General features: G+C 36.3%; 2 protein-coding genes across 4 annotated transcripts; one reads left to right on the forward strand and one right to left on the reverse strand.

Moving 5' to 3' along the window:
* Positions 1 to 16123: 16123 nt before the first annotated feature.
* LOC129255360 (zinc finger protein 862-like) lies at positions 16124 to 20494 on the reverse strand. The gene is made up of 3 exons (XM_054893721.2): positions 20234 to 20494; positions 17619 to 18178; positions 16124 to 17234 (listed from the first exon to the last, which is right to left on the reverse strand). Exons 1-3 carry the CDS (start codon positions 20492 to 20494, stop codon positions 16124 to 16126), a joined length of 1932 nt encoding a protein of 643 aa, XP_054749696.2.
* A 5050-nt stretch (positions 20495 to 25544) lies between these two features.
* On the forward strand, positions 25545 to 49417 carry LOC129256747 (nascent polypeptide-associated complex subunit alpha-like). Of its 3 annotated transcripts, XR_010293170.1 has the most exons (7): positions 25545 to 27827; positions 32229 to 32426; positions 33333 to 33445; positions 37808 to 37948; positions 40053 to 40175; positions 45302 to 47182; positions 47904 to 49417. XR_010293170.1 is itself a non-coding variant. In XM_054894915.2 (6 exons), the coding sequence occupies exons 1-6, from the start codon at positions 27737 to 27739 to the stop codon at positions 45317 to 45319; spliced, it is 684 nt and encodes a 227-aa protein (XP_054750890.1). In that variant the 5' UTR covers positions 25545 to 27736; the 3' UTR covers positions 45320 to 49417. The 3 variants fall into 3 exon arrangements, 1 of the variants encoding a protein (XP_054750890.1); XR_010293171.1 differs by lacking the exons at positions 45302 to 47182; positions 47904 to 49417 and adding an exon at positions 42681 to 43945 and having other exon boundaries at positions 40053 to 42074; XM_054894915.2 differs by having other exon boundaries at positions 45302 to 49417.
* The last annotated feature ends 7678 nt before the right edge of the window (positions 49418 to 57095 follow it).

Genomic DNA, 57095 nt, shown 5'->3' on the forward strand with positions numbered 1-57095 from the left:
CTCGGGCCCCCTGGATCCGCCTATGTTAGTAGTTGTTAAGATGAACACGATGCATATCTATTAAGAAATGAATGCGAGCGCGAAGCGCTAGCTGAAAACTTTTATAATGATGAAATGAAAAATACATTTTCAGTTGTCAGGTTAGAATATCAAATATTTTCAGCTTGTGCTTCTCGTTCGCATAAAAAAAACTGTGAGGTCGGGATGCGTATATAACTAAACAATTTATTGATGCCAGCGCGAAGCGCGAGCTCAATTTTTTTATGTACTGACTTAAGAAGGACTAAGGTATAATTCCTATTCTAATTGCTTGTCCTTTTTCTCTTATTTTCTCTTTCTTACCCCTTGTTTGCGCCACCATGGGGGGGGGGGGCAAAATCTTTGCCCCTTGGATCGGCCTATGTATGTTGACTTGAAAAACACTAACACTTACATGTGGGATTTATGCAGAGGATGCATACCTCATTGATGAAATATTACGAGCGCGTAGCGCGAGCTGAATTTGATAATAATCCTTTTTTGTGACCCTGAACAGGATATCTATCTCGCTAAACAGACTTAAAACTCGAAAACATTGTTTTTGTCTATTATCGTAAAAACGGGATATTTTAATTCAGCCGCATTAATTTCAGCTTTTTGGGCAGGACATTATATTTCACTATAAACAGGCAATACGAGCAATGTTGCGCCCCCGGTCGAAAATGAATTTGCATGAAGCCCCCTAAGTTCAAGGTCAATTTGGCGCCCTCGGTTGAACATAAACTTGGCGCCCCCATGTGAAATATAACTTTGCCCCCCCCCCTCTGAAACATGTATTTGTCGCATTATGGTCAAAATTCAAATTAGCGCTCCCCTAGTTCAAACATCAATTTGGCGCCCCGCTAGATCGAACATCATTTCGGCGCTCCCATAGTTCGAACATCAATTTGGCGCCCCCTCCCAGTTCAAACATCAGTTCGGCGCCCCATAGATCGAACGTCATTTTAGCGCCGCCTAAAATTCGAACATCAAATCGACGTCCGGGTCAACATCTCCCTTTTTCGTTTCCCATCTCCAATTCTTTCTTTTTTTTCTTTCTCTTATCCTCATTCCCCTTCCTTTCTCTTTCTTTCTCTCCCCCTCTTCCTCTCCCCTTTTCTTCCTCTCTTCTTTTCCTTCCTCCATTCTCTCTCTTTTTCTTCTCTTTATTTTCCCATTTTCTTCTCTTTTTTTCTTGTCTTCCTTTCCCCCTTTTCTTCTCTTTTTCCCCATCTTTTCTTTCCCCCTTTTCTTATCTTTTTCCCGTCTTTTCTTTCTCTCTTTTCCTCTCACTTTTCTCTTTTTTATTCTCTTCCTCCCCCCTTACTCTTTCTTTTTCTTCTCTTCTTTTCCCCTCTTCCTCCCTCTCACTCTTTTTCTTATCTTCCTCTCTATTTAAATATTCTTCTCTTCCTTCCTCTTTATTCATCTTCTTTTTCCTGTCTCCTTTCTTTTCTTTTCTTCCTTTTCCCTCCTCTTTTTTTTTTCTTTCCCCCTTTTCTTTCCCCTTTTTCTTTGTCTTTCCTTTCCCCCTTTTTCTTCTCTTTTTTTTCTTCTCTCCCTCTCCTTCCCCCCTCTTACTCTTTTTTTCTATTCTCTTCTTTTCCCATCTTCCTCTCTCTCTTTTTATTCTCTCCCCCCCCCTCTTTTTTTTTGAGCTGGGGGTGGGGGGGGGGAGAGGCAGTTCCCCCTCGGCCCCCATGGATCCGCACCTGATAGAACCCCATGGTCTCGTATCATTTGACCTTTGGACCTCTCGATGACATTTGATATATCTGATCATAATTTTACACACACTGCGGACTATCGGACCCGCGGACTATCGGACCCACGGTCTATCGGACCCGCGGTCTATCGGGATGTCCAAATTAATTCACTGTACCTTTTTTTACTGAAAAAAAAAATCAATTTCCACGAGTAATGTTCGCTTTCGCAAAGTGTGATACACTCTGTGGTTTGCTCTTCATTGTTCAGCTTATTGTATCCATCATTCATATTTTCTTTCATGCAGTGGTGCACCGATCCCCTATCAATCACTAAAAAAAATACTTCATTTTTTATGGTTATTAATTATTAGCCTTCTGCACATGCTCAAGCACTAGCTGTTTATAAAAAAAATATTACATGTTTATATATTTCGAAATTCAAGGATTCCATCAGAAAAGGCCACAAATAGTGGGGGTGGGCATTTGATATTGTGCCCCCTAAAAAAACAGTGGGGGACGGGTTCCCCTGGGATCTCCGTCCATGGTGCCTGCAGATGATGATGGCGATCAATGATGATGCTGATGTTGTTGTTGATGATGATGATGATGACGATAACGATGATGATGACTGATTTATACATAGTATAACCATTTAAAAAAATGATGTATTTGATCCATCAGAAAAGACCACAAATCGGGGGCATTTGATATTGTGGGAGGGGGACGGGTCCCCTGGGATTTCCGTCCATGGTGCCTGCAGATGATGATGACGACGATCAATGATGATGATGATGATGATGGATGATGTTGATGGATGACGATGATGGATGATGATGATGATGATGGATGATGATGATGGATGATGGATGATGATGGATGATGATGATGATGTTGATGATGATGATGTATGATGATGGATGATGATGAATGATGATGATGGATGATGATGATAATGATGGATGATGATGATGATGATGGTGATGGATGATGATGATGATGGATGATGATGATGATGATGGATGATGATGATGGATGATGATGATGGATGATGATGATGATGGATGATGATGGATGATGGATGATGATGATGAATGAAGATGATGATGATGGATGATGATGATGTATGATGATGGATGATGATGATGATGGTGATGATGATGGATGATGATGATGATGGATGATGATGGATGATGATGATGATGGATGATGATGATGATGGATGATGATGATGGATGATGATGATGGATGATGATGGATGATGATGATGATGGATGATGATGGATGATGATGATGGATGATGATGATGATGGATGATGATGATGGATGATGATGGATGATGATGATGGATGATGATGATGATGGATGATGATGATGGATGATGATGATGATGGATGATGATGGATGATGATGATGATGGTGATGATGATGGATGATGATGATGGATGATGATGGTGATGATGATGATGATGGTGATGATGTCCAACATTCCTCCAGACGTCCTTGTTTACATGGGTCTGTATATTAAGACTATTCAACCATCGTATTAATGTTATCTTACACTCAAGGCATTTTAAATATTTAAGATTCGATTCACCTATTAATAGCGCAGTTTTCTCCTCGTCATTAAGATTTTAATCATATTTTCTCTCTTAATCGGTTTATCATTTGTTCAAATCTCTTCTGGCATTTTAGGTTCTAAAAATATGCTAAGATGGTTTTTGTTCTCAAAAACTAAAAATCTAATTTTCCTTTTACATTTCTAATATCCTACAATACATCGTTATAAACGTGGATGTCAACTGCAGTCCTAAATTAATCCGGTGCACCGAAATAAAATCACATTTTATCAAATCAATCGTAAGTTTGAACCACAGATTATATTAGATGAGTTTTTAATTATTATTCAATGATGTATATGGAATTATACTCTTTCGTTTATAATGGCTTCTTTGATGATATCTGATTATTTATAGTCTAGTCATATAGTTCGATTGCACAATAGACGTTCATCGTTTACATGTGTGTAGGCCTAAGCCCACAGTGCCAGCGCCAGTGGCATTCCCTACTACTAGTACTAGTACCGTACTAGGCCTAATATTAATAATACGGTACTTAACAGTAACAGCCAATTACAAGTAACATATCCTATTGCCGGACACCTTTTTTATTTCAGAAATTCAGTGCTTTTAAAAGGACAATTAGACTTAACGTTAGGGGAAAGAAATTCCAGAAAAATTCACACTTGCTTTTCCAAATGTCATGAAAATTATGAATATTTTATAATATTCTTATTTGTGTGTGTGTTGAGATTGCCATTTCCCCATGGCATGCCATGCGTTTTCTATGACGAGACTATGGGAAAATGACATTTCTGTTTTGCACAATTTTTTTCACTTTGTCGCAATTTTTCATTGTGATCTGGTTTCCAAATCTTTATAAAAATCATACCATCAGGAAGAGCATGAAAAATCATATTTGACTCTTTATGGACAAGTTTTTGGCATTAATAATAAATTTATAACAAAATGTCAAACAGCTCTCGGAAGCTAAAATATTTTAGTAAAAATTTGGATTTGTGTGTGTCCATTTCTTAACTAGGCCTACACAGTCTATGGTAGAGAAATGCTGAAATTAAAATTGACCTAAATTCATTCTTCTTTTTTGCAGCCAATAATTGGATTTTTTTTTAAAATGTTACATTTCTGTCAGTCTGAAGGTCATTTCTCTTCAAATTCACAAAGAAAATGTGATATTTTCTTGAAATAAGAAAAATTATTTTTTTCTCCAGACACCCTAATTTAATAGTAGGCCCTAATAATAAATTTACTTAGACTTAGGCCTAGTCTAGAACTAGAAGACTAGAGTCTATAGAGATACCTCGGCTCGAGCGATGTTCGTGCTAGACCAAAAGCTTTGGTCTCTGTTATGTTGGTTGTTCCACTGAACTACATTGGCTCCACTCACCAAATACATAAATAAAAAAAATAAAAAAATGTTTTTACTTGAAAAACTCCTCGAAACAGACGGCTGCCAGCTGTCTATGTTCGCACTGGCTCCACTCTACTTCACTACCGCTACACTAGTCACTAGTCTACGCTCCACCTACCCGAACATCGTCATCGAGACAGTGAACCAGTTTCGGATATATACCGAGTGACAAAGGTGGGATCAAATGGTGGTTTATTGTAAAAATTATTTTTTTAAAATATAATGAGAAAGAAAAATAGCTTTATTTCTTACTCTTCACCCTTATTTCACTCCGTGTCCATCCTCCGGTAATCCTCAAAATTTGTGATTTTGGGCCAGTATCTAACTCCTCACAAAAAAATATTCACTGCCGATTTCAAAACATCGCATACGAGGGTCGCTGGTCAAACTAGCCTGGAGGCTTCTGGGGAGTAAAGTCATCTACTATACGCAGAGATGCCAACCCTCCCGATTTCATCGGAAGGCTCCGGAAAATTCATCCCAACTCCCGCCCTTACGATTACCATCCTTATCCTCCCGAAATTACGATTTTTTTGCATTGATCAAATTGGATTGGAAGAACATGTATCGTCTGCTAACTTTAGCATGTAGTACTAATAACTCCATTACGTTCGCTGCTACTAAATTCTGTGTGAAAGGCAGACAAATAAGGAGCAGCGAAAAGCTGGTGCATGTGATATGCCCAACGGGAATCCACTGCACCAGGCCGGTAGGCGGGGCTAGCTTCGCGAGGCGTGTGCGCTCGCGGCCGCTGGATTTGTCGAGTCGTGCGGTGGAATATCGGTGTGTGATTTCGGCGTATTGATATTGACACGAAATGGCGGAAAATCAACAAAAGAAGACCAAGAAATGGTCTCAGAAGTATAAGACTGAATACAGTCTCCAGTACCCGTGTATTCGGAAGTCGGAAAGAGGAATTTACCATGCATTTTGCACAATTTGCAGCGTGGACATTTCAGTTGAGCACGGAGGTCGTGATGATATTCGGAAGCACGTAGGGAGCAAACGGCATACGGACATTGCGAAGACGAGATCTTCGAGCTCCCTAGTACCCTGTTGACTTATTTCACCAAGCAAGGGACCAGCGAGGAGGAAGACGTTACCCGCGCTTTGATAATAATAAAGAGGATAATTCCTCATTATTGTTGAACAGGTACTTTTCTTCTATTGTCCCCTCATTTTTGTTTACATGTAAAAATGCATATTTGATATTTTTCTTTAATTTTTATGTTAAAAAAGTGGGAACAATGTTCTTTTTAAAAACATGTGAAATGCTCCAAATAAGGGTCAGATTGCACCAGAGAGCATCTAGAAACCCAGACCCCGGCCGCAAGGGTCGAGCGCTACTCGAGATGTGCGCTACGCGCACATAATTTGGTGTCGGTTGCGAATCCTCCCTAATTCTGATTTCCAAAAGTTGGCATCTCTGTATACTTAGGCTTACTCCCGCATGAAGCCTGGCGTTGCTACGTATTGGCTTCCACACACCAAAGAAAAAGGCAACTATAAAAATGCGCCAAACTGCTAGTTTAGATGTTTAGAATCTGAGGTTAACACTTCTGTACATGGGTAAAAATATCGGTTGGCGACGTTTGGCCAAAATGGATAGTTATGGTTGCAAAATGACGCCAAAATGCGATAAAATAATAAAAGTAAAAGAGAGTTCTTACATTTGTTGACATCGCGATCTTGAATCCATTTTTATTGCAACCTAGTTACGTGACGCGTATAGAGGGCGGCAAAATCATGAGCAGTGCTAGATTAAAAAGTGCTAAAATGTCCCGCTTCAACTTCAACTTGCCTCAACTGCTTCAACTCGCAAGTTGAAGCGGGACATTTTAGCACGTAACTAGGTTGCAATAACAATGGATTCAAGATGGTGATGTCAAAAGATGTAAGTAAACTCTCTTCTACTTTTATTATTTTATCGCATTTTGGCGTCATTTTGCAACCATAACTATCCATTTTTGGCCAAACCTTGCCAACCGATATTTTGGTGCCGGGTAAAAATGGCAGAGGTAATAATGGCAGAGGTAAAAATGGCAGAGGTAATAATGGCAGAGGTAAAAATGGCAGAGGTAAAAATGGCAGAGGTAAAAATGGCAGAGGTAATAATGGCAGAGGTAAAAATGGCATAGGTAAAAATGGCAGAGGTAATAATGGCAGAGGTAAAAATGGCAGAGTTAAAAATGGCAGAGGTAATAATGCCAGAGGTAATAATGGCAGATGTAAAAATGGCAAAGGTAAAAATGGCAAAGCTAAAAATGGCAGAGGTAATAATGGCAGAGGTAATTATGGCAGAGGTAATTATGGCAGAGGTAAAAATGGCAGAGGTAAAAATGGCAGAGCAGGGACTCGATTTTAAGGCGCGCGAGAGCGATCGCGCGCTACATGCGCGCCTTAATCCATTTTAGGTAGCACGATTAATAGCGCGCCTCGCGATCGCTGAGCTGCGCGGAAATCTGAATGTCGCCCCCGGAATTACTGCCGAGTGATAACAATTCAACGGCCCACTACTCCACTAGCGCCATATGCTCGAGCTCCGCTTACCATTTAAAAATCATCCAAAATCCACACTCAAAATCATGAACAAGCCTTGAAAATAGCGAGGAGCGCAGTTTCAAATTTTGCGTCTTTTTTTCTGTACCACGTATTTCCATACACATGGTACCAGGTATGGAAAAAAAAAATAAACGCAACGGTCGGGAAACAATTGCATGTAAAGGGGTCCATTATGACTACCACCATGTGCAATTTCGAATGCACATGTTTCCCCTACAGATATCACAATTCTGTGATAAAAGAGGAAATAAATACCAGAGTCTAGTAACCTAGCATTGGTGAGTTGTCATTCGGCTTTGCTTTTCAAAACGGCCTATTACATCCAGAATAAGTTACCTTATTTATCAATTATAACTAAAAAATCATTTGTTTTCTTTTTCTAGGGGATGAGGCAAATATCATACAATAAATCATCAAACAAAGCTCCATCTATTTTACAAGGCCGGCGGCAGGCTCGCGCACGCATTGGCGTTTGTTCTAGCTAGCCAGTCGGAGCTCTGTCTCTCTGCCAGAGCTCTTGGGGACAATTCGCTCAGTAAAGGCCTCAATGATGGTGATTTTCTGTTTCAGACAGAGTTTACATTTCAGGTATATTATTCAAAACTGCCAATAAAGTTTGATGATTTCTTCATTGTCATGTATATTTAAGTTCTTAATGAATACATTCTCACCGAATTTAGACTCCCCCAGAGAGAAATGCAATTTTCATGGAGATCTGCGTTTTCAAAGAACTTCAGGAAAAGTTAGGGTATGTCACTCATCCTACGAACGAGGTTATATGGGTCTTTATTACATGCAGAGGCGTCGATGCAGGGGGGGCAACCGCCCCACCAATGAAAATATTGGGGGGGGGGGCAAACATATCGTTTTGCCCCCCCCCCATAATTCCGCATGTGCAAAGAATAAAATAAGATTGTAATGTTACACAGAAATCAGCAAGCGAGATTGAGATACACAACTCGTTCTTCATCTAAAATCGTGCTAAAAATGTCCGGTTTTCAGATTAGAATATAAAAAAATTCCAGCTCGCGCTTCGCGCTCGCATCATTTCTGTAACAAAAACCCATACTTTTCATGATTGAATTGGTGAATAGAATGTCCCGTTTTCAGTTCTATACCTCAAAAGAACTCCCACTTCGATTTGCAATAATCTTTTGTTGGATATATTTCTTGTTCTTTATTAAAAACGTCAATTAAACTTTTTTTTTTTAGATCAAAATATCAAAATTTTCAGCTCGCGCTTTGCGCTCGCATCTATTATTTTTTAATTTTTTTAATTTAATTTGTTGGTGAGATGTGTGTGTGTGTATATATATATATATATATATATATAATCTATATGTATCTATATTCTTTCACACAATATAATCTATATGTATATACATATAGGCATATGTGTGTGTTTGAGTCTGTTTGTTTTGTGTGATCGAGCGCCTTTGGAAAGTTGATTCATGATTTTGCCCCCCCAATCTGAAAAATGGATCGACGCCCCTGATTACATGTACATGGCCGAGTACAGGGTATTGTACTGGAATAGACGGAGTAGAAATTAGATATTGAATTCATTTATATCCAAGTCCAACTCACAGTCACACACACACGCACACACACACCCACATCCAAGATTCTAAGCATGAAAAAATAACTTAAAAAATCGTACAATATCAAACAAAAAGTAATATAATTCATTAATAAGTGAACAGGTATTCCTCAAAATACAAAAAGCGCATTTGAAAATAGCCCCCAAAATGCAAAAAGTAGCCCCCGAAATTTGACAAAAATTTAAAATGGAGCCCCCGAAAAAAAAAAATTGTCAGTGACTTAACTTTTAGCCAAAGTCAAAACCTCACTCAAACAGGTTTTATAACACACAATCTCATTACAATACATTGTAAAACAATTATATTTCAAGAATTACAATAAGGTAATGTTCAATGAGGTACAGCATAAATATTGCATAATCAATTATTTTTGGTTGTTGATTGTAACTTAGTACATATATTTCCTCCATCAGTTTTGTTAATTGGACAAAACGCTCCTCTTGTATGTTAAGAGCTTTTTGCAGTGCTCCTCTACCGCTCTCCTTAAAAGTTCTAGGAGAGCTTTTTATTGCTCCCCTCATAATTATTAAACTGAGTCCCTGGCAGAGGTAAAAATGGCAGAGGTAAAAATGGCAGAGGTAAAAATGGCAGAGGTAAAAATAGCAGAGGTAATAATAGCAGAGGTAAAAATGGCAGAGGCATAAATGACAGAGGCAAAGATCATGACATGCTACATCAACAAGGAAAAGACAGATCCTTTCCGGTTAATATCAGTCATAATTATTGAATTTGAATGGACTCCTCTCGACGAAATGAGTATTATGAACTGATTAGATATTATATGGATTTTTTGTCATCATTTTAGGCCTATACTTTATCGTTGATATGATTAAACTCAAACATTTTCATGCCAAAATGATTTCAATTAGTGATTGATGAAAGGATTTATCTTGGCCAGTTCCGGGGCCAGTTCGTATAGTAGAACAGCACTTCATCCCATACATACCCAACAAATTTTAATGTAAACACCAAATGTGTGCTACTATTAACACACTGAAAAAGACAAGTTTGGGATTTCTTTGAACCACTTGCATAACTTGAATTTTGAAATGTGTAGCGAATCAGGGATTTAATTTATAGGTGTTTCTTAGGTACCATTCTATCGACCTATATATTTTGAAGGGGAAATTCACCCTGACAAATGGTTTCCTGTATAATTAGCAGAAAAATATATTGGTGGTTTGCGGAAAGTCCATCAAAAATTAAGAAAGTTATTAGAAGTTTGAGTTTTTGATCTGTGACGTCATATACTAGCAGCTGCCCCGTATTTTATGCACCAAAATATAAACTTTCAAATTTTTTAATCAGTGGTTCATGATTGCCAAAAAAATTATTTCAGGAGCGGATGTGAAATGATTTGTATGTTGATATACTTAAGGTACAATAAAAACCATTTTCATTTTTTTTAAAGAAAAAGACATTTCATTTATAATTTTTATTGTACACCATAAAAAAATGTGGGAAAAATTGCTTGCAAATGACGTCACCGTTAAAATGTAAAATTCTAATAGCTTTTTAAATCTTTGATGTATTCCCGAAAAACCCCACCAATATCATTGTAATTATTTTCTGCTATTTCTACAATAAACTTTATGTCAGTGTGAATTTCCCCTGTATAATGAATTGAGTATAATACTTGGGAAAAAATAAGAAATACCAACTCAAGTGTTATCAATTTGGTGCAGAAGATCTACTATATCGTTCAAAAATGTTACCCTTTCCATTAGTCAAATTCCAATTTTCTTATCCTTTCTTATTTAATCTACTGTATGCATTGAGGGGCTTTAGGATTTTTTGGCATGGGGGTTTAAGACTGACCATTTATACCTCTGCCATTATTACCGCTGTCATTTATATACCTCTGCCATTTTTACCTTTGCCATTTTTACCTCTGCCATTTTTACCTTTGCCATATTTACCTCTGCCATTTTTACCTCTGCCATTTTTACCTTTGCCATTTTTACCTCTGCCATTTTTACCTCTGCCATTTTTACACCGAGCCGATATGTTTACCCATGTACAGAAGTGTTAACCTCAGATTCTAAACATAACTAGCAGTTTGGCGCATTTTTATAGTTGCCTTTTTCTTTGGTGTGTGGAAGCCAATACGTAGCCACGCCAGGCTTCATGCGGGAGTAATCCTACGTATAGTAGATGACTTTTACTCCCCAGAAACCTCCAGGCTAGGTCAAACAGCATGAATATTCATATTATAATTTATATTGGATGGCTTAGAAAATACCAGAAATATTCCAAGACGCAAGAGTTTGGAACTTTGCGAAAATATTCCACTGATTCGTAGAATATTTTCCCAAACTTTTGCGTCTTGGAATATTTCTGGTATTTTCTGAGCCATCCAATATAATATAAATTATATTCATGCTGTTTGACCAGCGACCTTCGCATGCGATGTTTTGAAATCGGCTGTGAATAATTACGTGTGAGGAAATAGATACTGGCCCAAAATCACCAATTTTCAGGGACTCAGTTTTATAATTATGAGGGGAGCAATAAAAAGCTCTCCTAGAACTTTTAAGGAGAGCAGTAGAGGAGCACTGCAAAAAGCTCTTCTTAAACATACAAGGGGAGCTTTTTGTCCAATTAACAAAACGGATGGAGGAAATATATGTACTAAGTTACAATCAACAACCAAAGGAAGGAAACAATTAAATATGCAATATTTATGCCAGGGCTCCACACTAACCCTTTTTTTCTACTGGTCCAACCTATTCATGTCGGACCAGTAGATACCCAGTTTTTCCATTTTTTACTGGTCCGAACCTAAAATCTACTGGTCCCCAAAATAAAGAAAACATTTAAAAAAGGCGTGAGTTTATTTTGCTGTCCTTTCTTGTTACCCCCCCCAAAAAAAAAAATGAAGGAATGAAAGACAAAAAGAAAGCAAGACAAAAAGAAACAAAGGAAGAAATAATAAAAGAAAGGAAGGAAGAACAAATAAAAGGTAAAGAAAGGATAGATGTGAAGGAAGGAAAAAAGAAAGAAAGAAAGAAAGAACAAAAGAAAAAAAGGAAAGAAAGAAAAAACAAAAGACAGAAAGTAATGAAAAAAGGAAAGAAGCAATAAAATAAGAAAGAAAGGGTATAAGGAAAGATGGAAAGAAGGAAAAAAGATAGAAAGAAAGAAAGAAAGAAAGGAAGAAAAAGGGTAAAGAAAGGATAAATGTGAAGGAAGGAAAAAAAGAAAGAACTGAAGAGGGAAAGGAAGGAAGGAAAGAAAGAACAAAAATAAGAAAGAAAGAACAAAAGAAAAAGAAGAAATAAAGGAATGAAGGAAAGAAAGAAAGAAGGAAAGAAATGAAGCAAGCAATATAGAAAGAAAGAACAAAAGACAGAAAGAAGGAAAGAAGCAATAAAAAAAGAAAGAAAGGGTAAAAGGAGAGATGGAAAGAAGGAAAAAAGAAAGTATTGAAAGAAGGAAGAAATAAAGAAAGGTAAAATGATAGATAGAAGGAAAGAAGGAAGGAAGCAAGCAAGCAATAGAAAAAAGAAAGAAAATGTAAAATAGATGAAAGTAAGAAAAAAAAGAAAGACCGAAAGACAAAGAAAGGAAGGAATGAGGGAAAAAAAGAACGAAAGAAGAAAGGAAAGGAAGCAAGCAGTAAAAAAAAAAAAAAAAAGGTAAAAGGATAGATGGAATGAAGGGAAAAAAGAAAGAACAGAAAGGAAGGAATGAATGAAAGAAAGAGAGAAAGGGCTGAAAGAAGGAAGAAATAAAAAACAAGAAATGGTAAAGAAAGGATGGATGGAATGAAGAAAGAAACAAAGAATGAAGGAAAGAAAGGGTAAAAAGAAGGAAAGGAAGAAAGAAAGAAGAGATAAATATAGGATGGATGGACTCAAGAATAAAAGAAAGAAAGAAATCAAAAAAGAAAGAGAAAAAGAAATAGAGAAAAATGTTAAAAGGACAGAAAGAATGAAAGAACGAAAGACAAAGAATAATTAAAAAGAAAGACAGTAACAAAAAAAATTAAAGAAGAGAGGGAAGAAACAAAGAAAGATTGAAAAGAAAGAAGGAAAGAAAGATAGAAAGAAAACAGAGGAAGAAAGCTAAAACTATCATAAATAAATTATCAGTTTCTTTTTGGCTCAATTAAGATATAGCTACGAAAGAAACCAAGTGTATCAACACACACACAAATGCATATGTGGGGCTATCATGTATTCAGACGATATCACTCGAAACCCGATCTCTTTGAACTAAAACAGAAGTGAAAATTTCTCCTTTTACTGCTTACAAATGACAGTTACCCCAATTTTTTGGAAATATGGACATTATAAGAGCTTTTCATTAGTGTGAAATGTGAATTTTGACCGTTCTGTGAGAGATTTCTGCCAGAGGTTTGCCAAGCTTCGCCAAGCTTCGTTCGTGCAGCCAGTAGAAAATTCACCATGTGGGCTGTGTGGCTGGCTAGCCATATGTACACTGTATGTTACCCTAGTAAAAATTGCATGCGATTCATTCTGTGTGTATTCTGTGTGTGAATGACCAAATTTAACGGGAGGAAAATGGTTTGCAATTTGAGTCATGGAATATTTTTTATGTTTATGTTGGACTAGTGAATTTAACTATTTCTGGAAAAGTTACTGGCCCAACAATGGTTTTTATTACTGTTTATGTCGGACCCATAAATCTTGCTATTTTTGGAAAAATTACCGGCCCGACAATGATATTTTCTTACTGGTCTTGTCGGACCAGTAAATCTTGCTATTTCTGAAAATCTACCGGCCCGACAGTGATTTTTACCGGTCTGGGACCGTCGGACCGGCGCTAGTGTCGAGCCCTGTTTATGCTGTACCTCATTGAACTTTTTATTGTAATTCTTGAAATATAATTGATTTACAATGTATTGTAATTAAATTGTGTGTTATAAAATCCTTTTTAGTGAGGTTTTGACTTTGGCTAAAAGTTAAGTCACTGACACTCTAGTTTTACATTCAGTTACCAGTTTAAGTGATGTCACTCTAGTATGGAAATAAAATGTTGAACAAACAATAGAAATGTGTATGCTTTTGCTTCATTTCTGATTTTTTCTGCATTGCTGTATTTTGCCTATTATGTCCCCCTCCCCCCCCCAAAAAAAAAAGTCCAATTACATGTACTAGAAACACTCTGGCTTCCTTTTTCACAGTATATTATTTCCTGAATTAAACTGTGACAGTGAGTGACCTGTCATTACAGTTTAGTTTTACCTTTTTCTTCTAGAAATAAATCATGTGTTAAAATAGGAATAGATCTCTTACATCATTCTCAAATGAAATTTTAATATCACTTCAAAGACTTTGAAGTTGCACAAGTACAATTGGTACATCTTATACAATGTAGTTATGAAATGTCAAACACTCATGTTGTTTGTTTTCTAATTAACCCTTTTCCTCACAAATTCTGGGTTAAAATAGTCCCATGGTCATGTTAAAGTTTATTAGACTTAATCTTATGTAACAACACACTGAAAATTGGAGTAAAGCAGAATCTTGCAATGAAACAAACTAACTCAAGCCTATGGAAAACATTCCCTTTCCAAATTTTGACAAAGTACATGTATCTCCTGATTTTTTGAAAAGGTAGGTTATGTATTTTGCATGGGCAAATAAATTCTAATATTAAAAAAGTAAGGAGACATTATTTAGTCACACAACGTTTGCTGTTGATCTACTATTACAATACATGGATCACAACTCACTCATAAGTATTTTTTCAATGATACAATTCTATTCAAATCTTTACAGGTTAAACAAAATTACAAGTCTCTTATTTTCCACATCTCAATGCCATACTGTATCTGTACATTTGTATTCTATTACATCATAATGTTTAACAGGTAAAATTGCTGTTTGATCAATCTAGTACTTAGTACTTTACAACATCAATAAAAAAAATCCTACCCATAGAGGTACACAACTTTCATAAAAAATTATGGTCTAAATCAATCTTCCTTTACTCCTCAAATTGAAACTGCCCTCTTGCATAATTTGAAAAACTGTTTATAACTAGTAGTTGAAAATATCATAATGCCAATTTGAATTGTAAAATAATATACAATGTATACATTTTTTCTGTTTATTGCAAATGTATAGAGTGTAATGATGAGCCTTAGTGAAACAGCTTTTATTCAGAAATGGCCAAATAAATTGCTTTAGAAATGGAATAGAAATTTTTACATTAACTTTCTGATCATGTTTCAAGTGAAAGTGCTGCAGGTACAGTAGCATGATTTTGGATAAAGAGATAGTTACTGCAAAATTGAGTCTGAAAGGAGATACATGTACTGAACCTCCATGGGTTAACATAGTCATACCCCTTTTTCAGAAGTGTGAATACAAATCTGCTTACAATGCTATTAACAATTATGATATATTTACAGCATTATAAATGTGTGAATACTTAAACTGATGTTAAATCATCAATTCTTATCATCTGTTTACAGTTTAAAAGTTGAAAACCATATATTTGGACACTTTAGAGCACCAAAGAGTTTAATCAGTCTTCTGCTGCTGACAATTCCTCGCCCATTTCACCATCAACATTACCTTTATCTAGACCATCACTTGAATCATCAATGTCCATACCTTCAAAATCTTGCTGTTGACAATGCTCATCACTGTCCCATTCACTCTCATCATTCTGACTATTGCGTCTAACACTTTCATCATGCTCATCAATTTCATTGGCACTGTTCACAGAACCTTCACCTCAGACAGTGATCATCACTCCCCATTACATTTTCTATACCACTTTCTCTGACTCTTGCTCCTTTATCCTGATCATTCTCCATTTCTGTATTCCCATCAGCTAATGTGATTGTCTCATTATCATCACCAGATTCTGAATCTGTGTACTCATAGAAATTACCTGGGCTTTCATACGATTCATCATCTAGAAACACACTATCAGAATCTGAATTATCACTACTACTATCATCAGAAACATGACACTGAGCATTGCCACTAGTAAGATCAGCAACTGTATGTTTCTTCCCTACCACACTAGCAGTAACATCACCTTCGATCTGCAATTTGCGCCTTTTAGACATATGATTTGTTAAAGCCTTTTCAATGATGTCTGATTTATCCAAATTGGGGGCATTTGCTTTGATTAGGAACAAGTTTTCCATAGTTTGATGCTTCAAATTCAATCTTCTGTCATTTAACATCCCATTCAGAGTACTGAATGCACTCTCTACAAATGCATTGCTGGGCCCTAGTGCATACAATACTTGTACCAGTTTCACTATGTTAGGAAATTCTGCCACATTTGTTTCCCTTCTACACCAACATAGAAATTCTTTACAGTCATTCTCAAATCACGCCACTCTCGTTTTAGTTTCTTTTGGTCAGAATCAAAGTTTGCAAAGTCAAGTGTGGATTGAAAATGCCTGTAAAGATTCATCATAGAGTTGACTTCTGAATCTACATCTACATCAGCAACCCAATTAGCAGGATCTATCCATTTCATATCCTTTAGGATTTCACAATTTGGCTCATTTAAATCAAACCTAGAACACAGAGCATCATTAACTCTAGGTACTGTGGCAGACCTCAATTTATTCATATGCCTCAATGTACTATGACCAGTACAACCAGTTAAACTCAACTTAATCTCCCTGTACTCTCTGTTTTCTGGTTTTCTCTTTGTGTGTCCAAGTTCGGGGAGTTTTGCCACCACTGAGTTACTGTCATTGTCAAACCTTAACAGAGATCCTGCATAACAATCAATTGGATTAGTGTGATCATAGTCGTCATCCATCAGATCAGTAATGTGACTCTTGGCTTGGTCAACATAATTCTGGATCTCAAACTGAAAAAGATCTCCCTTCTGAAATCTCTGTGACAAGGGTGTTATGGCATCTAAGAAACCCTTATAGAGACAAACAGAACACAAGAAATTATAGCTTTTCAGTTTCTTCAAGTACCCTAACAATTTGGCACAATTGTTATGTTTACGGCTAGCACAAACACTCTCTAAAGTTTCTGCAAGTGGGACCCAATTATTCAATAGAGCCTCAACCCCTGCTCTTTGATGCCCAACAAATCTTGTCCCATGGACTTTGGGGAAGGTATATACACTGACATCATGGATTTTACCAAAGTCCTTCAGTTGCCGTTTTAGTTCTCCAGATTTCTTCATTGAGTAGTAGATACCAATCATGAAGTCCTGCACATCTTTAAATTCCTTTGATTTCATTAATGAGTCCTTCAATGCAAGCTCCACACGATGGCTCACACAGTGCACAGTTACCAACCATGTCCTTTCTTTCTTGAATTGCGTCAGAAGCCCATTGTACAAGCCTGTATTCACCGAGGCACCATCGCTCGTTGCTCCCACCATCACATTGATGTACCTGTATTGAATGCACAGTACCATAAACAAACATTAATATCATAGCAATGGGTATTATTGATACTACATGTAAGGCATGTAAAACTCTTTCTTTGACATTTTCGATATCTCATCATTAATGAAAACTGAAAATTTAAAATATGGGCCTATAATAATTACTTTTGGATTTAACCATTCGGACAAAATAGAACAGGCAGATAACATAACTGAGGTGGGATCAACTAAGAAAAAAAAAAGATCATGCATCTATTTGACTTTACTTTTTTGCTGAATAATCATGAATAATTCAATTTATTTATACTTAGCATGAAAAAGTGTAATGCTGGAAATAAGTCACTGTCTTATCGATCAGGTAATATTTAAAATCATTCACACTCTGACTCACCGTTCCTTCTCAAGCTTTAATGTGTCTTTGAATGCTGAGTCAATTGATTTCTTCAGATTGGCTGCACTTGGGTTGCCATACTCGTCTATATCTTGCAGTCCAATCACATAGTAGCAGGGGATACCACCTTTCTCAAACCTAACCATAACCAGCTCTTTTTCAGACCCTGTTTTCTTTGGCTGAGACCCATCTGTTAGCACACTAAACGCTGTGGAGTTGCACAGAAGAACAGCGACCGTTTCTCTGATGGCTTCAGCTATCTCTGAAACAAATTCTTTGCATGCGTCACTACTGTCAGTCCCTTGAAGTAATCTAACCCCATTCTCCTTCTGAATCTTTACCAAAGTTTTGAAATGGGAAAGTGGAAGGCCACCTCTTGCAAGTTCATACGCAGTTTTTAAGAGTTTACGGTATCCCTCTGTTGCTTCACGATGTAAAGCTGAGTCAATTCTTGGTTGGGAACCACTGGTAGTACCAGAAGAAGCAGCAGCACTTCCAGAGTGAGGTTTTACCCTACATCCTCCAAGAAGTTTTTCATACTCTACAGCTATTTCATGCACCTGGAGAGACAGAGAAGAAAACATTAAAATTCATAATGTAGATAGGTAGATGTAGGTTACAGGTAGGTATTTGTTTATTCCTTTATTCATTAATTTTTTAATCTAATTTTATTATTAGACATTTATTCATCATGTGAAGTGGACCAATGATTTTTCCCCATCACACCATGAGAAGAGCCCTTACCCTTTACAGCTGATTTTTAGTTTCCTGCTTAACGCCAGCCCACTTCCGAAATAAAATATCTCAACAAAAAAAAAAAATCATTTTTTTATTTTGGCTTTTAATAAAGCACAAGCTTAGCTAGAATTATTAATGAAAGACATTCAAATGACACGCAAATGAAATTTGGGCAGCATGGCCCCCCTCTAGGCACAGGCCAGAATACACTGATGACATTGAAATGACATGCAAAAACATGTATTTGAATGTATCAGTTCAAAGTCTTAGGAATATACAAATTTCTTGCACATGCTATGTCTACACTACAGTCACACCACTGATTTTTCCCCATCACACCATGAGAAGAGCCCTTACCCTTTACAGCTGATTTTTAGTTTCCTGCTTAAAGGTAAATGCTAGTTTTGGTAACGATATCAAAATGAATTCGTACAGAATCCAATGAAATGACCACCAAAGTGTCTGTTTGTATAAATAAAACGCATGTGCCAAAGGATTCTGGAAGAAATTGTGTAATTGCTGAGAAATCAGCAAATAAGTAAGGATTCGGGTAGAGCGTCGGGCCCGACGCTCAAAGCAATAATTATACACTGTCCCACGTGCGCTTATCTGTGTTGGGGAAGTTCAGTCTGAACATTTTTCAGCGTAGATTTCAAGATTTCACAAAGTTCAGTTTATGTAACTGTACCAGATCTAGATCCTCGATGATATACTGACAATTAAGCCTGGTTTTACAGACTTTCTCATGAAATCAGTGTTTACTGCAACTACTGGAATTTCTCTTTAACGCCAGCCCACTTCCGAAATAAAATATCTCCAAAAAAAAAAATCACTTTATTTTGGCTTTTAATAAAGCACAAGCTAGAATTATTAATGAAAGACATTCAAATGACACGCAAATGAAATTTGGGCAGCATGGCCCCCCTCTAGGCACAGGCCAGAATACACTCATGACATTGAAATGACATGCAAAAACATGTATTTGAATGTATCAGTTCAAAGTCTTAGGAATACACAAATTTCTTGCACATGCTATGCCTACACTACACTACAGTCACAAGACACAAAGTCAAATACATATTACAATCCCCCCCCCCCATTTCCCCCTTCTTTTTAACAATCTTAACAAAAGTAAGAAATTAAAAATGAGCACCATGGCCCTATGATGAGGCGCTGGCCAGTATTTCATAAGTATTTTAATGAATGAACTGTAAAGTATTTTCCATATCTATGATGATGCAGTAAATAAAATCCATAAATCTGGGACATAAAACAAGATCCATGCTACGAGTATGAAGTTGGGCTTCGCCTTACTACGCTTCCAAGATGCTCGGTAAAGTTTAGTAAACTAAACTAAAATAAAGAGCCCGAGCTGAGGTCTTCCCAATAATGCCATGGTGGTGACTCACGCATTGCCATTGCTGAAAAGTATTGGAGCAACTTTCACATGATGTGAAGTTTACCGGTGAATATACGATAAGTGTGTAGGATTTCTCTATTTTCTAGCTTGAATTCATCGGTTTCTATCACCCTGGTCGCGTTTGATGTAGGCCGCCATATTTGTTGTTCCGAACAACGGAACTTCTTTCGCTTGCGCCTGACGAGTGGCCGGCGAAGCTCCCCTCTTCCGGCCGGAGGACGAAACTATGCCATGGAGCTTCGCCCCGGCCGGCCCCGTACGCGCGTGACACAACCAAGTCGGGATAGACTTCAATACGGTCCGGGTACGGTAGCCTAGATACCGGTACCGTACCCATTAAAATAAGTCTAAGTTAGAATCAACTTCAAAACCATATTTAAATCATGGTAATATTAGTAGTAGGCTTAGTGCAAAAATACCGTAAAAATAACGAAAATTGAGACAATATTAAGCTTACCTTTCCCCCAAAATGCCTGCTCACATTGTGTTTTGTTATGAAGGTAGTTCCGTTGATGTAAGCACTCGCTGCCTTCTCGGCCGCTCCACGTATTCGAGGGTCACATTTGATTTTAGCCCCCTGTCTCCTGCATGTCTCGCACCAGATTTTACTGGCATAAGTGATCCCCTCTCCCGTTGTTTCTGTCTCAAACCCCACCCCGAACCCCCAGCTCTTGACAGTCTTAATTGTCACTTTTGCCTTGGATTTACTGGCACTCATGTTGTTTTCTTTCAGTTTCAAATCAAATCAAAGTCCATTCCATACCCCGAGATCTGGCGCCTAGCAACGGATCAATCAGCAGCGCTCATCTAGCTAGCTATATACCGGCCGGCCACGCGCAGCTCAGCGATCGCGAGGCGCGCTATTAATCGCGCTACCTAAAATGGATTAAGGCGCGCATGTAGCGCGCGATCGCTCTCGCGCGCCTTAAAATCGAGTCCCTGAATTTTGAGGATAACCGGAGGATGGACAACGATGGACACGGAGTGAAATAAGGGTGAAGAGTAATAATAATAATAATAATAATACAGGTATATTTACCCAGGGAAGCCGCTTCAGTTCCGAAACTGTTCTCCCAGCGGGCCCTGCTGTTATTAAGAAGTAAGAAATAAAGTTATTTTTTAAGCATGAGTCATATCGATTATTTTGAAAACCGGTGTTCGACAGCTTTAATTCGATCGAACATCGATGCATCGAATTTTGAAGGCGGGGAAATCGAGTCATTTTGCTCCGGCCGTCGCGTCGATGCGCTATGCACGCGCTGCACGCACTGACAGTATGCGCTGGCCGGGTGAGCGTTGCACAAGCAGATGACGGAGCAAATTTCGCTTGTATTTTCCATCATCACAAAATACAAAAAAGGCCGGGGACCAGTGCAGAATTCTTCCCAAAATATCTCCAACAATGATAATTGCAGATGACAACATATAAGTTAAAGATGAAACAATATTAAAGACATGAATCACACAGAGTCGATCCGAATGATTTTCGGTCAACTAGCACTCACAGTCCAGACTCGCACACACCAGCCCCCCGTACACTCACTCTCCCGAAACGACAGGTGTGCTTGCCAACGCCAGCAAACAAGTTCGACCAACGGAGAGCGCTGTAACTTGCCTGAGATTGTGTAGTTGGCGGGGTAGTTGGATTCAAAATGAGCTCCAAATAAATTGATGGGAATAAATACGTAATTTTCTCTGGATGGTCATTTGAATTGGTATTCAATGCTGATATAACGATTGTGAGGAAATATTGTGGAATATGAGTTATGACGATGTTCGAGAATTAATCCTGATAATCCATTCTTTATTTTAGAGTCAGACACAAGAGCATGCAATCGAAATAAATACGAATGTCTCGGATCGAGCTCTAAGTTCATATAAATTATTATTGGATGTTAAATAATTACGATTTAATAAGATTTTATGGCCATACTAAAAATAATGACGATGTCAGCAAAGTATGTTATTTTCATGTGGAAGAATTAATAGTATTATACTGGCATTATCTTTATTTTTATTCCATCTCTGGACGACGTCTCCGAGCGCCGAGAAAAGAAGCACAATGCGCATGCACGTTCGATGACGTATGACATATTTTCCATTCATGAAATCAGAGCCCAAAGTTGGGCACAAACTAGCTTCAAATTGATGGGAAAAAATATCAAACGCAATTTTCTCTGTTTTGTCATGTAAAATGTTATTATATGGTGATATTACAATCTTGAAAAGAGTTTCTGCATGTTGACAATGTTCGAGAATCAATCGTGACGTGATAATTATTTTTAGACAAGTGCACTCACTCAAGTCGATCGTCATGTGGTGTCCGTCATTGAAAATTGATACGAAATACAAACGTTTCACATCAAGCTCTAAATTCATATTAGTGATTATCATATGCGAATTATTGTTAATTATTACGATTAAATCGTGTTCTATGGTCATGATATTAATATTGTTCATGAAAGCAAGATTTATTTTACGTTGATCGCGCCAATTTTCCGGCCATTTTCTGGTTTGATTAAAGCACAGTACTGCGCATGCACGATCGATGGCGACTTCCATTCATGAATTCATCGTGCATAAATTATCTCGGCACGAGCAGACGAGTAAGACTCGAACTATGATCGTAATAAACTTCAAATAATGGTGAATAGGCATCATAATTACACAATCGGTTTCATTTTGGGGGCAATATAAATCAAGTAAGTAGTAGTCAAGTTGGACATTACTGTTATTTTGATTTTGATTGATTGTGTGAACCAAACTAATCGGCCGGCCGACGTATTTTTTTTTTTTTTTTCGATGCACCGATTTTGCAAAATCTGCACCGGCGCTCGATGACATCGATCGAACACCGATTTTAAAATCGATTCGACTCAGGCTTACTATTTTTCTTTCTCGTTATATTTTTTTTCTATAATTTTTACAATAAACCACCATTTGATCCCACCTTTGTCACTCGGTATATCCGAACTGGTTCACCGTCTCGATGTTCGGGTAGGTGGAGCATAGTGTAGCCAAGGCTCGACATTAGCGGTGGCCCAGGGCCACCAGAAATTCACCTCGGGCAACCATTATTGGAAAAATGTTAAGTTTTGGTGGCCCGAATCGGGCAACCAATAATTTTCAAAGTAGTGCAACTTTTCTCCCGATTTTGCACGCATTTATCAACTTTCTACAGTTCAAATTGCAAGTCAATTCGTCATGCGCCCTTTTTGTTAATCTACACACAAAGAGTGCATAGTCATGACAGTATGTAGGCCTACTGCTATAGCATACAGTAAACTATTATCCAGCCGGCCGCGCCGGCCGTCTGGCGTGAGCTTTGTAGAATCCGCTCTAATCGGATCTATGCGGGTACACGAAACATTTTGACAAACACATTTGACATAAATACATCCTTACCTTTCACATTATTAGCATTATTTTTTTGTTAAATTAAATTTTATCGATAATTTTGGGGGTTTTTGGACATCGTTTCAACCAGTCAACGACTTTAGCCTATCCGCCAATTTGGATTTCAAGACCGGAATATCGTGCTGTTTCATCTTCAAACGTAGAGGGCAGCAACACACGACCGTGTTGTTTGCATGTGAATGTTTTCGATACATCCGACCCTGCTGGCGGCCAAGATCCGGGCGGGCGAGGCCCTTTTGTACGATCGAGAGTGATGGAGTCAAGAGCAGTCACGATGTGTGAATTGTCATACTTTGTAGTGAAGTGAGATCGTGTTTTGTGAGGTTTTGTGGCCATTTAATATTCGTATTTTGTTGAGATTTTGGAGTTATTACTGTTGCTGTTCTGTGTATTCTGAGGAAAAATATGTTTTCCGTTGAAATGCCTCCTTCCGTTTCAAAAGGCAATTTCCGTGAATTCCGTCCGTTTTCTGCGATCGCGGAAAATCACTGTACCTATATAAGAGATACTTGTAAACAAAGATGGATTTGCCTAGGAAATCCATCTTTTAAGATAAAAATCACGTAAATATTTTTGATTTTATTTATTTTTACACCTTCATATGCCTAATGCGTATGAAGGTTTCCAAAATTGGTTAATGAAAAGGCGAAAAATTGAAGGTTTCTTACCAGACCGATCTCGTGTAGATTCCTCGATCCGTTTGTCAACAAAGCAAATACAAAAGGTCTGACCCTTGAACCGCTTCGTTATGATGTACCTTTGCTTAGCGATGTTACATAATGCTGTTTTGAAGAACAATTTATAGATAAAAATTATTATTTAACAAATACTAAAATTTAATACGTGATTATATAATAGATTCCAATAGAAGTTCACATTCAACAGTATGACAAGACTTCATGAAGCATATTTCTGATGGAATTGAACAATTCATCTAAAGATATAGATTAATTGATTTGTCTGAACGTTTTGGAGCTTGTATTTCGTTTGTTCACCCCTATAGATCTACATGAGTTGATACTATTTTTATTTGAATATCGTTTGATGATTGTTCAATTTCAATTGTCTTTATATATTTTATATCTGAATAACGTTTCAAAAACAGTTATCGTTACAACGTTGTTGGCCTAATTTGTAAGAGTGGATAATATTTATTAAATGATAGTTGGAATGTGAGCGAGAACGCTTGGCCCTAAAGCCGATGGCACGTGATCGAATTAGTATTGCTTGAAAATGGTGTTTCACAAAATCCTGTCATTGCGTGAAACTCTCTTATGTAACTTAAAAACTGCACTTCTATTGAAATTTACTAAATCACTCACCTCTCCCCACCCATGGTACAAGAAAACATTTCCAAAATCGCCCAAATTAGATTAATCAACCATCATCATAATCAGCAGTAACAACATTCGCTTTGAACTTTGACTTCTTTTCATCAACCCCCCCAACACATACATGATCTCAATTCTCAACATACCCTCTTCATTTATGGACCCCTTCCTCTTTCGCTTGATCGCTCTCTTCGACCATCCACCCCCCCCCCTCAAAGTCAGCACTGCTGCTATACTGAATTGCGTTATGCAGTTGAGACTGCCAGAGGCGCTCCACTTGTTATTTAAAATAGAATTTTGAGCATTTACTTTACATATTTAGTAATTTGATGTTATTAATGACAAAGATTATATCCTGAAATTTTCAGCCAATTTCATGCTGTAGAAGGTGTTTACTCGAGACAAAAATATACAGATATTATATTTTGATCTGGCACCTGAAACCTCAAATGAAATCCTGATGTGAAATTGTTGAATTTATCAATTAAAACACATTTTTAGTTTATATCCTTCACACCACAACTGTTTTGGGGCACACAGATATGCCAACCGTTACGGATTCGCCGTATTTGTTCCAATTTTATTCCTCCAATTACGGTGTTACGGCAACAATAAAAAGGTTACGGAAAAAACAACTACAATACATGTGTATTTTGTATTGGTGCTGTGCATGTGTATATATGCATGTATTGTGTATTGTGCATGTATATGCGTGTATTGTGTATACATGTATCGTGCATGCAGCGTGTGTGTGGCCAACGGTAAACCAACGGGAGTTTCTCTACTATAATTTATAAATGCGCGCACTGCCTACCACGTTCATTGAGTTATGCTTTTATCAAGGCTTTCTGATTAGAATTATCGATATCCTGGCCAATCAATGCGAGCGACAAGTTCCGAACGCACGCACATAGACAAGCACAAATCAGCGGCACGAATCGCGGTATAATAGCGACTGGTAAATACGACTGTAAAGATGATGACGTCATCCAAGATGGCAACTTACGATGACCAACGAAGGAATCGAGGATGACTAAGTTTTGATCATCATTTGAAAGGAATTAGCGGTAACTGCGGTCTAAGGTACGATGTTTCTGAATTTTATATATTTTCTCGTAAGTTTGGATGTAATTATTTTTTCATAATGTGACATTTGATGTACCAAAAACGATCCGAACGATACGATGCTACTTCGCGGGATGTTCCTGAGAAACTCCCATTTGTTCCTGACAAATATGGTAAATATTCCTGACAACCATCCCTTTAGGTTGGCATCTCTGGGCACATGAATTGATATAATCTAGTAATGATGTGGAATATAGTAGGCCTGACTTGAAACGGATATTTCAATATTCGGATACCCGACACTGAAAACCGGACGGCGGACGGGTATCTGAAATTTTACCCTGAAACATAAAAAATAATATCCATTTGCACTTATTTGAGTTATATGTAAGATTTTCAGTTATATTTGAGTTTTGAACCTATCCGATGATGGCGAGAGTCAGCGTGCGCTAATTAAAATATTTCTGAAAACCACGAAATTACGAGAAGCTGAATATTTTGGGTTGAATCTGTTTTGCAATCGGATTTGACTAATGTGAGTTAGCGTGAGGCTACGGCTACAAATGTAGGTCGTATGACTGTGTAAGCTATTAGTAAATGACTTTTATTCTAGTTATACAAGTCGGGCCTAGTTACGATCCCATTTAATGGTTGCGAGAGTATGTGTGTTTATTTTTTAGTTCCGATCGAATGAAATAAGATGCAATGAATTTGACAGAGGCGAGTGTAAGTGCGAGTCTACTATTACTAAAAGTCTAAAACCAGACAGGCCTACATCATTCAGGTCACGCACGTGCTGTCCTGTCTGGACGTGTCTGGAGTGAATCGTTCGATATATATTTGGTCACATTACACTCGCTACACCTTCAAATGGGATCGTACTTGGAATATTTTCATTTTCATGTCGGGTTTCTCCCCATTCCCCAAATTATAGCCAAGCTTCTCATTTCTCAACTTCTGAAACACAATCACACTTCTAACAAAGATTCAAGACAAGATTTAATCACAGTAACAGTAACTAATCAATTACATTCATCACCAGTAAGTTTTACTGCAAAATGTTGATTCACAACCGACCACAATAATCATTATTAATGACAGTTCAAGAAAGAAAAGGGATGATTCATTATTTCGGATTTGATAAAGAAATCAAAAGAAACAAAATAAAATGGCCAATTAACATGTATTTGACGTTTACATGATTTCAAAATTATCTTCATTCTTCATTCATATCGAAAGTTGATGTGAGAAAAAAGTACTGAAAATGAATATTTCGTTACGCATTTCAATTTAAATAAATTACAAAAAACAACATGACACACGCAGCCAACATTCATTCGACGTTTTCATAGTTTAAAAAATAATCATCTTCATTTGTAACAAAAGTTGCTGTGAGAAAAAGTAGAATTCATTTTGTATTTGATGAATAAATCACAAAAACAACATGACACACCAATCAACATTTATTCGACGTTTTCAACTTTTCATAGTTTCAAAAATAATCATCTTCATTTGTAACCAAAGTTGCTGTGAGAAAAAGTAGAATTCATTTTGCATTTGATGAATAAATGACAAGAAACAACATGACACACCCGAGTAACCGATCAACATTTATTTGACGCTTAAATGGGTTCAAATTATCTTCATTCTTCACTCGCATTGAAAGTCGAGGTAAGAAAATATACGATGAGTTACGCATTTGAAATCATCAAAACATAAGACGGGAAAGAAAAACGATCTTAAGCGACACCATAGTAAAATCGCCATCATTGTCAGAACGGAACTTTACTCCATTCACGGACGGTCATGGTCCAAAACATATAAAAACGATGGTTTTCGGCGGGAATATATTACCGAGGAAGATTAATTGATATTGGTGATTATATTGGCGACTAAAACTTATAAATTTTGGTGGTGAGTCTTACTAAATTTAATGAGTTTTTGTGACAGGAAAGTGGTGAATCAGTGTCCACGGATACCTGAACCCGAAAAATGAACACCGTTATCCGTCCACGCGGGCGGAAACCGTTCGGATATCCGTTTGGTGGCAGCACTAGAATATAGTAACATCACTTTGAGGGGATTTACCAAAATTAAAGATAGGCTGTAACATCTTTATCTTGGATTAATTTTTTTTTATTGGAAACATGTTTTTCAGGAGTTATTCAATCAACAAACCAAATATGCCATCAGAAACAACAGAGGCTGTTGTGCAGCCAGAAGAACACAGGGATGATGGTAAGTAGCATATCTCGTCTTTCCAAGAAATGTAATTGATGAAAGTATAGGGTACTTTAGGTTAATCAAGAAAATAAATGTTGAGCCCGAGTTGTCCTTTTTTTTTAGAAGTGATCTCACACAATTTTTCAGCTGAGACTGGTCGACTTCTAAATAGAGAAATACATAAGAAATCGAGTGTCACCAAAAAATTATCATCAACCACTTTAAGACGTATATTTCCTGATATACATGTAGATTTATACATGTGTATAAAAATTTTCAAATCTTATTCTAAACCTTTCAAGTAGAGCTATGAAAAAAGAAATAAGAAACAGGATTTCTCAATTTTCTTGCTTGAATTTATTTTCCATAATTCGGGTGGATGCGTGCAGCCATATTGTTCCATTTGGTCGAATTTTTGCTGCAAAGTGTTGATGCCCGCTATGTTCGTTGGTCGCAAACAGATCAGTATTGCTGTGCACATGCACCTTGATGCGATCACTATTGGGATTACGTAACGTTACTGGCTGATAAATTCAAGCAAGGAAATTGAGAAATCCTGCTCCATACCAATATTTACATAGCTCTTCTTGCTTGATTGGAATATGTATTGTTTGAAAAATGTTATAAGTAGGTCTAGATCTAGATAAGGAAATAGGTCTTATAGTGGTTGATATACTCAATCTTTGGTGATACTGAATTTCGTATGTATACATTTCTTTCTTTTGTCGGTGCACCTGTCTGGTCAAATTTACACCTGTGACTGCCGTCATAATTGGCACCGATGGACCGCCTGGTTCGACTCGGGCTTAAAATACTTTCACCGAAGACCATGCTTTTTTTTTCATTGTCAGTCACATGCTTGAGAGTGGGCTATAAATTTGTTATGCATGTTTTGCTAGGTCACTTTAGGTGACAGATTTTTTTTTACTATTTTCATCTTTTGTCAACTTGAAATGGCATATTTTTTGGGTTTGCATCCATGAAAACTTGTGCATGGCATAAATCCAAGATTGCCGCCATTTTTCCCTAAAAACTACCGGGGTAATATTTTTGTCTAATTTCACAATTTCATTGAAATTCTCTTATTCGGGACTTACATACTTGATAACCATACTGATAGGACAGACTGTTTAGGGAAGTATACAGAGTATTGTAGGGCAAGTCCAAGAATTCGTGCATGTTACATATGGGACATCTCAGAGGCTTTAATGACCTGAAAAATAGTGTTAAATGACTTTGATTAGATTAAATACCCTCATGAATGTAGACATCTAGGAGAAGAATAATCATGCAAAAAATGGTGACGTATAACCTTGACCTTCTAGAGAGAAAAGATACGCCGTTACATATGGGACTCGGAAAAAAGACAATTTTTAAAACATTTTTTTTAAAGTTGAGAATTCTCTGAAAGTATTTCATTTGACAACTTGTAACTTAGTGTGATAGAAGTCACAATACTCTAGTATATGTAAGGCAAGTTTCATGTCATAAGCCAAATCCCTCTAATTACAGACTCTAATTAAACAAATTAATGACGTTACGTATGGGACAGTTACATACATGTATATGGGACATTTTGTCCCAATAGAGAACGTACATAATTTTCCCTATAATTCAAAAAATTGAAATAATTTAAAATATGGAAATAACAAAAGAGTTTCTTTCTTTTAAATTGTGTTCTATTGAGACATATTTGATATGACTTAAAAGGAAATTAGCCATCTCAACATTTTTGTCTCGCCTGCATAGCAGAGCGAGACTATAGGCGCCGCTCTTCCGACGGCGGCGGCGGCGTCAACATCAAATCTTAACCTAAGATTAAGTTTTTGAAATGACATCATAACTTAGAAAGTATATGGACCTAGTTCATGAAACTTGGACATAAGGTTAATCAAGTTTTACTGAACATCTTGCTGGAGTTTCAGGTCACATGACGAAGGTCAAAGGTCATTTAGGGTCAATGAACTTAGACCATGTTGGGAGAATTATTTTCAAAATCTTAACCGAAGGTTAAGTTTTTGAAATGACATCAAAACTTAGAAAGTATATGGACCTAGTTCATGAAACTTGGGCATAAGGTTAATCAAGTATTAGTGAACATCCTGCTTGAGTTTCAGGTCACGTGACCAAGGTCAAAGGTCATTTAGGGTCAATGAACTTTGGTCAAGTTGGGGGTATTTGTTGAATTACTATCATAACTTTGAAAATTTATGGATCTAGTTCATGAAACTTGGACATAAGGTTAATCAAGTATTAGTGAACATCCTGCCTGAGTTTCATGTCACATGACCAAGGTCAAAGGTTATTTAGGGTCAATGAACTTTGGCCAAGTTCGGGGTATTTGTTGAATTACCATCATAACTTTGAAAATTTATGGATCTAGTTCATGAAACTTGGACATTAGGTTAATCAAGTACCACTGAATATCCTGTGCGAGTTTCAGGTCACATGACCATGGTCAATGGTCATTTAAGGTCAATGAACTTTGTCCGTGTTGGGGTATTCGTAAAATTACCATCCTAACTCTGAAAGTTTATGGATCTAGTTCATAAAACTTGGGATATAAGAGTAATCAAGTATCACTGAACATCCCCTGTGAGTTTCAGGTCACAAAACCAAGGTCAAAGGTCAGTTAAGGTCAATGAACTTAGGCCATGTTGGGTTAATTGTTGAATTGCCATCATAAGTTTGAAAGTTTATGGATAGAGTGAATGAAATGTGGACATGGGTGTAGTTGACAAGTCTTAAGTCACCGTTCAAATGTCATTTATGGTCAGTGAACGTGGTATTATGTCATTATATGAATGGTGTTTTTGTGAATGATTATTTTAAAGTAGTTTTCAAAGTTAGCACTGCTGCTATATTAAATCGCGTAATGCAGGCGAGACTGCCAGAGGCGTTCCACTTGTTTTTTCATGGTTTCATGAATTTCTATTTTTCAATTTTAACAATTTTTTCACTCCGATTGTTTTCATTAATCAGTATTCATAACAAATCAGTCTTTAAAAACTAAAGAAAAGGTAAATCACTTTTTAGAGCACTCATGAAATGTGTTTTTCTCTATTCACTTTGTACACAAATTGCCTCATTGACATTGTGTATTAATGTCCCATACGTAACAATTTTTTGATTAACTTTTAATTAAAAAGTAAACTCTATTTTTGAAACTTTTTGTGGTATAACATTTTCATACTTAATATATTAGAACTTCCCAGAGATGCAACAATACAATTTTTTTATTATGAGAAATAACTTTTGAAAAAAAACATCCTCAAAATGTTATGTATGGGACATTCCATTCTTGGACAAGACCTAATTTGCATAATTAATTAGATGACACCACTTTTTTCCCCAAAAAGTAATAAGATATTAGGGGGTCCATGTCCCACCTATGACTAAATCTCACAAGTTTTGTTTTTATGTCCTATGAGTTTTTATAATTGTCCTATACATGTACATGTACGTAATGCCCATTTTACCAATTATGCAAATTAGGTGCCCCCAATTAGCATAAATATGCATAATATCAAGTTTTTCTTAATGAAATTTTAGAATTCAACATTTGGGCATTCTTACCCTAACAAAGGTAACTTCTTAAATTAAAGATGAAATTTGGCCTTCTGGGGTGACCTTTTCTTGGACTTGCCCTGTAAGACTTGCAAATATGGGAGCTTTTTTGTAAAGTCAGTTACACAAACAAAATTGCACGCAAATTAGTTCATGATTACAAGGTGGCAGTGAGTGAGGTGAACTTAGATTTTAAATGTTTTTTGAAGTGTGGTTCTTAATGCATATAAGGTCAATTAGTTAGATATTGTCCGATTTTGATCAAATTTTCAGCATTTTGCTCTGTGAATTTTACTCTATTTATTGAGATATAAATATCTTCAGCCCGGAGCATCCCTTTAAATCAGTCAATATTCAGCATTTTAGAGGCATATTCAATGCTTTTTTACATTTCGTCGTCACTCTTTTCCAAGAATCCATGGTCGCCATTTTCCTCCGATGCAATACTACTATGCAAATTTCAAGATGAACAAATGAATATTCAATATGACGTCATAGCAGCCGCACTCTCATTGGATGATTTTCACCGACCAATATTTGGTTGGAATATTGGTAAAAATGATAAAAATCAAAAGAAAGTCGATGAAATTTGGCTCTGATGTCAAGGGGCCCTAGCTCTCTTTGCTAATTACAATATCCCTAGCTTCACTTGGGAAGCAGCCGCCAGGGCCTCGAGAAGAGGCTAGATCAAGAGTTGAACTCTCTGTATTCCTGTTTTCGAACTTACCAAAAATCTTTATGCCCCACCCCGCATTTCATTTTGTGTATTAAACTTATGAGATTTATTTTCTTGAATGTAGTGGATCTTGACTGATAGCATCTGTATTTGTTCTTTGTATTAACATGTAGTTGATTCATCAGGATCAGATACGGACAGCGAGGATTCCACACATGAAATGGATCAGGACACCCCTGTCTCCTCCGAACAGGCCGACTTACACGCACAGTTTGAATCAGGAGAGGAGCCAAGTAGTAAAGCAAGGCAGAGCAGAAGTGAAAAGAAAGCACGAAAAGCGATATCAAAACTTGGTCTTAAAGCTATAACAGGTTAGCAAGTCATCACAGTGTAACCCTTGGTGTAGCGGGGGGGGGGGGGGGAATCTTGTTTCCTTGTTTAGCCCTCTTCACTATTTTTGTGATATTTTTTTTTTTTTTAATCATTTTGTTAAAACCAGGGTGAGATATACACATGATTCAATGTTTTAAAAAAGATTTTTTTTTTTTTGCGAAATCTTTATTTATTGAGAAAAATCATCTCTATATGTCTCTATTTCATAAAACTTTCACAAATATGGTTATTGGATCAACGTTATTTCAGGTAACTTGTTCTTTTTCAATCATTTTGTTAAAACCAGGGTGAGATATGTAATGTACGTTTCAATGTTTTAAAAAAGATTTTTTTTTTTTGCGAAATCGTAAATTATTGAGAAAAATCATCTCTATATGTCTCTATTTCATAAAACTTTCACAAATATGGTTATTGGATTAATTTCATTTCAGGTAACTTTAAAAAAAAAATCATTTTGTTAAAACCAGGGTGAGATATGGACATGTTTCAATGTTTTTTTTTCATCTGCAAGAGCAGTGCGCATTTTAGCTGTCATGCAGCTTGAGTGCCGCGATAAGCGCACGCGCGCCACGCATTTTATTATGAAATAAAGTTTTTTGGGGAAAATACATTTTTTTTATCACAATACAATTTTCTTTCCCAGAGGTTGACAGGTCTGGTCATGAGTTTGATTTTGTGTTCAAATCCAATGCAAATTCTGTTTGTAGCAAAAATTGACACAAAGTTCGGCAGAGACCTAGTGATCACTTTTCCTGTTGGTATCATATCATTGATCAAACCCCCAGCCTTGGACTCTGGAGGTTTACTCGCTCGAGTGTGACGACGCATCGGCACTGGTGTACTAAAAAATAACTTTTTTTCTCTCACCTTTCTCTTTCTGACAGGTGTTCAGAGAGTCACGATACGTAAATCAAAAAATATTTTATTTGTGATCCAGAGGCCGGAAGTCTTCAAAAGCCCTGCATCTGATACGTACATAGTATTTGGAGAAGCAAAGGTTTGTATTAATTGGTTATGTTCCATGGCATTTGTTCTGGCAGCAAGTGCTTTTATTCCAGGGAGAATCAACATTTTAGCTAAACATACAATCCTCACCTTGAAAAATTTTAACCTTCACATACTCTTATTCTCATAAGTTTTTGTCTCGCCTTTACCAAGTTCAGCAGAGACTAATAACTTTTCCTGTTCGTTTGTTAGTTAGTCCTTTGGTCTGTTAGTCTGTAGTTCTGTTACAAAAATGTTCAAGTTTTTGTTATACTTGCTCTCATTTCTTTATTTTTGCATCAGTTATGTTCATACTAAGTACATATGATCTTTGGGTATTGCCACAGGTGAGCTAATAAGAACGATGAGGACAAAAATGACATAGGGGTCAAATGATGAGGATATATATATATCCATCCTTTTTTGTCTCTCCTGCAGAGCAGAGTGAGACTGTAGGCACCGCTTTTCCGAAGGCGGCGGCGTCAACATCAAATCTTAACCGAAGGTTAAGTTTTTTACATGACAGCATAACTTAGAAAGTATATGGACCTAGTTCATGAAACTTAGACATAAGGTTAGGACATAAAGTTAATCAAGTATTACTGAACATCCTGCTCGAATTTCAGGTCACATGACCAAGGTAAAAGGTCATTTAGGGTCAATGAACTTAGACCATGTTGGAGAAGTCAATATCAAAATCTTAACCTAAGGTTAAGTTTTTGAAATGTCATCATGACTTAAAAAGTATATGGACCTAGTTCATGAAACTTGGCCATAAGAGTAATCAAATATTACTGAACATCCTGTATGAATTTCAAATTACGTGACCAAGGTTGAAGGTCATTTAGGGTCAATGATTTTTGGCCATGTTGGGGGTATTTGTTAAATTACCATCATAACTTTGAAAGTTTATGGATCTGATTCGTAAAACTTGGACATAACACTACAGTAATCAAGTATACCTGAACATCCTGTGCATGTTTCAGGTCACACAACCAAGGTCAAAGGTCATTTAAGGTCAATGAACTTTGGCCAAGTTGGAGGTAGTTGTTTAATTACCATCATAACTTTGAAAGTTTATGGTTCTGATTCATAAAACCTTGACATAAGAGTAATTAAGTATCACTGAACATCTCATGCCAGTTTCAGGTCACATAAGCAAGCTCAATGAACTTAGGCCATTTTGAGGGTATTTGTTGATTTACCATCATAACTGTGAAATTGTATTTTGTCTAGTTCATAAAACTTGGACATAAGAGTAAGCAAGTATCACTGAACATCCTGTGCGAGTTTCAGGTCGCATGACCATGGTCAAAGGTCATTAAGGTCAATGAACTTTGGCGATGTGGGAGGTAATTATTAAAGGGATGGTCCAGGCTGGAGATATTCATATCTCAATAAATAGAGTAAAATTCACAGAGCAAAATGATGAAAATATGACCAAAATCGGATAACAAATAAAGTTGTTGAATTCTAAATATTTGCATTATTCCGGTGAAACAGTTCTAGGCATGTATTCATGACTATTCATTGGGTGGGCTGGTGATGTCATATCCCTACTTTCTCTTTTGTATTTTATTATATGAAATAAAGGTTTATTCAAAAAATTTCTGCCAAGAACTAAAACGATTGGATTGACAACTGATTAAGTGCATTGCCGCAACTTATTTCATCATAAAGGAGACATATCATTTACACATGTATGAAAAAAATGAATCAATTATGATTTCATGTATTAACATAAAAAGGAAAGTGGGCATATGACATCAGCCCACCTAATGAATATTCATGATGATGTGCATGTAACTGTTATCACAAAATATTGATGAACTTTACAATTCAATAACTTTGTTATTTGTGGTCTGATTTTGATGAAATTTTCAGCATTTTGCTCAGGAAATTTTACTCTATTTATTTTGATATAAATATTTTCAGCCAAGCCCATCCCTTTAAATTGCTGTCATAACTTTCAAAGTTTATGGATATAGTTTATGAAATGTGGACATAGGGGCAATCAAGTATCACTGACAAGTCTTAGGTCACATGATGAGGGTCAAATGTCATTTATTGTCATTATTTGTCATTTATTTTATCATTATATGAATGGTGTTTTTTGTGAATAATTATTTTATAGTAGTTTTTAAAGTCGGCGCTGCTGCTATATTGAATCGTGCGATGCAGGTGAGACTGCTAGAGGCGCTCCACTTATTTAATCTTCTTAACCCTATTATAGTCCCTAGTGGGGGGGGGTATAGCATTATACACCCCCCCCCCCCCCTTTTTTACATTATCTGCCAGAATTTGTTTATGCCCTGCTCACAACCTACTCACAAGTCTCTCACAACTTTTGAGACCAAATTCACAATGTCTTGGTACAGGTTACAAAATAACACAGAATTATGTACATTTACATTTCATACACAAATTACTTTAAAACCGTATTTCATGTACAAAGTACATTCAAAATGTGTTTTCAGCTAGAATTCATAAATAAGAGTTTATTTCTCATCTTATTGATTTATTCATTTGATTTCATATCTTTTATGACCAAAATAATGGCCAGTGAATTTTTTATAACAAAAAATTGAAATAAAAAGATAAAGTTAAACAATAATAAAATACATTAAATGAAATGGATTTACTACCAGAAATGTTTTTAACAGTACGATTGTTAGGAATATCATAAAGAATATTTACACCAACAGTTAGCATTCCAGGAGCCAGGAGGTAATAGTGAATTAGAGCAAATAGTCTGATTTCATGAATAAGTTAGCATAGCAGGGGGAAATACAGTGGAGCTCAGGGCAATGTAGCTCCCGAAATGCTCAGTGCCCTTGAAACAAAAAAAAAGGAAAGTTCCCATTCGTTGCCATGTTAAGCTTACCCAATGCTGCTGATTTAGGCAGTAAGTTGAGAAAAGTAGCCCCTGAAAATATAACAATTTTTTTCTGCCTGTAGCATAAATGATTGAAATAAAATAAAATATATGATTTTTATGCCCCGGCAGATGAAGTCTGGAGGGGGCATTAAGCGTTGCCTCTGTCTGTCCGTCCCCCCCACTTGGTTTCCGCGCAATAACTCGAAAAATATTCAATGGATTAAAAAAAAAATGGTATGTAGGTAGATTACACCAAAATACAGGCTGAGTTAGAATTCGGAGTATGCAGGTCAAAGTTCACAGCTCATTACATATGCGAGTTGGTTTCCGCATGAGAACTTATGAAATATTCAACGGATTAAAAAAAAAATTGTTGTGTAGGAAGATGACACCAAAATACAGGCTAAGTTCAAATTCGGAGTCCGCAGGTCAAAGGTCACAGCTCATTATACGCAAGTTGGTTTCCGCATGATAACTTATGAAATATTCAACAGATTAATAAAAATTTGGGTGTGTAGGTAAATGACACCAAAATACAGGCTAACTTTTAATTTGGAGTCCGCAGGTCAAAGGTCACAGCTCATTAAATATGCAAGTTGGTTTCCGCATGAAAACTTCTGAAATATTACGGATCTAAAAAAAATTTAGTGTGTAGGTAGATGACACCAAAGTACAGGCTTGCTTTTAATTCGGAGTCTGCAGGTCAAAGGTCACAGCTCATTATATATACGAGTTGGTTTCCACATGATAACTTTGGAAATATTCACCAGATATTAAAAATGTTTGGCGTCTGGGTCGATGACACCAAAATGCAGTCAGGTCATCAAAAGATCTGACTGTCATATCTTCTGTCAGAGATTATTATGGAAAGGGTGAGTCTTTAGGTCAAAGGTCTAAATTTGTTCATTATATATATGCATATTGGTTTCTGCACGATTATTAAGTTCAATCATATTGAATGAATTTCTGATCGCGTTAAGCGGGGGCATCTGTGTCCTTTGGACACGTCAAATTTCTAGTTAAAAAATATATAGATCGATTTTCAAGATTAAAAGATATGAATTTATTGAAATTTAGATGCAACCCCATAGATTATGTCATTCTCTATCAGCATGCAAAGGTCTGAAGGGGGATCAAAATGGGTTTAACTGTTAGGGTTAAACTTTGAGGTTGGGGGGGGGGTACTAAGTGTATTTTTTTGTTGTACTGCTTTATTAATGTAAGCAGAAAAGTTGAGATTAATAAAGTTGATGTCTTGTGCTCTGCTAGTATCCATCAGATAAAGTGAATGATTATGGTCAATGTAATTATAGGTAGAAAGTATTCACATGAATCAGCAGGCATTGTATGGAATTGCAGGCTATAGGTTCACTTGTTGTGCTGGCTGTTTACAAAACTGTTTATCAGGTAAAACGGTACTAATACTAATAGCTGTCTGGTGATTTATACATTGCACAATGTAATTATGAAAGGGATTTATATAATTTAAATGCTTAGATTGAAGACTTGAGTCAGCAAGCCCAGATGGCAGCTGCAGAACAATTTAGAGCTCCAGAGAAGATACCATCTGCTTCGGAGAAGGCAGCAGCCAATGAACCAGCTGTAGCAGAAGAAAGTGATGGTGAAGATGCAGAGGAAGTAAGTATCGAACCAATGCTTTATTGCCATCCCACCTCAATTTTAGGGTTCAAAAAATAAAAATCAGATTCAAGCAGCTCTATGCAGCAACTTGCAATTACCATGTATTATATCTTGCTTTAATTCAACCAGGTCAGGGTACCCAGCTTTTGTTGTTTTTTGCCAAATTAATTACACTATCATTTTCAATCATAATTATGCAAGAATCAATTTTAGCAAATGAAAGTAAAAGTAAAAATACCTTAAGGTGCCAAGTGCCCTATTGCCATGGTCAACACAAATAACAGGACTCATCAAGTGCAGCACATAGATTCTAAAACAAATATACCTGGCATTTCTTTCAAAAGAATAGAGGGAATTATTTATTCTCAGTTGGACTGGCAATATTACTTTTTTCCCTCATGGCTTTGCCCCTCGATACGAATAGCAACGGCCAGTCCAACCTCGGATAAATAATTCCTGCTATATTATCTCAAAGCCTGAAATACATGTATTTGTGTACTTGATTGATCCAAGTAAGCATTTTGAATGAGAGAAAGTCAGACAAGTCACTTCCAAATATAGGTTAAAGAGTGAGATCACTCAAGCATGCAAATCAGGGCTTAATCAATGACCAGACTTCAAAATAGTTTGTTCAAACATCAATATTGAACAATGGGGGCGAGATTGATTGATAATATTGAAACTTGTCAGTTTTTCACAACCTATAAATTCTGAATCCTTTTATGTTATTCTATTCAGTATGAAAGATTGACTATACCCTTTCATAGAGCCTTGGTCATTTGATTTAACTGTGTGCTAGATTATGTCTTATTCTGGCTCACTATGAGAATTGGTCCATCATTTTCAACCACTAACAAATTATAAAGGGATGTTCCGGGCTGAAATATATTTACATTTTTCCCCTACAGTAATCTATGAAAAGGGAGTAATAATGAAAGCGGAAAGGAAAATCCCACAAGCGCACATGACCTCAGGCAGCATTGCGCATTTAGCCAGCAGGCTTTATGCGTATTTCACCTTCATTTCTTTACTGAGCACAGTGAATTTAATTTTATTGTGACGTCACCTAAAGCCGTGCAACGTTACAGTTTGGATGGTACGTCATGTGTGCCATGGTATGAATGTTTGACATTCAGTTTCCCATTTGCTCGTGTACAACAAGCTAAGTAGGCATTGTACAATTTGCTCTGTGAATTTTACTCTATGTATTAAAACATAAACATCTTCAGTCTGGAGCATCCCTTTAAGTTGAAGTCAGTATCTGACCCAGAAATATTAAGATCTAATAAAAGATGATAGATTAATCATTACACCAGCTATTCACCGGATATGTAATTTCAGCCCCAGTGTATATTGTGACCAGTGACTAATTAATGTATTTTTTGGAAGGGTCAAATTTAGAATGAGAATTAGCTTTCCATTATTGCCATCATGTACAGTACATATAATAACCAAAGCTTTAACAAAAGAAGTCTTTTGAGCTGCTTTCTGGGTCAGACACTCAAATTACCAGACAAACCAAGCAGGATGTTATGCTTAATAGATTATTTATTTTCTTTCATGCTCTTGTTGCATTTACTCACTGTATTCCTCTGGCATTCTGACTCTCTGGTGAATACATTCAATTTGATATGTTACACATCAGAGATTGGGTCATTTGATTTATAAAGTAATTGACAGTTCAAAAATTGATTAAGTTCTAAGTTTTTCTTTGAAAAATCCAAGAATTCCTCACCCAAAATCCTAGCAAAAGGGAAGGGATAGGAGGGGGAGGGGGTGTTTCAGGGGTAACAAAATCATTTCAGATATCTACAAAATCTCTCCTATGCACTTGTTATACATATTGCATGCCATCTGCTGAGAATATTTTTACCATCATTTATTAGATGAAATAAATAGTACTGCATATATATATACATGCGATTGTGTGTATGATAGTTTACATGAGGTGAGGGATTAAGTATTGTGTATGGTTATACTAGTTTGAACCTCTTCAGAATATCTTGTTTAAATTTTCAAAAGCATTCAAGAAGTGCTTTAACTATATGAATTTCTAGAAATTTTGCAAAAACCTATTGATTTTTTATTTGTTTCATGACAGATTGATGCAAGCCATGTGGAACCTAAAGACATTGAATTAGTCATGCAACAAGCGAGTGTGTCAAAGAAAAAGGCAATAAAAGCATTGCAAGAAAACAACAATGACATAGTAAATGCAATAATGGTAAGTTAAATGTTTTTTATCTTAAGTCAAATAAGGGTTCTGGTACCTCTACTTCTCTCATAATATTGTGGGGGAAAGCCAGAATATTATGACTAGATTATGTGCTAAGCACCTAGACCCATTGTCCTGGTGTTTGATTATGACTTTTTGTGTTTGAATCAGGGGAAAAAATACTTTTTTTTTGCAGGAGCCATTTTTCTAACTGGTCACAAATTTATGGAAGCCGTTTTTCAATTTCCAAGAGCCATTTTTGAATTTGCTAGAGCCATTTAAGGAAAAAAAAAATCATTTTACACATGTTGAATCGGAAGTATTGTTTGTTGTGTTTTAACTTGCCATCCGTACTATTTCTTTAACCAACAAAAGTAAAGATTGCCATAATGCCATTTGTTAAATGTGCCATCTGTACTATTTCTTTTACTATTAAAGGTGTCTAGTCTAGATCTATACTAATTATAGTACAGTCCCAATTAACTGGGAAATTGTTCCTCATATTCCTTTTTGAATTTATGTGTTCGTCTAGCTGACAGTTTTTCACTCATGGTTCATTATTTTTTCACAGAATTGTTCAAGCAAACAATTCAGAAATCACGAACCGAGAAATATCCGGTGACCGATGCGATGTGCAACTCAAATGCATTCGCCTATGCATGCACGCGGTGTCTATTTCACTACACGTATCGCTATACGTGAGCCTACACTAACAACGAGGATAAACAAAAAAGGACCCGAGTTCAGACCAGGGGTGTGATAGTTCAGATTTTTATCTATTTCCGATTTTTTGTTTTGATTTTCAGCTTAATTTCAGCCTATTTTTGGCCTTCCTCTGTACAAAAAGTATGGGAGCTCTTTCTACTTCAGACTTTTTCAACACTCTTCAGCTTTTTTCAGATCTTTTTATTTGTGACCACTCACACCCCTGGTTCAGACTGACATTGTGATTAAAATAAAAATAGCAATGCAATTCCAGGACTATGAAAATGAATATCGATATTCGAATAACGGAAAAATATCCACTGGTAATTCATCGAAACTTTTGCAAAGATTGGACAGGGTTCTTACCAACAGTAATTACTTTGGGACTATGGATAAATGGCGTTCCAGCTAAAGCCGGTTCGCAGCAGCGCGCATAGGTCCCGAACTGCCAATATGGCGCCGTAAATGAAGCTGACGTTAGAGTATGGCGATTGCATTGTATTGCACATAGCGCAATACAACACGCACGGTCGTTATCCACCTCTATGTACGCTGCACAAGGGAAGACAGCGGACGTACGAGCCAGTTTTTTTTTAAGGAGCGATTTTTTTTTTCTTCCCCTGATCGCTCTCTCTAATGGGTACGCGAGCACGATTTCAAAGCTTACGGGAGCGATATCGCTCAGCGCCCCCGTGTATTTTTTTCGCTGGTTTGAATTATTTGATTAACCAATGTTATCTATTGGAGAGAAAACCCTTTTGAGTTTAAAGAAAATCTAGTATTTTATGTTGTAATTACTGCACATCATGATTGAATCATTCATCTTAGTCGTTTTGGAATTCAGCGATTTTTTTTTTCTTCCCCTGATCGCTCTCTCTAATGGGTACGCGAGCACGATTTCAAAGCTTACGGGAGCGATATCGCTCAGCGCCCCCGTGTATTTTTTTCGCTGGTTTGAATTATTTGATTAACCAATGTTATCTATTGGAGAGAAAACCCTTTTGAGTTTAAAGAAAATCTAGTATTTTATGTTGTAATTACTGCACATCATGATTGAATCATTCATCTTAGTCGTTTTGGAATTCAGCTCTCCTGCTACATTGAATTGCGTAATGCTGGCAAGACTGCCAGATGCGTTCAACTTGTTATATTTTACTATTTGGAGGACCATTCTTTATAAGCAGATGTCAAGTAACATTAAAGGTCAAGTCCACCTCAGAAAAATGTTGATTTGAATCAATAAAGAAAAATCAGACAAGCACAATGCTGAAAATTTCATCAAAATCGGATGTAAAATAAGAAAGTTATGACATTTCAAAGTTTCGCTTATTTTTAACAAAATAGTTATATGAACGAGCCAGTTACATCCAAATGAGAGAGTCGATGATGTCACTCACTCACTATTTCTTTTGTTTTTTATTGTTTAAATTATACAATGTTTCAATTTTTACAAATTTGACGATTAGGACCTCCTTGCCTGAAACACAAAATGTTAAAATAATGGAATTCCACGTGTTCAGGGAGGAATAAAACTTCATTTCACATGACAATGACGAGAAAATAAAAATATTTCATATTTCATATAATGAAATACAAAAGAATTAGTGAGTGAGTGATGTCATCAGTTCCTCATTTGCATACCGACCGAGATGTGCATATAACTGTTTTGTGAAATGAAGCGAAACTTTAAAATGCCATAACTTTCTTATTTTACATCCGATTTTGATGAAATTTTCAGTGTTATGCTTGTTGAATTTTTCTCTTTTTATTCAAATCAAGTTTTTGTTGGAGTGGACTTGTCCTTTAAAGGATAAGTTCAAGCCAACATAAGTTGATTACAGTCAGTAGGCAGGTCCCCAAAAAGTGGCTTCTTTCATCCAAGTGATATTCATAACTAGAGAGGTCTTGCATATTTAATGAACTTGATGCGGACCAAAACACCTCTTTTCTTTTGGTCATTGCTGCGCTAAACATACATCAAATTTCATGATTTGGGTATCGTTGTAAAGAAGAAGAATCATTCTTTCAGGTCATGTGTTTGAATTTATTTAAAGTTTTGTAATATAGGTGAAACTTTTGATCTAAAATATGCTACAAAATAATTATAGATTTTCCAGGGAGGAGGATTCAGCCGCGAGAGGATTTGTCACTTGACAAAAGTTGTTATTTTTACCCTTTATTTTTGTTTGAGCCCAAATTATTAATTTGACTTGGAGGATTAAGTAGGTAAATTCTTAGAGAAAGAAAATCTCATGATTCACAAGATTTTCCACGGAGGAGGATTCAGCCACGAGAGGATTTGTCACCTGACAAAAGTTATTATTTTTACCCTTTATTTTTGTTTGAGCCCAAATGATTTTAGATCAAGATAAAGCAGAATTATCTATGCTTTAAAATGGTATAGGTTTCAGAACAAGAATTGGTTTAATCGGGTCAAGATCACACTTTTCATTGGCTAAGTACATTCAGCAGCTTGAAAACAAGAATACTGTACTCTGATTGACAAAGACACCAAACACTCAATGGTTTGACAGTGCTGGGTTCATGGCAAGGTTATACGTCCCCATGTGGTAATCTCATGAAAATACCCGGGCCGTGCTTGTTGTTTTGAAGCCTATATAGCCAATCAGAACTCTAGATTTCATGCTACTCCAAAATTTTAGAAATCTCGTCTTGTACCTTGGTGGGAAAAGTGTGATCTTGACCCGATTAAAAGCTTTGTGGTGATATAGATATCTTTGAGGCTCAAAATAAAAAGTTTTGCACAATTTTCAAAAGAAAACAGAGGTAGAAAATTCAGTTTTGATGCACATTTTCAGGCCTAAAATAACTTATTTATCAAAATATTTTATACAAAATAAATTACCAATATGAAAGATAAACATTTACTCTGTCCAATTGTGCAAAGATACTTAATTTGACTTGGAGGATTAAGTAGGTAAATTCTTAGAGAAAGAAAATCTCATGATCCACAAGATTTTCCAGGGAGGAGGATTCAGCCATGAGAGGATTTGGATGAATCTGGCCTATTTGCTCATTAGCATAGGGACCTGCAGTCTGACTGATTTGAATAGAAAGAGAAAAAAATCATACTTGATTAAAATTTGAAAAATTCAAAATTTCACTTAATAAAAAAAAACACTTATGCACTCCTGGTTGGGTATACATTGTTGAAACCAATGATGTCATTTACTCTCAATTACTTATGTAATTTAATAGATGAAATAAGAATTTCAATTTTTGTTCCAATTATAATTTGAAACAAAGGTTGATCCCCTTCCCTGAAGATGGGAAATTGCCATTGATATAACCTATTATTATGAGTTACATCATCGAATATTTAAAGGTCAAGTCCACACCAGAAAAATGTTGATTTGAATAAATAGAGAAAAATCAAACTAGCGCAACGCTGAAAATTTCATCAAAATCAGATGTAAAGTAAGAAAGTTTGACATCTTAAAGTTTCATTTATTTTTCATAAAGCAGTGATATGCACAATTCAGTGACATGCATATGAGTCAGTTGATGGTGACCTTTACTCACTATTTCTTTTGTTTTTAATTGTTTGAATTATACAATATTTCATTTTTCACATATTAGACAATAAGGACCAGCTTGACTGAACCGTATTGTATTAAATTATGCTAATTCCACATATTCAGGGAGGAATTTATCGTTGTATCACTTGACAATGAGAAGAAAATTAGAATATTTCATGTTTCATGTAATAAATTACAAAAGAAATAGTGAGTGGATGACATCATCAGTCTCCTCATTTACATACTGACCAGGATGTGCATATAACTGTTTTGTGAAATTAAGCAATATTTTCAAATGTCAACTTCTTTTACATCCGATTTTGATGAAATTTTCAGTGTCATGCTTGTTGGCTTTTTCTCTTTTTATTAAAATCAACTTTTTGTTGGGGTGGACTTGTCCTTTAATTTGCTTACGTCTTTGTTGTGCATTTAATTGGTTTGTAAAAATAAGCTATATTTTAAATGTCATTATTTTACATCTGATTTTGATGTAATTTTTTACATTCTGCTTGTTTGATTTTTTAATCCTCTGTGGGGGTTGACCCTCCCTTGCTCACTAAAAAAATGAAATTGTATCACACAATAAAATTGACAATATCTCATGGCTCACAATTTCCTCATTTGACAGAAATTGCAAGTAGGCAGGATTATTTTTTTTTAATGTACAGCATGATTTTTTTCTTTTGGAAATTTCCAAAGTAATCCTAGAAATTGATGAAGAAAAGACAATTTTTCAGGGTTGTTGTAAAAAGTATAGATGATTTCCCAAGTTGGATACTGGAATGTATCTGATAAAGAAATAAAATAATATTGAATTTCCTCATCGTCTTTGTGTTGAAAGCAGATTAAACCACTAGTCACTGTCTTTAATTGATTTTTATTTATTTACAGTGTCTGACAATGACTTAGCAGTGATGGTATGGTAAGAGGGGAAGCAGAGGACAATGGAATGCGCTCAACAACACCCACAATACCTTGTGTTACATCATCAACATTTTCAATACAATCTCATAGAGGAACATATTAAAGGGTATACAGAGGGCAACTGGATAGTAGGGATTCTATTGTGCAAATTTCTTACTTAGCTTGAACACTTGAGGTTTATATTGGCTTGAGTTGGTCTTGCAAGAGCACCTTTATATGTCTGATGTGATTGAGATTTGCCAACGCTTTTTCCCATCCCTTTATTCCAATGGAACAGGTTAATCTTTATCAATAAATGCTTTTGTATTTAAACTTATTCAAAATATTGAAATTTAACTTCAAACTTTATCAATGAAAGTGATAAGTAGGATCAGAATTTTGTGTTTCTGCATTTTCTTGTCCTGATTTAAAATGCCTTTGATAAGGTGGTCGCCAATTAAATGCACACTTTATCATTATAGAGGGTGCACAATTTGTATGCATTCGATCATAGTGTGACTTGGAGACTAATAGCACTGAAAAAATAGTGTGAAGTACAACAGCCTCCTTTTTAGGATATATCATGAATATCAAGACTTGGATGAGAAAATAAATTGATCCAACATGCTCATCTGGCGTGCTAATCCTACTTTATTAATTTTAAGGCTTAGAAATGAATGTTGCTCAATACTTAGAATATAAATTATGATTTTGGTTTTAGGGGAAATGAAAAACCATTGCATTTTATATAATTTTGTGTATTCAAGTGCTCATCATCTATCTGAATACAAGTTTTTCAGTGGTAACACATTATTGGAATATGGAAAGAAACGTTTCCACCCTGACTTAGCTCTAGTTTTAATGCATGATACATGTTAAAGTAATATACAGTTCTCTCTAATATGAAGAAGTAGATATTCATGTCTCTGGATGGATTACCATTAACATTTTGAAAATGTGGGACAATTGAACATCAATTGGCAAATGAGAACGCAAACACCACAGATCATATTGTAATATTTATCATAAGGAAAAAAGGGAGAGATACTTATGTCAACTCATGTTAATATTCTATTAGAATTCACAGATAACAATGAAATATGATTGACTTTCATTGGGGATGCAGTGTTCTATACAGTGCGTCCCACAAAACACGAAACCGAGATTTATCGATTTATCATAACTTAACCCTTATTACCCTGGGGGGGGGGGGGAGTCAATTTGACCTCCCCCTCGACAAATTTGGTCACTACGCCATTGCGCAAAATTTTTTGACCGCGCTGCTCTTTGACTTTTTACTTTCAAGTCTTGCGCATCCTTTGAGACCAAATTTGCGACGCCCGGGTAGTCAGTTCTGAAATTACGCAACATTTTTAGGTGCATGTCGGACCTGAAAATGCTCAAAAACGTGAATCCGTGTACAAAGTCAATGAAAATTGTGTTTTTCAACCAAAAATCATTGATATATGATTATTTTTACTTTTGTTGGTTTAAATTGATTTATTTTATACCATTTATGATTGCAAAGGGTCCCCGATAAAGTTCATCAGAAAAAACAATGAAAAACAAAGAAATACATAAGAATTTAATTATATTTTGGCAATTTTTGTAGATATTTGTTAGAAATGTAATAACTGATACTCGCACCAATAATTAGCATTCTTCTAGCTATATAAATTGGGTTAAGGGCAAAAACATACACAAAAAGAAAATTAGAGCAAATTTCATATGCTTATTTGCATAATTAATCAATAAAAAAATATAAACAATAATTTTTTGAAAATCTTACTATACAGTCTTGTAGTTTACATCCGGCGCTACGTGCGTGCAAATTTTCACGGCGATAGTGCAATCAGCGGCCTAGATCTCGTATATACTGTTGAAAAAGCCCAGTTAAGATAGGGTTAAGCACAAATACAATAGACAAATGACCTACCATTGTAAAGCTGAAAATCTCCTCTTTCATCTGAAATTACTAAGATTATTTCTCACTTAGCTTGAGTGAGTAAAAACAATTTGAATAGGGGAAACCAAAAGGTCACTTGGCGGGCTGTGTCTGGGTTTCACAAAGAAAACCACATTTTTAAAAAGTTCAATATCTGCTCTTTGATTTGATACCTCAATTACGGAAAATGGTCAAGAAATAACAAATTTCTGGTTATTTAAAATTAAGGCATGAATTTCAATAATTTCATAAAATGAAGAGGTTTTACAGGCTAGTGTTCAGACTCAACAGTCTGTTTTGTTGACGATCAGCCATGCATTAAGTGTTTTGTTAACCGTGCGATAGCTTCTTTGGGAAACCAGTGAAAATATGTTTATTTAATGAAATTATGGAAATACAAGCATTGTTTCTAGGAAACAGAACTTTTTTAGTTCTTGACCATTTTCTGTGATTAAGGTATCAAATAAAAGGGCAGATATTGAACTTTTTAGGCATGTAATTTTCTTCTTGAAATTCAGATACCCCAGCCAAATAAGTTTTTGGTATCCTTTCTTCAAACTGTTTTTGCTCACTAATGCATGAAGGAGGAATAATCTAAGTAATTTCAGATGAAAGAGGAGATTCTTATAAGCTTTACATTGGTAGGTCATTTGTCTATTGTATTTATGATTAAGTTACGATAAATCATCGCTAAATCTCGCTCTCGTTTTTTGTGGGATGCACTGTGTAATAGAAAATGGCTTACCAAGTAACATAACTTGCTAAATAGAACAGTGAGAATTGGTTTAGATTTTAATTCAAAGCTATGTCAATGTGAATTTGAATTAAACAATATTCTTTTCATTGATATAAAATTACATCATTGAAGTCAGATTGCAAAATAATGTTCATTTCCTTAAGTAACAATTTATGACATGTGTCCCTTCAATTGTTAAAAGCTTATAATTCTTTGTATATGAAGTTGTTTTGTTTGATGGTAATTGCTTCACATTTGTTCACAACAGTAAGAAAAAAAGGAAATAAAAGGATAACTTGGGTGTATAGCTAAAAACCCTGCACTGACTGATAAATTTTGTTTCCAAACTCCATGATCCTTTTAATTTCAAGTGAGGAGAATATTTGTCTAGATTAATTTTGTTGTCATTGCTTGAAAATAATTGTAAGCTCACTATGCGGACTTATAAAAAGTCATAAAGTTATTTATGGATTCGCTTGAGTTGGTGCCATGTAAGTATATTTCCATAATTGTATTTGATCTCTTGTGTGTAGTATTTTCATTGCTTCATATTGGGAGATGTTGGAAATATTGTGTTATTTTACCAGAACAAACATGGTCTGGGTTTATTCATTAAACATCTATCATTTGACAATACTACAAGGATGGTGTTCAAAACAATGACTTTGGTGTACCCCAAATGTTACATTGTGACAACAATGCTTCCATTTTCTTATCGTAATCATATGTTGCTTACTAAAATTCTTACTCGATATTTTATTTCTTATTATACATATATTAACGAAAAGTCACCACTTCAAAGCACCATTTAAAAAAATTGAGAATAAACATTTGGTGTCCCCACGTATAATATCACATTGAAAAAAATAAGTTTTCTGTTATAAGCTGAATGGATTACTGACTTGCATTATCATGGCCTCTTTTTAAAATAAACATTAAAATTATACTTGTTCTGGGGTGCTGAAATGCAAATTTTGCATTTTGGTGTCCCAATATTTGCCCCTTTATCCAGTATGGTGATTGTTTTCTGCTCTGGTTTTAGTTAACCATCATTTGGTTTAATCCCATTTCGATGGGACTTTCTCAATAAGACCATTTCTAATAGTAATTTCCGACAAAAAGATGATTTACTGCTTTTCAGGCAAAAATAAGCATGTCACAAAGTGGGTCCCTTATTTTTGGAAATACCCATACATGAGTAGGCTGGCCATATTGTTTCATTTATGTCCTGACCTAATTTTTCAAATCTATATTTGAAAAAGTTCTTTGTTTACTTTTATTTATCTTGATCTGTAACTCATTTTTTGTGTGGGCAACATTGATTATTCCTAATATGTTTCAAGTAACATTGAAGAATCTAAAAATTTGTGTGATTTAGTACTACAATGTACTTGTACATTAAACATGCTGTAGTGAAATGGAATCACTTTGTGTTCAGTTCTATTTTTTATTTCATTTTTGTCTTCTCTTTTTTTTTTTTTTGGGGGGGGGGGGGGGCTGGCTGTTTCACAACATGTGCAATGCATATTGCAGCCTGTATTGTGTTTCATCACTTATCTGTTTTGAAATGTTTGTTTCTCCCTGATAACCAATTCCATGCCATTTATTTACGTAATGCTTTCGCAAGCAAATTTTATTGGAAAAAATGGACATCAAAAGCAAAGGAATGCATGTGTAATTTTAAAAACCATAATATGAATAAGAAAAATAGTACATTTGATCAAAATCTTATAAAGAGTATCTGGACTATGAAATAACTGAAATTGAATTTTTTTATTGTAATCAACTACATAATTTATCATTTGCAGGGCTGTTCTCAGAAAAAGTCACAATTCATTGTTCCACCATCTTATGACCTGTAGCCTTGCAATCCTGCACGATTTCTCCTCAATTTTCTTCAAGTAATGACATGGATGGATGGATTGGGCCCACTGCACTGTAATACGGATGGAGAGAGGATCTTGCCATCCGTTGGAAAACGTTATGTATCCGTTGTGTATTCTTTGCATATGTGTTTCATATGTTCTGTATCCTTCGAGCATTCGTCCATTGTGATTTCATTGTTCGCCCATTTTGTCCATGTCTGGAGCAATTCTTAGACATCTACCCCCCCCCCCCCGACATTCAACCCCCGGATATCCACCATCTAGGAAATCCACCCCTAGGACAAGTACCGGCCCCTAGGACATCTACCCCCCCCCCCCCGACATCTACCCCCAGGCATCTACCCACTGGATTCCCCCCCTGGATGGTTACACTTCGTAATTCCAAAAGTTTGTTATTCCGAAACACGTAAATTGCCTATACCTCGACGTTCGTTAATCTGAACATTTGTGGTGCTATTCCGAAGGTTCGTTAGTCCGAAAACGAAATAAGGTTCGTTGTTCCGAACAGTGGCGTAACTACGGGGGGGGGGGGGGGCACATGCCCCCAAAAAACGGGGAAAAGGAAAAAAAGAGGGAGAAAGGAAGAGAAACGTAGTAGGCAAGAAGAAATTATTGTTCATTACAATGTTATAATAAGAAACATTTTTTCATAACTTTATGTTCAAGAGCTTGTCTTCATTGTTCATGGTGCTCGCATTGTCTGTTTAACGCGATATATAATCCTGTTGTACTAAAACCTCCCGTTTTCAAGTCAATATACACCAAATATATTTCCTCGCACTTCGAGTTATTATTGTTTTATGTCGTGACATAATATGCTTCTTTTTCATGACTGCTTAAAGTGATTGCCCCACGTTCGCATTAGTGGATTGGTGGGGATATGTCTGCTCTTCATGAATTCCTAAAATCAGTCCTTAAAATGTCCCTTTTTCTGATGTGAATATCAAAAATTTTCAGCTCGCATCATTTGGTTAGTGAAAAACATATAGTCTAAATGGATTCCTACAAACAAGCTTTAGAATGCTCCTCCTCAGGTCTGAATTTCCTAAATTTTCAGCTCGCGCTTCGCGCTCGCAATATTTGATTAGTGAGATGCATATGATAATCATGATTACAATGACTACAAAAAGTGCTTCATGTGCGTAAATTCAATTCTAACAAAATCAGCAAGTGCTTGGCATATTGCATTAGATGACTATGGTGAGATATGTATACTCTTAATGGATTCCTTCATTAAATAGTCTTTAAAATATCCCTGTTTGGGGTCAATTTATACAAAAATTTTAGCTCGCGCTCGCATAATTTGGTTAGTAAAATTCGTATGGTCTTCGTGAATTCCTACAAACAATTCTTAAAATGCTCCTCTTCAGGTCTGAATTTCCTAAGTTTTTCAGCTCGAGCTTCGCGCTCGCATTATTTAATCAGTGAGATATCCGTTTAATGGCACTGTCCTTAAAATGTCTCTATTACAAAATAGGTCAGTTAACCTGGCAACTGAGCGCGCTTTGCGCGCTCACTTAGCGACTAAAAAAAATTGGTGGTGCCCCCCCAATGCCGTGACACAAGGTACGCCACTGGTTCCGAATGTTCGATAATCCGAAAACGAAACAAGGTTCGTTGTTCCGAAGGTTCGTGAATCCGAAAACGAAATAGGGTTCGTTGTTCCGAAGGATTGACAAAAGAAAATAAGGTTCTTTATTCCGAAGGTTCGTTAATCCGAAAAATGAAATAATAGGTGGCCGGCGAAGCCGGGAAAACCAGAAGGGTAAGCGTGGTGGAGGGGGGGGGGGGGAGAAACACAGTTGCTGTTCAATTATGAGGATGGGGAGGCAAAAGGAAGCTTAGGGCGGCAGAGCAAAGCCTTTTTGAAGTGATTTCTGATTATGGCAATATACTTATATATATGCTTTCTTTTTCGCGAAAGTGTAACGAGCGAGTGGTTTGGGAAAAAAAATCAAAAGCTGATGTTTAAAATTCGTTTTTGGGGTCAACTGTCAATAGGGGATGCTTGGAATGTCTTGCAAGCGTGAATCACAAGCTCAAACTTTTGGCATTTCAATAAGAAATGAAAATAAACATTCTGAGCAGCTTTTGCAATCATTAAAAGATGGGCATCTAAATGAAGAATTAACACGAGCGCGAAGTGCGAGCTGAAATATACTGACCGGAAAAGGAACCTGTTAAGGACTGCGTTTAGTGACTCATGAATAGGATACATCGAATAATGCGAGTGCGAGGCGCGAGCTAAAAAGATATTCTAGCCCCTAGGGGCTATCTTTAGTCCATGGATTAAGAATGACGCGTTTTATACCCCGGTATAACTTTAATTAGTCCACCCTTTGTGAATTCGGGCCATTGTGATTATGTCTACGCTTGAGTAATTAAGCACGAGTTATTATTTGCTGTAAATCAATTTGTGCCAAATTAAGACACAAATTCAGTAATGAATCTAGATTTTAGTAAAATCATATAGTCATACAGGTCATTGCATTTTGTTTTCTTAATAAGCATAGGGAATGTTTTCGAAACACATTTTTAATACATCGATTCTCATATTAATTCAAATGAAATTGTTGGTCAATGACACTTGATCCTTATTCCAAGATTTCATGATATATGTCCGTTTACTTATATTCTAAATCTATAATGAATTCTTACAAACTTATCCTTCATTATAAGATTTTAATGTTGATGCACCCAACATGGTAAAATTTCACTAATCCTAAATGACCTTTGAACCTAAGTTTCATACAACATGTACAAGCTGATCAACATGCAATGCTTAATATTTCATGTCTAAGTTTCATGAAATAGAACCATATACTTTTGAAGTTAAGATGACATTAAAAATAGTAACCTAGCTAAAATCTAATACATGGTCATAGGTCATTGACCCTAACTGACCTCTGAACTTGATCATAATACGGAAAACACTCTTTAATGAAAGCGTATACGACATCCTGGGCCCCGTCTTACAAAGAGTTACGATTGATCCAATCAATCATAACTCTATGGAAATCCATCAGTGTTATAATTTTTTCTACAGGAAATGTGCAAAATGCCCTTTGAAAGCAAAGGAGAACACACCGAACTGTCATTAAACTTACTGAAAAGTTACATCATTTGCAACACACAACTTGACATTTAATGTAACTTTTGAGTCTGGTAATTTGTTAAACAAGACAGAAAATACAATTAAAACCATATTTTTTCTCAACAAAGGTATTTTGTATACAATTCCTTGTCCTCGTGGTTTGGGTGCAAAAATCATGATTCTAGGTTATTTAGAAGCCGAGATATTGAAGAAAAAAACCTTTCACGGTGAAAATATATAGGGGTCGGTGCAAATGAAAACATTGTTTTCCTGATAGCTCATAGACAATAATCTTTCCAAAATATATAGTTTTTAATTTTTCAAAAAAAATCCGGCGAAAGCTAAAATATGAACATAGTGAACCTGACTATTTACTTACGTTAGACCAATAAGCTTTATAGTAGCATTGGTTTAATACCCGGGGTTTAATTGGTCTAGTCCGTATGTAGAACTAGTCGTATTAGATCTTGTCTTTAGTCTCTATACTTAAAATAGACTCTGATCTACACTACAATGTATCAGCATTGAACGTATTGATGTCAGGCACAAATTAACGTCACGTCAGTGCATAGAACATGCAAAGTTCGTAAACTGCTTATGTAAACGCGCGGCTATAGCATTTACAATCGCAGAGTAGCTTTAGATCATATACATCTCTATGTACATCTCTATGCTTTAGATCGATTTGCAGCCATTTTCTTTACCAATCAAGTTTTTAATTTCCCGTGCTCAAAATCGGCAATAATTGTTTGTGGCTACCGAGCTCTTTGGTCTAACCTAACAGGGGCCGCGGAACGGTTTTCAAGGGGGGGGGGGGGGGGGGCCTGACCATGCAAAAAATCAAAATCATATGGTCATTTTTACGGTTTTGTACATGGTTTTGGAAAAAAGTGGGAAGGGGGGGGGGCTGAAGCACCCCCGCTTCCGTGGCCCCTGCCTAAGTAAACGTAAACATACTTGCCAACCTGGAAGGACTTGCAACTGTTGTAACTTTGCCATTATGGCAACTACCATGGTCAGGGGCGGATCCAGCTTTCGCCAATAGGGGGGGGGGGGGCCGACAAATATTTTCATCAACATTTTTCTCGATTGGCCGCTATAATCTGATTTTTTGTTGGTTTTTCAGGGGGTAGTCCTAACTAAGACTGAAGTTTTAGTTTTTATTGTTACAAGATAAGGTATCTCTTGTTGTCTTAAATATAATATGCGAGCGCGAAGCGCGAGCTCAAATTCTTTGATATTTTATGTCCTTAGACCTGAAGATTCTGAGCAGTTTTTATAATCATGAACAAAGATATATAAGTATCCAACTAAACAATGCGAGCGCGAAGCGCGAGCCGAAATTTCAATATAGTAACGTGAAAAGGGAATCGATTAGGACTGTTTTTAGTGATTGATGAAGAGGATACAAGTATCACCAATTGAATGAGTGTGCGAAGCGCAAGCTCAAAATTTTTGATATTCCGACCTGAAAACTGGACAGTCTAAGCACGTTTTTATTTAAATAAAGAACAAGCTGTGTCTCAAACAATTAAATGCGAGCGCGAAGCACGAGCTTACATTTTTACTGACATTATAAAGGAGCATTTTGAGAAATTTTGGTAAGAATTTCCAAAGAGGATAGGTATATCACAAATCAAACAATGGAGCGCGTAGCGCGAGCTGAAAATTTTTATATATTATTAACAATTTGTGTAAATCAAACAAAATAATGAAAGCTTGATTTGCGAGCTAAAATATTGTGTGCAAATTGATTTCAGAACTGGATATGTTAAGTGCCATTTAATCCTCTTGAATGAGATTCATTACACAGGCAATGCGAGCGCGAGCGAAATTTTTTATATAAATTCTATTTTCCAATTCTTCCCCTCACCTTTTTTGGGTTTCCTTTCGGGTCGGGCCGGCCGTTACGAGGCTGTAAATTACACATCATGGGTATAATACCCCTTTATTACTTTTCTTTCTGTTTTTCATCGTTACTATCAAGTTAAAGAGTACACTTTTTCTGCAGGTTGCCAAAAAATAGGGGGGCCGGGGCCGGCTCGGCCCCCTCCTGGATCCGCGCCTGATGGTAACCTTGATTTTGATTGACTGCTGAGCCCTGTTGCTATGGTTGTTGCCATTATGGCAAAGTTACAACAGTTGCCTGGGATCAATTTTTGAAGATGTCCATGGTTTGGAAAAAAATGTCAAGCAAACAAAACAGGGTTTTCTTCTCTACAAAATGAAAAGGGGGTTTAGCTCCGCGGCCAAGAAGGTGATTTCGGTTCGTATTTTTACGTATTAGCATTACCAACATTATTTCCAGGCGTGCTACCTATACAGATGAACAGTATGCAAGACATATACGCAGCACCCCAATGAAATATCGTGGGGTGCTCCAGCACGCCCGCTTCCCTCGGGGGTCGATGGCCGGGGGGGGGGGGGGGGGGGGCAAGAGCCAAAAATGTCCCGGTCATATCATGGAACAGGCAATGGCGTCATAAGGCAAAAATTTTGAGGCGGCGATATGGCGTATCGGGCAAATATATATTTGTTATGTATAAGCGAGCGAGCAAAAAAAATTGACATTTTTATTGCAAAAATCCAATTTTGTGATAGATTTTGACATAATGTTAAAAGATATCATATTTTACCCTCCTCTCTTTCCTTTTTTCTCTCTTTTTTTGTACGCCACGGTGAACAGGATTTTTGTTATGATTGTGAGCATCAGGGCGAAGCTCTATATGCTCGAGGGGGCCGAGTATGGCGCTTCTGGCAAGAAGTAGCTTAATATAGGTCCCGAGCGAGCGAAGCGAGCGAGATAAAAAAAAATCACCTCTTCATGAGAATCTAACATGAAGATAGATTTTAACGTGATATTCAGAAAAATATACTACACTTTCCTTTCTTTCCTCATTTTTTGTTGTTTGGTTGTAGAACTTTTGGGGGCCATGGTCCAAACTCATCCATATAACAGTGCTTTATGGATGGGGTCCAGGGCAGAGCCCCGGAACCTCTTGATATCAAAGCCATTTTAAACCTTACAGATGGCCACTTATTTTAATCAAATTGCGTGTATATTTATATACATGTGTGTCGATCGCGGGGGGGGATGGGGGGGATATACCCCCCAATATTTCAAGTGGGGGGATAGCCTGTATTATCATCCCCCCCCCCCAATAATTTAGGGTAGAAAATTTGTAATAATGACGATGAAAAAATGAAAAGTTTGATAATGATGATTATAGTGATGATTATAGTATGCCATCAATCAGTTTTGTTTCCCTCGCAATTTGTGTATATTGTTATTAAATAAAAACATTCTTTTCCAGGACTTTTAAACAGATGGGTGGAGGTTCAAGATGAAAAAGAATGAAATGTTTATGTATATGATATTTTTTAACACATGACATGAAAGGACCCCGACGAAAAACAACTTTTGTTGATAGGTTGTTTCATCCCACCAGTGGTAATATGATCATATTTTTACAATTTTTTAATAAGTGAAATCAATTAATGGTTTCAGAAAGAATAATCATTCATTTATCTCTAAAGCGTATCTTCGGATATGAACATCGAATGTTTTTTTTCCATGTTATTCTTGTTATTGTTATGGACTTGAATAACTAAACTTGATTGATTTTTTCTTATTTTGGCAAAAAGAAATCTCTTTTGAGTTTGGAAAGGGATGACAGTTTTTTGCATTCTGTATGAGCACACTCATGCGGTACGTAAATTTCATTTTAACACAATATATTAGCTGATATTACACACTGATGGTTCAAGAAAATGTTGGAGAAATATCTTAACATGACAGTTGAGTTTGGATTTTTTGTATGTTTGTTTTGTTTCATGCATTTATAAAGCATTTAAAACATGTTAAAATCCAGGGTTAAAATCATCTAAGGAATGACGGTAAGCCCGATGGCGCACGAGAAGCCACACAGTTTGTAATATGTGATATAGTCTTAATTTGTCCGAATCTGCATTTTATCATCATGTATTAAAGAAAAAAGATATTGCCAGTCGGGTTAGATTTAAGAGAGAAGTTGTATACATCATGCTCAATAAACAGATCACTTTGTACATGGTCCAGACAATTTTTGTCATTTTTTCTTTCGTATGAGTTTAGAATAGGC

Source organism: Lytechinus pictus, chromosome 3 (assembly GCF_037042905.1).
Source record: "Lytechinus pictus isolate F3 Inbred chromosome 3, Lp3.0, whole genome shotgun sequence".
Lineage (NCBI taxonomy): Eukaryota > Metazoa > Echinodermata > Echinoidea > Temnopleuroida > Toxopneustidae > Lytechinus > Lytechinus pictus.

Coding starts and splice junctions, on each gene's coding strand:
- LOC129255360 (XM_054893721.2), bottom strand. CDS start 20,494: ATGAGTGCCAGTAAATCCAAGGCAAAAGTGACAATTAAGACTGTCAAG. Junction 18,179..20,233: donor GCAGGCATTTTGGGGGAAAG/GTAAGCTTAATA, acceptor CTGTCTCTCCAG/GTGCATGAAATAGCTGTAGA. Junction 17,235..17,618: donor TTAAAGCTTGAGAAGGAACG/GTGAGTCAGAGT, acceptor CATTCAATACAG/GTACATCAATGTGATGGTGG.
- LOC129256747 (XM_054894915.2), top strand. CDS start 27,737: ATGTTTTTCAGGAGTTATTCAATCAACAAACCAAATATGCCATCAGAA. Junction 33,446..37,807: donor TAGTATTTGGAGAAGCAAAG/GTTTGTATTAAT, acceptor TTAAATGCTTAG/ATTGAAGACTTGAGTCAGCA. Junction 37,949..40,052: donor ATGGTGAAGATGCAGAGGAA/GTAAGTATCGAA, acceptor GTTTCATGACAG/ATTGATGCAAGCCATGTGGA.